This window comes from Piliocolobus tephrosceles, chromosome 4 (assembly GCF_002776525.5).
Source record: "Piliocolobus tephrosceles isolate RC106 chromosome 4, ASM277652v3, whole genome shotgun sequence".
In the NCBI taxonomy this organism is placed as follows: Eukaryota; Metazoa; Chordata; class Mammalia; order Primates; family Cercopithecidae; genus Piliocolobus; species Piliocolobus tephrosceles.
The window spans coordinates 112199642-112263767 of record NC_045437.1 but is presented as its reverse complement, the minus strand read 5'-3'; the positions used below and the strand labels follow the sequence as shown (position 1 = coordinate 112263767).

Here is a 64126-nt window from a genome sequence, read left to right as displayed (position 1 = left end):
TAGATAGATAGATAGATAGATAGATAGATAGATAGATAGATAGATAGAGGGTTTTTTAACATGGATGGTTTTTCACAAGGATGTATACTATAAACTCTAAAGCAACTGCTAAACACACACAATAGTTACAGCTAATAAGCCAGCAAAGGAGATAAAGTGGAGTTACAGAAAAATAGTCCAAAATAAGGCAGAGAGAGAAAAAAAAAAAAAAAAAAAAAAAACAAGGCAGAGAAAGAGGAAAATACTAATAAAGAACAAATGGAACAGAAAATATCAAGATGGCAGATCTAAACCAAACCACATCAGTAATTACACTAAATGTAAGTGGTCCAAACATAACTAAAAGGCAGATTGTTAAATATGATAAAAAAGCAAACCCAACTATATACTGCCTATAAGAAACATTTTAAAGACACAAAAAATTAAAAGTACACACATAGAAAAAGTTATTGTGCTAACATTTGCACTCACTCATTTATATAATTCCTGTAGGGTAAAAAGCAAAATAACAGGAAAATAATTTGTAGGCTATAGAATACTGTATAAACCTACGGAGAATAGATCAAGAAATGGTGAAAATAATAGCTACTATTCAATAGCACTTTATGTAAATTTCAATTAATCCTCACAACCCTCAGGAACTTAGGTGTTACTTCCAAGATGAGGAGACTACAGAGATTATGTAACTTGTCTACATAATACAGGTGACAACAGAGTCTGAATCCAACGAACTCTGCTGACAAGCAAACCATATTGTTCTCATGTTATGCAGTTATTGTGAGGACACTCTAAATATTTAAATGTTTCTAGAGTAATCTGAAAAGTGTAAATAGCGAGATCTTTTAAAAGTAAACTCCCCTATCAATGAGATACTCTAAACATCATAAAGGCTTGCTTTTGTCATTCTCAAGACCGTACCTGCTCATGTTGTCTTTAGCTAGAAGTAAACCAAGAAGCTTTTGAAAACACTTATTTTTGTTTTAAAAACTCTATTTATAACGGAAAAAAATTTAAGTCACCTGGGTGGCCAGGGCAGGGGGATCTTCCAAAAATCTATTAATCTTTACTTCATTTTGTTACACTGATTGGTGGCCTATGACATTCCAGCCTCAAAGGGTTATTTAATTCAGGTGTTCCCTATTAAATCTATGCCTCAATTTTTTTTTTTTTTTTTTTTTTTTTTGAGATGGAGTTTTGCTCTTGTCACCCAGGCTGGGGTGCAATGGGTGCAATCTCGGCTCATTGCAACCTCCACCTCCCAGGTTCAAGCGATTCTCCTGCTTCAGTCTCCCGAGTAGCTGGGATTATAAGCAACCGCCACCACACCCGGCTAATTTTTGTATTTTTAGTAGAGACGGAGTTTTGCCATGTTGGCTAAGCTGGTCTCAAACTCTTGACCTCAAGTGATGCACCCACCTTGGCCTCCCAAAGTGCGGGGATTACAGGCGTGAGCCACCATGCCTAGCCTCCTCAGTCTTTTAATTATATATGATTTCTCCCCAGAATTGTAACCATTAAAACCAAAAAAGGAAGGAATGTTAAAAAAAATTTGAATAGTGAACATACTTATTAAATACAAATTTCTCTGAAAGTTCTGCTTCTTCCAATTTCAGTCAAACGCTGTAATAAAAACTAGGTTGTTAATGGATCAAAAACAGAATTCTTGACAGTAATTTCTGGTGCCATCAAGAACAATGTGCAGTGGCTCACGCCTGTAATCCCAGCACTTTGGGAGACCAAAGCAGGTAAGATTGCCTGGGGTCTGGAGTTCGAGACCAGACTGGCCATGTTGAAACCTTGTCTCTACTAAAAACACAGAAGTTAGCTGGACGTAGTGGCACACACCTGTAATCCCAGCTACTCGGGAGGCTGAGGCAAGAGAATCGCTTGAACCCAGGAGGTGGAGGTTGCAGTGAGCCGAGATTGCACCATTGCACTCCAGCCTGGGCAACAAGAGCAAAACTCTGCAGATAAAACAAACAAACAAACAAAAAGTCTGGGTTTAAAATATTTATAGAAAAAGTAACTGCTACTTCCTAGTGGAACTACCAAATGCCAGGTAATCTGCTAGATGATTTTAATCACACTGTAACATGGGTATTACTTCTAAGTAACCCCAAGTAACAAAGTAAAATTACTTGGTTGGGTGTTGTCAGAGAGGATCTGGGGCTAAGGTTCTAACCATGGTGCAAAAAATCCAAGTCCTTTCAATACGCTAAACTACTACCTCAAGGAATTAGATGATAGGTAAGAAATGAAAGGCAAAAAGAGCTAAAACCTTTATATTATAGCTTCAACCTAGAGGCTTCATCCTAGGTTAACTTTTTAAGAAAATGATATGTCACAGGTGCTGCGTACTTCTCATTTCATCACCTCAGAAAGTACACCATCGGGTTATCAATCTTAGGTTGTGACTGATAACGGAGTTCAGGTATTGCCAGCCCAGTCCTCCTGAAGTCCCCTGATATGGTTTGGCTCCCCGTCCCCACCCAAATCTCATCTCGAAATATACTCACCATGTGTCAAGGGAGCGAGGTGATTGGATCGTGGGGGTAGTTTCCCACATGCTCCTCTCATGATAGTTTCACAAGATGTGATGGTTTTACAAGGGTCTCCTTCCCCTTCACTTTTGTTTCTCCTGCCGCCATGTAAGATGTGCCTGCTTTCTCTTCTGCCATGATTGTAAGTTTCCTGAGGCCTCCCCAGTCATGCAAAACTGTGAGTCAATTAAACCTACTTCCTTTATAAATTATGAGGTCTCAAGTAGTATCTTTATAGCCGTGTAAAAACGGACTAATGTATCCTCCAGTTTTTACCCAATGATTCAGCATCTGATGATGATTAGGTGCCCGGATCCATTATTTGATTAAAAGTTGCAATATTGTATATTTCCCTACTGTATTTATTAAATTCTGCTTAAAAATATTATTTCATAGTCAATTTGTCTGAATCAGAACCAGAGTCCACACATGCTAATATGTCTCAGGGCTCTTAATCATTGTATATATAGTCTCCACCTCCAACCTCATTCTACTTTTTTTGGTAATAAAACTGGGTCATTTGTCTTAAAGCATTTCCCATATTCAGTATTTCATCATGGTGACATTCATTCCTCTAGTCCCCTATTTTGACTGGATCCTGATTCAAACCAATCAACTATAAATGGCATTTTCTTCAGACATTCATCTTTAAATATGGACTGAATATCAGATAATTGTTGTCAGATATGATAGTGACATGAGAAAAAACTTGTTAAAAATATTTTAGGAATTAATACCATATTATGATACCATATTATGTCACTCATAATTAAAATAATAATTTATCAAACTATTTTAATAAAAATAATTAAAACTCATATTACGAGTGACATAATATGGTATCTGGCATTTGTATTTAAATACAACAGGGAATTTAAGTAGGGGGAAAGGAACAAAATTTGCAAGATGTTTTTAATTTTTGAAGCTGGGCTATATGTATATAGAAATTCATTATTATTTGACTTTTGCATTCTATTTTTTAAAAATTAATCCCTAAAATAAAACTGGTCAACTCTCTCAAATGACTTAAACAGAGTATATTCATATTAGGGGAATTTACTCTTTTAACTATATCCCAAAAGGCTGGATTGCCAGTTATAAAACTAACCTGACTTTTGAACGTTACATTTCCTTTACTTGAGAGACCTAACAGGTCCTGCACAGCGGCTCACGCCTGTAATCCCAGCAATTTCGGGAGGCGAAGGTGAAAGGATTGCTTGGGCCCAAGGAGTCTGAAGCTGCAGTGAGCTGTGATCGCACCAATGCACTCCAGCCTCGGTGACAAAGTGAGATCCCCATCTCTAAAAACTGACAAAATGAACTCCAACAAAACCAACCAACCAACCACATTCAAAAAATTAAATTAAGACCTTTTAGGGATTTTAGTGGAGAGATCAAATTCTTAAAAACCGTGATCAAATGATTAAAAAAAAAAACCTTTAAGAATTAGAATTGTTTGCAAATATGAGCTCTACTAAGACTACGATTGTAGGCTATGATTGACAATGAATTCTTCTGACTACAATATTTGAGTATGTAGCTTTTGTTAATCAAGTACTAGATGCGTAAAGTATTTCATTTGCACCAAATTTTGTGGGAATCAGAATTTTGAAACTGGAAGAGTTAAAAACCCAGGCCACCTACTCCCAAAGTTTCTTCATTCCAGGATGTCAAAGACAGACGTAAGTATTGGTATCTGCCTACCATTTAAAACAGGAGGTTTCAAATGACCATGCAATGTTTAACTCACTTAGTAAAGAAAATTTTGAATAAATGTAATACAAGTAATAAAAACCTGGGGTTTTTTTTTGTTGTTGTTGTTGTTGAGACGGAGTCTCGCTCTGTCGCCTAGGCTGCAGTGCAGTGGCACGGTCTCAGCTCACTGCAACCTTGGTCTCCCGGGGTTCAAGAGATTCTCCTGCCTCAGCCTCCCGAGTAGTTGGGACTACAGGCGCATACCACCACGCCCAGCTAATTTTTTATATTTTTAGTAGAGATGGGGTTTCACCGCGTTAGCCAGGATGGTCTCAATCTCCTGACTTCGTGATCCGCCCACCTGGGACTCCCCAAGTGCTGTGATTACAGGTGTGAGCCACTGCGCCCAGCAAAATCCTGGGTTTTATTATTCCATTTCATTCCAAGTCACTTCAGGGTAGAGCTGTGAATAAGAATCAAACTGATTGTTCTGACACAATGTATTAACTATAGGAAAGCACAATGCTAGAATCTGGCAAACCTGAATGTAAGTCATAATTACCAGGAGATTTAGCCAAGTCACTTCCAGTTTCTCTAGTATGTAGTCCTTCTAGACTGCTCAGAGGAGGAGTTTTCACTTTTATGATAAAACTGTTAGTAGTTTGTCCCCTTGCTGTCAGCAGGAGTCAATTTAATTCAACTACTCTGAAAATTTTCATGAATGCATGGATGAATAAAAAACCTCAAGAAAATGAGTAGCAGCAGCAAACTGGAAATAATCTATTTAGCTGCACTTTATAAATGCCTCATAAGAAAATCAAGCTTGACTTCAATGGAATTTCTAGAAACAGTAAACTAAGAGGTATCAAATTATTAAGAAAAATACCTAAATGACAAAGGATTCATGTACATTGGCCATTCTAAATCTTTTTCCCTTTTAGTGTTGAAGCTCAAGGCACTGTCCAAAAAAAAAAAAAAAAACCTTGGAACTTTCAGACAATGAGTTAAGAAATACAAGGAAAAAAGGCAATTAAGACTAGGAACTTGAAAGCTCAAAGAGGGGAAGGAAGGTTGGCAAAAGACACTCAATGATCCCAGAGGTACAGCCCTAACCTCTAAGCATTTCATCTATCCTAATTTTTTAAAGTTTCGTTTTAATGCCTGAAATTCCATGAATTAGACCTAGAAATTAGCAAATACCCTTTGGGAAGAATGTAAATTTTCAGAAGAGACAGGGGGTTAGCAATCAATAACTTCTTAGTAAGAAATAATGGGAATATTTTTCTTTCCTCCTATATCCTGAGATCAGCTACTCTGAGAATGAGTTTCTGATGGAAAGTAAACACTAATTTGGGAACTTGAAGCACTTACTGGGGGAAAGGACAGGAGGCTTAGATAGTACAATGGTACTGGAAAATGAAAAGGAACAAAAGGGAAAATAAAGGATAGCAACAAACACCTTAATCTATACAGCTACATTGGTAGACTCAGGAAAAACCTTTTTTTTTAAAACATCAAATGCTTCTTTAAAAAAATTATCACATATAGTTCAACTATTCTGAAATACAGTCACTGTATTTGGACTACATCAGAGGCCTAAACATAATGTATGCAGTCATTCTACAATAAACTTTTTGTTTCAGCTTTCTTAAACTCCTAGTCTACTTTAGGAACACAGTCTTACTGTATTGACAAATGTTGCCCCTAAGTTAACATGGGAAACCAAGCTTGGTTTCATTATTTGTCCTACAAGAAAATCCCATGCATTTTATGTTTAAAATACATAAACAGATTAGCCAGGCACAGTGGCTCATGCTTGTAATCCCAGCACATTGGGAGGCCAAGGCAGGAGGATCACCTGAGGTCAGGAGTTTGAGACCAGCCTGGTCAACACGGTGAAACCCTGCCTCTGCTAAAAATACAAAAATTAGCAGGGCCTGGTGGCGCATGCCTATAATCCCAGCCACTCGGGAAGCTGAGGCAAGAGAATCGCTTGAACCCAGAGGCAGAAGGTTGCAGTGAGCCGAGATCATGCCACTGTACTCCAACTTGGGCAAAAGAGCAAGACTCAGTCTAAAAAAAAAAACAAAACATAAGCAGATAAAACTCCAATATTTGTGTAATGAACTTATGAAACAGGGATACTTTTAACAAAAAATAACCTATATCTGGAAATAAGCACTTACAAATTCTACGACAAAAAAATATTCCTACCTGGCTGTCTGAACCATAGCAACAGACTTTCTTTTCTTTTACCCAATTAAGTAACATTTACCACATAGTGGGTTTTTGTTTCATTTTTTTCTTTTTTTGAGATGGAGTCTGGCTCTGTCGCCCAGGCTGGAGTGCAGTGGTGCAATCTCAGCTCACTGCAACCTCAGCTTCCTGAATTCAAGCAATTCTCATGCTTCAGCCTCCCGAGTAGCTGGGATTACAGGCGCGCGCCACCACACCCAGCGAATTTTTTGTATATTTAGTAGAGACAAGGTTTCACCACGTTGGCCAGGCTGGTCTCAAACTCCTGGCCTCAGGTGATCTGCCTGCCTCGGCCTCCCAAAGTGCTGGGATTACAGGCGTGAGCCACTGTGTCCAGCTCCATACTGAAAACAAGGACATGTGTACAGCTCCATATGTGAAAACAAGGACAGTAAAAGAACAACAACAAACCCTAAAGTCACCAAGTTTATGTTAACCAATTAATTAAATTCTGGAAATTTCAGCAGCATGTTCTTCCCAAAATGCTTTCCAATCAAATCCTCCTTCTCCAGTAAGAATTATCACAAACATAAATTGCCTAATTAATAACCTTAATTCTTATAAGTTTACATATTTATGTCATTTGATAAACAGATGCTGGCCAATGTTAAGACTCCTAAGGACTTGGTATTAAAAACTGAAACCTCTCATCAGAATTTCTATTTTTATATCTGTGACTCACCAAACATACTTGGAAATGTCCATTTTCCAAGCTGACTTTCCAGTTAGATTTTAATCTTAAATAAAGTGTGCATGTGGTTTTATTAAACAAACTGTCACAATGGACAAACTGGATGCCTTTCCATGAATGTCTACTTATCACCCTGATATCACCCAATGAAAAAGAATACAACACTTACAATTTAATAGAATTCTAACAGTAAACATTTTCTGAGTTTTGGTTTCTAGTACCTGCTTATCTAGAGTTGATAATAATCATCACCCGTTCAACAATTACAGAAAAAAACTTTTAAAGTTAAGTTCTAAATTTGAAGTATATAAAGAATATTCCCTTAAGAATATAAAGTAGTCAAGATTTCCTTTTACTCAAAAAAAAATCACTTCAGAGGTGACCTCCATGTACAAAAGGCAAGATCAATCACATGTATCACTGGACACAAAGGATATTTCAAAGGTATTTAAAAATGGTAATCTCAAAAAGAAAAATTAATTTTAATTTTTCTATTGCATTATCAAGACCACAGTTGCTTAACAATTATGCTATTGATACAAAACATACAGTATTTACACTTAACTGTACAAAATAATTTAATGTTTACAAAAATATTAGAATGTTTAGTTGACTGACACAGTCTTAAGTAATCTCTTCTAGAGAAGTACATAGTAAGACCACTGATTCCCATTTCATTTCTTTTTTAATAAGTCAAAGAAAGGATGCTGCAATGCTTCATCCAGGGTAATTCTTTGAGTTGGATCATATTCTAACATTCTTCGAACCAGGTCAAACAGTTTCTCATGTTCTTCATCATGACAAAGCATAAATTCCTGGGGGAAGAAATGTTTTTATTTTAAAAAAATTAGTAATAGTGCAAACATGTGGTTTATTTTTTTAACCTTTGATCTTTTTTCTTTTACCTTTAATGGTTTGCAACGTCTCCTAACATATCTACCAGCAGAACTGTGTTCATCCCAATCTAGCTGGTTATGGTGAAAATACTTGCGTTTTCTACAGAAAACAAAAAGTCTGGATTAGTAAAATAACAAGAGTCACATCTTTACTCTGCACCCATGAGGGGAGAAATGGTAAGCAGCTCTCTCTAGGTGTATAGACTTATATTATATATATGCATACAATTTTTAAAAACCTCAGCAACAATTATATATCAGACACCTTATATCCTCCACCCTGTGAGGTTTTAGTGTCTCAACTAAGTTGTTCCTAACTATCATACATGGAACAATGTGAGCTTAAAACTAGGGGCCCCCTGGATTCAGTCCTGTAAATTCTGTTTTCACTAGATCTAGAATGGGGCTAGAAATCTTTAAATAACTCCCTAGGTGGCTTCTGTGGTGAAGCTGTGTTTGGAAATACTACCTTGTCTAAGAATCTGGTTAAGGACAGAATAAATTTCACACTTAGAGTGATATGATTCCAAAACACAAGCTTTTTCATATTCTATGTATTATTTTTACATTACCTTAAGAAAACATTTATGCAAAAGTAAACTTGAGTTATAAAAAAAAAAAAAAAAACAAACAAACCCCAAAAGCCATTTGTTTACTAGATCAGTGGTCCTCAACCTTTTTGGAACCAGGAACTGGTTTCACGGAAGCAGATCCGGGGAGGAGGGATGATGGTTTGGGATGAAACTTCCACCTCAGATCATCAGGCATTAGATTCTCATAAGGAACCTGAATGCAACCTAGATCCCTCGGATGTGCAGTTCACAATAGGGTTCACATTCCTATGAGAATCTAATGCCACTGCTGATCTGACAGGAGGTGCAGCTCAGGCAGTGATAATGCTCACTCACCTGCCACTCACCTCCTGTTGTACAGCCCGGTTTCCTAGGGTTTGGGGACCCCTGCACTAGATCACAAGGTAAATATTTTTTATTATATTTGCTTTTAAAAACACGGCCGAGTGTGGTGACTCACGCCTGTAATTCCAACACTTCGGGAGGCCGACGCAGGCGGATCACCTGAAGTCAAGAGTTCGAGACCAGCATGACTAATGTGGTGAAACCCCATCTCTACTAAAATTACAAAAATTAGCCAGGCATAGTGGTGGGTGCCTGTAATCCCAGCGACTCAGGAGGCTGAGGCAGGAGAATCACTTGAACACAGGAGGCGGAGGTTGCAGTGAGCTGAGATTGCACCACTGTACTCCAGCCTGGGTGAAACAGTGAGACTCTGTCTCCAAAAAAAAAAAAAAAAAAAAAAAAAAAGGAGTAAGATGCAGTTACAATTTACCTCCAGTACAGAAAAAAAAAAAAAAAGTCAAAATCTATAGTCCTTGGAATGAGCATTACAACGCTGGGTTTTCTATAGTCTGAATATATGCTATTGCACATATCCAACAAAAGGCTTTAATCTTAAAAACATACCTTGTTTTCTGAATCATGTGTTGTGGTATGGGTCCTAATATTCGTTCCATCATTGCCAAGTGCTCTTTACTATCATGAGTCTAAAAAATACAAGAAAAAGAAATTTAGCACTCTGCATTTCCCTACAAACACATTAACTTGTTCAATCTAAAATTTCAGTTTCCTTCTTTATTTGTATTTCTTACACTGTTTAAAGAATAACTGGGCAAGATTACCAGAAAAACTGTCTCCTCATTTAATCAGCTGCTTAATGAAAATTAACAACCAGTACCCAATGAATAGTTCACTTGTTAACACTTACTACTCCCAGGCAACAGACACACAGTCCCAATAATTCTCTAAACAATTCTGAGCGAGGTATGTGGGAACATGAATTTCAAAGACATTAAAATACTACCTCAAAGTCACATAGCTCATATATGAGGAAAGTTTAAGCTATCAACCCATGTCAAAGCACATATCCTTAAATTAGACAGTAACAGAGCCTTGGGTGAAGTATAATACAGAAGACTGTCAGACTTACAGCTGGAATGGTATGCTTCTAGAGCAGAGGGTGGCAAACTTCTGTAAACGGCCAGATAGTAAATATTTCAGGCTTGGCTGGTCATGAATGGTCCCTATTGCACATTCTTCTTCTTTTTGTAAAAACAGGCACCAGGCAGGATTTCACCATGGGCCAGAGTTTGCTAACCCTTGTTCTGGAGAGCAGAGGCTTTATGCAATACTTTTAAAAGGAATCTATCAACTAGTGCACCTTGCATATTGCTTCCAAATCGTGATACATGACAGGAATAAGTAATACTAGCTTCACATTTTAAAGAAATTCCTTAGTTTAAGAGTATTTTGCAGGGTGGAGTTAAAATATAAATCACTTCTCCAATAATGTGTACTTCATTTAAAACTCAAAGTGATTTATAATCACAAAATCACCTGAAGCATCCATTTTATATAAGTCAGATGGAAGCATTCACTTTGCTTAACTTTTTCTTGACCCTACAGCTCACCACTGCAAAACCAGACAACACCTCCCAGAACTGACTGATAACCGTGATTCTAAGACATCAAACTTATCTATAAACTCGGAGAACTGTTCAACAGGATCTCTATGGATGAGACAGAAACAGAAACCTGGTGAGGTGCCCCACAAACAGTGAATCCATCGCTGTGCACTGCTGCCAAGTGACTCTCAGCTCATCACAGCCGCACACCCCCGCCCCGCTCTAACTTCAAACCAGCCTCAACAGTGCTGAGCTGGGATCTCCAGCCCCTCTTCCCCAAACAAAACAACACAACACCTTCATCATACCACAACCCTACTTAAAGTTCTTCAATGGTTGCATCACCTAAAGCTTTCAAGAATTTACATTTCAGGCTGGGTGCGGGGGCTCACACCTGTGATTCCCAGCACCTTGGGAGGCCGAGGAGGCAGATCACTTGAGGTCAGGAGTTCGAGACCAGCCTGGTCTCGACAAAACCCTGTCTCTACTAAAAATACAAAAAATTATTGTGGTGTGGTGGCTCGTGCCTATAGTCCCAGTTACTTGGGAGCCTAAGACACAAGAATCACTTGAACCTGGGAGGCAGAGGTTGCAGTGAGCCAACATTACGCCACTGCACTCCAGCCTGGGCGACAGAGTGAGACTCCATCTCAGGGAAAAAAAGAAAATTAGATTTCAGACGTAGGTACAACTTAAGGACAGAATGGAAAAGAAAGTAGTTTCCTACTTTTTGTTTTACCAATTGAGGACTTTTTATTTTAAAAGCAAACTACCAACAACTATGACTATAATTACATAAAAGAGACATTAAAAAAAAAAAAAAAAAGCAGGAGGGATAATCTAATCTCTAAATAATGGTCAGAATGGCAACCCTAGACAACCATTTTCATTTTGGACCAGTCTACTTTTGGAAACCACTGACTTCTAGGATCAAACCAATACCCTGCAAAGTCTTTGAAGTCCTTTATGAATTGATCCTTGCCTATTATTCTAATTTTCCCATGTATACAGGACACTGACAACGCCCTTCTACCCTGAGTAGATATGTTCATTCACTCCTCTGTGCATTTACAGATACTATTTCCTCTTCCTTATGTGCCCACTGCACTCCAGTTTTCTAACTCCTCCTCTTCTTCCTATGTTCTCAGTGATGCCTTCTCTAAAGAAAGTAATTATTAACCTTTCCTGGGTTCTCCCTACCTACACTTTGTTTTTTTTATTTTTTTTTGAGACAGAGTCTCACCCTGTCACCCAGGCTGGAATGCAGTGGCGCGATCTCCGCTCATGCAAGCTCCGCCTCCTGGGTTCACGCCATTCTCCTGCCTCAGCCTCCCGAGTAGTTGGGACTACAGGCATCTGCCATGACGTCTGGCTAATTTTTTGTATTTTTAGTAGAGATGGGGTTTCACCATGTTGGCCAGGATGGTCTCGATCTCCTGACCTCGTGGTCCACCTGCCTTGGCCTCCCAAAGTGCTGGGATTACAGGCATGAGCCACCATACCTGGCCCTCCCTACCTACACTTTCTACATGGTTCCATCACAGCAAATGCTACACTATACTGCAATAGTTTTCCAACGTCTTTTGCATGACTTGAGGAAGATGTTGTCTCTTCACCCTTATGTACTTATACTTAGAAATGCCTAGGACATTATAGATGCTTAATACTTCAGAGTAAAATACAATCCCTTGTTGTTCCTGAATTCTTTTATAAAAAGGAATAAGTGACCTGTAATGGCCCATTGACAGTCAACATAACCAGAACTGAAAACTGACCACATTAACACTACTGCAAACTTACGAAGGAGCTCCACAACGTAAAAAAGGAAATAGTGTGAACCATACATTAACCATGTGTTACAAACACTAATCACATGCAAAATTAACCATGATCACTCACTCATAGTAATATTTCATTCAACTGTGGTTTTAAAGAATGACCACTTTGCAAATGTAAGTTTTAATCTCAAGAATAATGATGTATGGCAATTTTCCAACATGGAAGTCAAAACTTTAGCATGCCTTTAACATTTACAATTTGTTATGAATTATTAAATGGAATTTACCAGCCACGTACCTGAAAGACTGTAAAACCAAGGTAATATTCAATAAGAATGCAACCTATGCTCCAAACATCACAAGGCTGAGACCAACCTAAAGCTATTTTAAAACAAATAGAAACATTTTACTATGCAACAACTTTCAATTGACAGTACATTAAATCCTTCCCTATATGGGTGCTCCCTTTACAGAACCCATTTGGGAGAATATGACACCAAATTCAGGGTTTTTATTTTTAGTTTTACAGCAAATGCTATTATTCAACACACTCTCATGGTCCATATGCTCACATCAAGACACAGTATTCTAACTAGGGAGGGGTGCATGTTATGTAAAATAAAAGGGGGACTACCATTTTCCAAGTATACAACCAATTCGTGCAAATATTCCATAGTCTCTGAACTGTTTCTATGATGGGAGAGCACTGCTGTGGAAACCATTATTACGCTCAGTTCATGGTTAGTCCAAGAATTTTTATATTTTATTAGCACAAATGTAGGTTTATAATTATCCTCAGAATGAAATTATCAATTATTAGCTTGATGCATGAGTTACTTCTTCCATTAAGAGAAATACTACTGTTTTGCACAAATTATATGAAAAAGGTAATGGGAATGACAAGCAGTGTCACCTATAAGCAGAAATGACAGACCCACTGGAGCTCAGAGAGGGATCTCTATATAAACGTCAGGGCTGTCTACACATGATTTTATACACTTTCCCCTTCAGAATTCTCAATGACAGTACTATTCAGATCAGAATAAAACATCTAGCCTTCTTAAATCTATACTTAACTGGGAAGGAGAAAGAACCAACTACACTGATATTTTAATCTTTCAAAGATCAAATAGTAAAAAAAACAAATGTATAAATAAAACCTACATTCAAAGATATTTCAATTACTTTCAGTATCACTGAGGTTAAAGATAAAGGAAGAAATATATTCAAGTCAATATACACTGACTGTGACTTAAGTCATTTTTGTTAACCCCCCAACCCCAGTGTCTATCATTTGAACAAATGGATAATAATGGAGCATGGGCCAGGTGCGGTGGCTCATGCCTATAATCCCAGCACGTTGGGAGGCCAAGGAGGGTGGATCACGAGGTCGGCAGTTCGAGACCAGCCTGACCAACATGGTGAAACCCCATCTCTACTAAAAATACAAAAAATTAGCTGGGCATGGTGGCAGGTGCCTGTAATCCCAGTGCCTCAGGAGGCTGAGGCAGCAGAACAGCTTGAAACCAGAAGGCAGAGGTTGCAGTAAGCCGAGAATGCGCCACTGCACTCCAGCCTAGGCAATAAAAGCAAAACTCCATCTCAAAAAAGTAAATAAATAAATAAAATATATAAATGAGCTGGGTGTGGTGGTGTGCACCTATAATCCCAGCTACTCAGGAAGCTGAGGCAGGAGAATTGCTTGAACCCGGGGACGGAGGTTGCAGTGAGGTGAGATTGCACTACTGCGCTCCAGCCTAGGTGACAGAGTGAGACTCTGTCTCAAAAAAATAAATAAATAATGGAGCATGGTTTCTACCTATTAACACATATAAAGTCTGTAAATGATAGAGCTTGGACCTCGTAAAAGTTTTCTTTTTAGACCAGGCACCGTGGCTCACACTTGTAATCCCAGCATTTTGGGAGGCCAAAGCAGGCAAATCACGAGGTCAGGAGTTGGAGACCAACCCGGCCAACACAGTGAAACCCCATCTCTACTAAAAATACAAAAAATTAGCTGGGCGTGGTGGCGGGCGCCTGTAAGCCCAGCTACTTGGAAGGCTGAGGCAGGAGAATCAACTGAACCCGGGAGGCAGAAGTTGCAGTGAGCCGAGATCGCGCCACTGCACTCCAGCCCAGGCAACGGTGTAAGACTGCGTCTCAAAAAAAAAAAAAAAAAGTTTTATTTTTCAACCACTCCTATCTCCCAATTTAGTCCTTCCCCAGGTGACTGTAATCTTTTGTAGTACACCATTCTAAATCATCTCATTCTTGGATGAGTTAGCTTTTATACCCAACATGAGGCCAACTGCCCACTTCAACTCTAGCATCTGACTACATCTTCCTCTCCAACCGAATTCTGCCTTCATCCTCACTCCACAAAGGACCTTTCTATTCTCCCAATCTCCTGATTCTTTCTCCTCAAGGCCGTGACTCCAATTTCAGATTTGTACTATCCCTTGCTTGGCCACATTTGGAACTTTATTATTAAGAAGATTGACTATATTCTGGTGGGTGCAGTGGCTCACGCCTATAATCCCAGCATTTTGGGAGGCCAAGGCAGGCGGATTGCTTGAGCCCAGGAGTTCGAGACCAGCCTGGGCAACATGGCGAGGCCCTGTCTCTCTGTTATAAAAAATAAAAATAAAAATAAAAATCCTTGGCCAGGCACAGTGGCTCACGCCTGTAATCCCAGCACTTTGGGAGGCCAAGGCAAGAGGATCACTGAGGTCAGGAGTTCGAGACCAGCCTGGCTAACATGGTGAAACCCCATCTCTACTAAAAACTATAAAAATCAGCCAAGTGTGGTGGTGGGCACCTGTAATCCCAGCTACTCAGAAGGCCGAGGTAGGAGAATTGTGCAAACCTGGGAGGCAGAGGTTGCAGTGAGCCAAGATGGTGCCACTGCCCTCCAGCTTGGGTGACAGAGTGAAATTCCATCTCAAAAAAAAAAAAGGGTTACTATATACTATGTTTTACTCAATCTAGGATAGCATACTGTAAGATGCACTGCTATTTTATATACCAATAACAAAGAAAAAAATGCCAAACATTTGGGGGAAAATCTGATTCTTAAAATTGAAAAAACGTAAGAATTTATCTCTTTCTAATCTCTGAAAATACCTCTCTGTCCACTATCTCTTCCCATACTGCTTTCTTTTACCCTTACACAGCAGCTCCTTTCAGTTTGTACTAAGCAGAAACCCTAATTATCACGGATTTAAAAGACAAGCTCTAGAGTTGTGCTTGTTCAATACGGTAACCACTAGCCACATGTGGCTGTTTACATCTGAAATGTAAATCAATATAATTCAAAACAGTTCTCCTCAGTCACACTGGCCCCGCTACAAGGTAGTCCGTCCCCCACAGTGACTAGTGGCTACCATATGGAATAGTGCAGAAATGGAACATTTCCATCACCAAGGGAAGTTCTGCGGGCAAGCGCTGCACAGCATTCTTGATTTCCTTACCCCTTTACTACTCTAGGTAAATATCATGAGTTTGCTTTCACACTCCTATTCTGAACTACCAAGTCCTGTTGGACACACAAAAAAAGTAAAAATACGATTCCACAAAAATGCTTTACAATCTAACCTCAGTTGGACCTAACTTGAGGCTAAGTAATCAGCTTATTACATTCAACTCTCTCTTGATATGCCTGATCTGAATGTTTCCCAATGTCTCCAAGCTCCCAAGCCAATCTCTGACTTCCCTGCTTTGTCAACACGACCTGATCTCCAACTTTTAATGTTGAGACATAACACTCCCTTAATAAGTCCCTTCTTATTCGAAAACTCTGCACCTTCATTCATTTTCTTTCCCAGACTTTCTCACATCAAGGGTTATCAGAGGAGCTCTCCTCTTAGAGAAGCCCCTCTTTCTTCTCCTGACCTTTATCCATCCTGTATCTAGACATCTGCCAACCAGTTTCCTCAGTATTTTTACCAGCCATGTGCTTTTGTGATGGCATGAAAATAGGTACTCACATAACTTCAAAATCACATTTCTTTGATGCATTTAGCTAACAGAACCTGTTTTCTTATGATCATTTAAGATTTACTTGTTCAAAAATAACCACCACCTGAAATATCTTTCACAGGCAGTATCACATGTTTACCACTCAGGAAAAGTATAGCCATGTCCACACATTTTTTATGAAAATAGAAAACGTTTTCTGAATCCTGCTAAGAAGATCATACTTCCCCACACCACCAGTAAAGCTGTAAAGAACAAAAATCTCTTATTCAATTATAATATCAGAAAGACTGGTGTCTTGTCTACTGACCCAAAATGACCTCGGGAGCTCTGTAGTGCCGGGTAGACACCAAAGTACTGTGATGTTCATCATCATACGTTGCACTTCCAAAGTCAACAACTTTGATATCTGTGTTTTTCAGTGTGCGTTCATCACGTTTCTAGAGATATACAGTTGAGTAAATATGAAATTCAACAGATATGAAATATTTTACAGCACTACTCAAAAGGCCGGCACACGAATTATCTTCTTGATTGTCAAAATAAGCTCATGAGAAAGGCAAAGAAGGATTTCTTCTTTTCGGTTAAACATCAGGATATAATGAAGCTCAGGAGTGAAATTCCTCATCCAAAGATCGTCAAGTTAAATTAATTTTAAAGACAACCACCAAAATTAAAACAAGTCTTTAACTTACCATTTTAGAATTATATTTGACTACATAGTCAGACTTCACAAATAAAATATTTTCGGGCTTCAGATCTGTATGGGTTAATTTATTATGATGTAAAACTACAAGAGAACAAAAACACATTATTAGTTTCACTTACAAACTTAATTTGTACTACCACAAAAGGAGGACTGGCAAAGGATATAGTGGTTAAGAGATATTTCATCTTTACTTGTAAAATGTCTATTTTTTTAGTGACAACATTTGGATATATAGCTTTTATAATAAAAACAAGTTTTCTGGTGCATAAAGATTTATCTTAATTGTTAAGGAGGTAAAAACACAAAAAATATTTAAAAATAGAGATTTATCACCGGCCATGGTGGCTCATGCCTGTAATCCCAGCACTTTAGGAGGCCGAGGGGGGCAAATCACCAGGTCAGGAGATCTAGACCATCCTGGCTAACACTGTGAAATCCTGACTCTACTAAAAATACAAAAAATTAGCCAGGCGTGGTGGCGGGCGCCTGTAGTCCCAGCTACTCGGGAGGCTGAGGCAGGAAAATGGCGTGAACCCAGGAGGTGGAGCTTGCAGTGAGCCAAGATAGTGCCACTGCACTCCAGCCTGGGTGACAGAGCAAGACTCCATCTCAAAATAAATAAATAAAAATAAAGATTTATCAAGTGCACTTACAATTTATTGACTGGCAGATCTGATATGCCATCTGCCTGATGTGGTCAATTTGAAATGGCAGAAAGCTGTTTTCTTTAATGAAATCGTAAGTACTAAGCCCCAGCAGTTCAAACACAATACAAACATGACCATGATGATCAAACCATTCCAGCATCTGGACACATCGGCTAAAACAGAGCAAAATAATAATTCAGTTTACGGAAATCTGAATATTTCATGTAATAAGATGGCACCTAGGTTAAATTTATACTTACAAGACACTATTGGGATCAGTACTATTTAAGTGCTCTAATACTTGGATTTCTGAACGAGCTGCTTCACGGTAACGGCCTACGTTTTTTACGATTTTCACTGCTACGTGCATGCCATCCCTTAAAAATAAAATTAAGATAAAAATGATAAATGTACAAGAGTGAGTTGAAGCCATGTTATGCTCTAAAGCATAATCTTAATTACTAATTCCTCTATGCCTTTTAAAATAATCTTTCAGAACATATTATAGAAGATTCCATATAACATCTTCTGAAAACATTTTGATAAAAAACTTTACATGAAGTGATAATTCCCTTAATACTTATGAGTTTTAACGTTTGCTCCCAGAATTTTAAATTTAATTACATTTTATACAACAACAGTTTTAAAATATATATACAATTGTAAACCAAAAATAGAATATGCTACTGTTGAAAGTATTCATTCATTTACCAGGCTAGGCCTACTCTGTGCCAGGCAATGCATAGATATTAGTGATTAAAAGACGTGGTATGTCCCTACGCACTTCAAAGTCTAATGGAAAAGACAGACACATAAACAACTTAAGACTTCTTCACAGAAGCGGCAGCACAGAACTGAGTCCTGAAAGATAGTTGGGAATTTGTCAGACTGGGAGGGAAACATCCAGGTAAAGGAGACACCAACTCTAAGTAATGAAGCCCAGAAAAACCTTAGCAGATGCATTGATGCAAGTATACAGAAAGAGCTGCAGGGGAGGGCACTGGGCTTTAGACTGGGGCATCTGTAAGAATGCTTCCTAAAAAGCATAGAGCCATGAATGTTTCAAATCTTCTTCTTTTTGTCTTCCTTTTTAAACCTAATCTACCTACAGATGAGCCAGCATTCAAGCCTTCTTTTTCACTATGGCCCTTCCACTTTACACAACCATACCCATCTCTTACTAGTATAACAAGATATATGCCCTAGGCTATAAAAAACATTTGGGGCAAACAAACAGTATTCTAATGGCTGCATACAACCTTTTCCCGCATCCAGTGGTTTCCTATTCATTGCTTTCAACAAGGCCCCAATAAATGTGAACTGATAAGTCACTAAACAAAGTTTTTGATGTTTGGCATATATCTCAAGACTTAAAAGAACTCTAATAAGATTACTGTGACAAAGCTTCTACTCCTAGTTCCACACCAGCCTGAGCAAAAAAAAAAAATTTTTAAAGATACAATTCATTAAATACACCAAGACTTAGACTTTCAAGAAATTCTAAAAGGACATTAATGGGATGACTAGTGAAATCTGAATATAGTCTGCAGATTAGCTGGCAAAATTTGAAACATATGTATGTATAATGATAAAGTAAATCTTATAAAATGTTAACATTTGGAAAATCTGGGTGAAGAACACATGGGAATTCTTTGAACTATTTTATCAACTTTTCTGTAAGTCTGAAAATATTTCAAAATACTTTAAAGTTCAATTTACCTTCACATATTTGTTGCAGAAAAGCAAAATGCGGGGATAATTTAGGATAATATTTATGGAAAGTGAAATGAAAATAAATTCAATAATAAAACATTTCTAAGTATTCAAGAAGAGTTTGTTTATGGATGATGGTAGGTGCCACGCTGCTATGGTATTTAGATTCCCTCAAATGCATTTACAGAGAGGTAAGCTTTACTTCTTAATATTAATATTTACAACCAATTGGAAATTACATCCTTCCCAAATAATTTATGATAAAAAATTTTAGGTCATTTTAGAAATGTGCAGTTTCACTAAAGTTCTAAGAGCTTCACTTACAAAAAAGTTTGCAAGCCACAAAATAGAGGTCCTAGAGGAAAACAGTAAAATGAGGCAGAAAGGGTCAAATCACAAACTTTATTCTCTAGGCCCTAGATGATAAAATTTCTTTATAGTTTAGGAAGCTAACTCTTTTTTTTTTTTTTTTTTTGAGACGGAGTCTTGCTCTGTCGCCCGAGCTGGAGTGCAGTGGCCAGATCTCAGCTCACTGCAAGCTCCGCCTCCCGGGTTTACGCCATTCTCCTGCCTCAGCCTCCGGAGTAGCTGGGACTACAGGCGCCCGCCACCTCGCCCGGCTAGTTTTTTGTATTTTTTTTTTAGTAGAGACGGGGTTTCACCGTGTTAGCCAGGATGGTCTCGATCTCCTGACCTCGTGATCCGCCCGTCTCGGCCTCCCAAAGTGCTGGGATTACAGGCTTGAGCCACCGCGCCCGGCCTAGGAAGCTAACTCTTAACATTTAAGATTAGACATGCTTTATTGCCTCTGCAATCTGAAATTGCCACATCTTGTATACAGGGTCAAGGGCCTCAGTTCTAGAGTTCTGGGAAATTCCTTCACTTGAACATCCACTTTAATTTCAATGATTTCCCCCTGTTGAAATTGGTCTTTTTTTTTTTTTTTGAGACGGATTTTCACTCTTGTCGCCCAGGCTGGAGTGCAATGGCGTGATCTTGGCTCACTGCAACCTCCGCCTCCCTCCCCTCCCGGGTTCAAGTGATTCTCTTGCCTCAGTCTCCCAAGTAGCTGGGATTACAGGCACATTCCACGACACCTGGCTAATTTTGTATTTTTAGTAGAGACAAAGTTTCTCCACGTTGGTCAGGCTAGTCTCGAACTCCCAACCTCAGGTTATCTTCCTGCCTTGGCCTCCCAAAGTGCTGGGATTACAGGCGTGAGCCACTGTGTCTGGCAGTCAGCATTCTTAAGATCCACATTCATGGTAAATTAATCATACACAGTTCAAGAAATTTTGGTGAGTAATTTACCCCCTAAAACACGTGGCTACCATTTAAAATATATTCCATCTTGGCTAGATACGGTGGCTCAGGCTTATAATCCCAATGTTTTGGGAAACTGAGGCGGGTGGATCACTTGAGGTCAGGAGTTTGAGACCACCCAGGCCAACATGGTGAAACCCCATCTTTACTGAAAATACAAAAACTAGCTAGGTGTGGTGGCAGGCTCCTGTAATCCCAGCTACCCCAGAGGCTGAAGCAGGAGAATCACTTGAAGCCAGGAGAGAGAAGTTGCAGTGAGCCAAGATGGCACCACTGCACTCAAGCCTGGGCAACAAAGGCCCTATCTCAAATTAATTAATTAATTAAATAAAATTTCATCTAAATTATGAATCTTTCCCCACCAAAAATATCAGAATGTTCAAAAAGGAAAAAGCAAACTTACATGCCATGATCAATGCACTCTACAACTTTGCCAAAGGCTCCTTCACCCAAAGTGTCCACGATTTCATCTAAAGTGAGGAGGGAAAAAGAGGTGTAAGTACCTGAGTACAAATTGTCTAGTTATTCAAACAATGAATGCTTAAGTGTGGAATATTTTCAAATGATCTCTATCAAAGCATAACTAAGGTTTCAGCACTCAAATTATTTTAGTTTCAGCTGCTACAAAAACAATTAGATAGAGCTATCTTTCTTGCTCTAATCTCAAATTCCACTGATTATTTTGGAACTTTAGAATAGAAATATTTAAATTCTACAGAAAAGAAGAAATACAAAAGAACAAACAAACCCACAAAAAACAAAATAAAAAAGCAATGAAGAGTTCTTTAGCCCCCCGCTGACAAACTATTCTTAAAAAGATTATTCTTTCTGCAAAGTTTAAAAAGTGTTGAAAAATATTCTATACATCTTGCTCTTAGAACGTCTCCACTTTGACAGATCAGGTGACCCTCCTCATCATCCTCTATACTCCTGGATCTTTTCCTTCGGTGGCTCTTCTGGAACGGCAAGTGGGCAGCACCAAGATCGTCCAGCCAATCAATATATCAGAGTGAATTCAGGGCAGAATACGCAATTCATTCAGCGGGGAGATATTCAGGCATTCAGATAAGCACCAGGCCACGAACAGTTGGCAGGAGCAATTTCAAATTCAGTCCCCAGAAATTCACAGGGCACAGTTTATGTTACAGAAGAAAAACATGGCAAGGAACAGATTTTCAGATAAGATACTTAAAGTGGCAATAGAAAAAAACAACACAATTGTCTCTTTAAAATACTGATTTAATTGAAGTCTGAAATTTAAAGAATGCAATGTCATGATTTACTTATCTCTTGCTATAAATAGCATATGCTGTGAATTGAGATGTCTAGTTTGTCAGAAAAATGTTTTAAAATGTCAAGACTATTTGAAATTATTCTAATTTAGCAATATTTAAAATATACATGATTAAAATAAAAGGGGAAATAAAGGCTAGTTAATTTCAATGTTCAATCTAATAAACACTAGTTTTACTGAAGAAAACTTGGGGAGAAACTAATTCAAAGTTCACTGTTCAAGCAAGTGAAGATGTCTGAGTACAAAAAAAGGGGGGCGGGGCAGACTTTTTGGATGTTTCCCATTCAGCACCCATTTTCACAACTTCAAAAGAATTCACTGCAGACAATGATGCACTGTGCTATGGAACTACGCTCTATGTAGGTTAGTAACATTTAGGTATCCACCAGTGCAATGTTTCACATTTGTTTTCAAGTACCAGAGAAAGGGTTTCTAAGGGGAAAAAAATTGCTTAAGATGAAAGATGGGTGCATGTTTTTTTGTAAGAAAATGTTACAAATACAAAAATATTTTTATTATTAAAATCAATAAACTCATGATCTGATCTGCAGAATATGAGGAAATGTGGGCAAACGAGGGCTAATAAATATACAGATCACCTACAAGAATCTGGAGGTTTCCTTTAAGGATTTGAGTAACATAAATACAATTATAATATATCCAAATAGTATTTTATATATATATATATAAACAATTAGAAACTTATCAGCTCATTAAGAGTACACACAAATAAAACTCCACTCAAAATAAAAACAAAATCAATCATACCGAACGTGACTGATGACTTGAACAGTGTCTATTGCGCTTCCTTTTAGGACTGCTTCTCCTGCTGCGGACTGAAGATTTACTGCAGTGGATTCGATAACCGCTTTCAATGTCTCTGTGATAATGCCTAGGAACATATCCTTCACAGTAGTCATCCCTGTATTCGTCAACGTATCTCCGGTCCCGATAATCTCGCTCATTCAAGGACCTTGCTTCTAAATAATGACTGCAAACACATTAAAAGATTTCAAATTATTCTCTTCATTCTGCAATAATGTGGTTCAAACAAAACATTTTTCTCAAAAATTCTTGGTTTAAACAGCTAACTCAATATAAGAAAAAAATTCAAACAGATGAATTAGCATTTATATTTATCTCACAAAGCTTAAGAAATAATTTTACTTCAACAAGCAAATGGGCCCATTATAGAGATTGCTGACAAGCATTTCACACCAAGGAATAAAGCTTGAGTCACATCATTAATTTAGGTCCAGTGTTTGACTAAGTGTTCCTTTACCTTCTGCACCTGTATCTAAGCTGTCTTAATCTCTCACAGAGGTACAATCAGAGGCAGGCAAAAAGGATTCCTTTGCCTTTTAATGTAAGAGCATTTTAGATATCCCTGGCACACAGAGAATTCTTTCATGAAAGGAACATTAGAGCTATAAGGAGCCTTAAATGTATTCCAGCCCTTTCATTTTACCGACGACTAAATTAAGATCCCTAGAAGAAAAATGATTTGCCAAAGTTGTATAGCACATTAGTGACAAAAACTAAAATATTTTCTAACCGCTATTATACAAGCCAATTTTATTACACACATCATCTATCATGTCTCCTCTACTCTTTGCATTTCTAGCCTTGTTATTCCTGTTTGAGACATAGACAACGTAGCTTTTGAGGACTGCCTCATGTGCCAAAGGCATCTAAAATATATCCCCCTAAAGTAAGAAAGGGATCCTGTAGTTTAGAATTACAGTAGTTCTACCACCGTACTTCCCTTTGCATTTCTAATTTCCTGTCATTCCTGTTTGAGAAGTATGTAAGAAAAAACAGAAACCACCATCCTCTAGTGCCATAGTGCTTTAATCTACAGATCCCTTTGAAAATCTGCTGGAAGCCATGGACTCTCTTCCCCAAGAAACACATAAACAAAACTTGGCAAGGATTTTCATAAGTCATGGACCTCAGGATGTCAATGGATCCCAGTTAAGTAGCCTTGATCTGACGGAAAGAAAAGGACATAGATTCATTTGGCCCAGTTTCCCGTCCCCCTCTCTACCTGGGATGAGTGTCCTCTTCAACAGAGTGCGAAGCTTCAAGAGGGATGCACATGGAGCACTGAGGGAGAGAGGGGACACCTGCCCAGTCAGACAAATCGGCTAAAATAATCCTAACAAGCAATGGAGTGACGGATGTTGACTAGATTGCCCTCACCAACCCCTTTCTTTTCCCCAGAGTATGATGTCATTCTTTTTCCCAGGGGGCTCATTTTGGCAGAAATAGAAGCATCTTTACAACTACTACCCAATAGGGCTAGTATCAAATCCAGGCTGGGGAGATACAGAAACCTGGTTCTCTTTCCCTAGCGTCAGCTTTAAGTTGTATTTATTGGAGAAACAACTCCGGATATTTGGGTAAGACTGTGGGCAGTCTAGGTTAGAGATCTGATCAGCTGGCTTGGAACTGTCAGGGAGAGAAGACCACCAACACAATAAGCTAGAAGTGACCATACTCTTAAGGGCATCCTTCCCATGAAAGTCCAAAATCCTTCTACTAGAAAAAACTAACACTAACAATCTTTAGCTGGAAAACTGCATGAAGTTAGAGCTGCTAAGCCATAAACAATAATATAGAGTAACAAAACATGGAGTGAATACCATGAGGACAAACTAAAAGGACGAGAGTCTCTTCAATAGACAATGGCCAATGACCAAGGCTGAGAGATTATATAAACAAAGTCTACAGAATTACACAGGCTATGGAAAGGGTAGACAGGATGAACAGACTGATTTAATTTTTTAAAATATCCACTGAATGCCCAGTGAATATTTCACTATAGCCTTTAAAATAGCCAAGACGGATGAGGGTAAGGGCATTCGTTTTTATATATCCACAGGTCCTGTGGGAGATAAAAAAAAAAATTATATAAGGCAAAGTCCCTGCCAACAAATAATGAACAATTTGAGATTACTCACATAAAAATGAAACAAAATCCAACAATGTAGGAAATTCTAAAAGGTTACAACACATGAGTGCTTAGAGTCAGAGATGGGGAAAAAAATCTGTTTAAAATGGTCAGAGAATAATTACAAAAAAGATGGAAATAGAGTTGCATCTTAAAGGGAAGTCAGGATTTGGACAAAATAGAATACAGAAGAAATTCCAGTGGAGAAGAATGGCATGTTACCATCTTAAATTCAAAGGGCACTTTTAGCCACAATGGCTTAGAGATGGATTTGTCTATGCATTACTCAGGAAAAAAGACAATCCCAGCAAGAGCAATTTTCACATAGGGGAATGTAGACAAATAAGTAAGCTGAGAATAGCATCATTAAAAGCCCTGCATGCTAGGCTAAAGAGTATTTCTCAAAAGATGGTCTATTTATCAGCAATATCAAATATGGAGTTCTTATTAAAAATGGTAACCCTGAACCTCAAGTCATACTCACTGACTCTAAATCTGGTCAACATACCTCCAAGGTGATTCTTATTCACACTAAAGTTAGAGAATCACTGTTTTAAGACTTGATACTTTACATTACAGGCTTCTGCCCACAATATAAAGATAGGGTTTACAGCCACGTCAGTCTTTCTAATGCAGAATGGATTAACTAAGCCTGTAGAAAGGGAGACCAATTCACAGGCTACCTCCAAAAGACAAATCATAAAGAAAAGACACTATGCAACATATATATGACCAATGGTTAAAATAATGTCATAAAAAGCTCTTCTACATCAATAAAATATACTTTAATAAGCAGGCTAAGAATAAAAAGATGCTCAAATGATAAATACTTATGTGACAGTGGACAAATTTGTTAGAAATTTAAAAATTCAGTTTAATCAAAACACTATTCTTGGCCTTTCAAAACAGCCAAGATTGGTGAGAGCATGAAGGGGCACGTTGTATAATTTGGCAAACTTTCTAGAAAAAGAAATATTAACCTGTAGCAAGAAACTTTTAAGAGTTCATATCCTTTAGCTTAAAAATGCTTCTTCTTGGAGTGTATTTTCAGGAAATAATCAGCAGCAAAGAGTTAGAAACAAAGATTTTTTTTTAATTATAATTTTACAGCTAAATAATGGGGACTAATACCCTATAGAGATTACCATCTTTATACTTTTCTGCATTTTTCAGTTTTTTGTTATTTTATAAAAACACTCAAAGTTTTTGATCTCAAAATTAGAATATTCTGGATTATGGTGAATGTTGACCACCAAACACATCTGGTACCAATGTCAAAGAAGGTATTGGCCTGGTGGTTAACTGGACTCAGTATCATGTTTATGTAAAACTATGAGCATGAATGAACTGTTCATCACTCATATCACTTCCTTTCTACATATATACCGTATAATTATCCTATTATCCTATGAGTAGTACTATGACGTTAAGCCTTAGGGTTTTTTGTATTTATTAATAGTGGGGTACAGATAGTTTTCTTTAGTATACTATACATTAATTATTAATTATTTCTGGTCTTTGAAATCCTGTCATAAACCTTCCCACTTCCCCTTATATAACAATGTGTATAAAGCATGATTTGTCTGCACTGACTATAAATAAGCTCAGTTTGGCAGAACAAGTCTGTTAACGTGGAGAAGGAAAGAAATTACATACTGTTTTTTAAAGTAACCCCAGCTGGCTAATTTAGAAAGCAATCTGGTAAACAGTCCCAATGGAACATCTGCACAAAACAAGAAGAAAACAGAACCAACAAAACAAACGAAAAAGGGAAATTAATTAAACAGTGAAAGAAACTTACCTAGCCTTTCTTTAATCATTTAGAACTTTAAGATTCCTTTAATTCTATATAAATATATTACCTCCAAATTTTACACTGGTAAGAATACAATACAACAGGACACATGCTGTTGCAAGTTTTTTATTGAGGCCATTTCCCAAATTACTAGCTACTACCTATGAAAAATAATAGTTCTTAAATAAAGCCAGCTTCTAAATATCCCAAACAAACATATCCCTTGGCCTCATCTACAAATATAACCTGTTCAATACAGTATAAGTGACTAATAATACATGTTGCTTTTCTCTGTTGGAGTAACTCCTCCCCTATAAAACCCTATCTGATTTCTGAAACACTTAATGAGCACTACAACATACACGTCTCCCTCTTATATACAAGTTAAAGGTACGCATTGGGCATTCAATCACTATTACTTAACTTTTTGTGTGTCATCTCCCTAGTCACGTTACTGGCAGCTGGGACTCACCATGTTATTTAATACATTTTACATTCACTTACTGATCAACTGTCTCCTACCACTCCCAGGGAGACAGACAGACATAAGGATAAAAACTTTGTTTTATTCACAGCTGCAGCCTCAGCACCTATAGTCTAGTCTAAAATAAGTACTCAAATATTTTCTAAATGAGTATTTGTTGACTGAATTATAAAACAATTTGACAGATGAAAGCTATACAAGCAAATGACAAATCATTTAAAACTATTAGAGCTAAAATGCTACTAGTTCAAGAGTTGATTTACCAATCAGATTCTTTAAACTGGTGATGTGGTTTACAATGCCTGTTCTCTTGTGTGCTACTATGAGATCTCCTCTTCCGCTTGTGACTTCCACGGTAGCTTTCACGTCCCCAGCTTTCTCTGCTATCCCAATCAGGGCAGTGAGTTCGTTTGGAATGCCGCATCTGTTGATAGAAATGAAAAGGGAATTGTGGAGGTTATAGATGTGTGATAGGTAAAATATTATATATTAATATTATTTATCAAAACCCAACACACAGGGTCTGAGAGGCTCCAAATTCTTTTTAGGTGGTAATGTTTCCCAAGGCACTGGTATGTCAGATGACTGCTAAGAGGCATTGAGATCTAGTATTAAACTGTGGGTAATACTGATACCTAAAGACATTTTTTTTTAATTCTGATTGCATCCAGGACAAATTCTCAGCTTGGTGCTTGTCATCAACTAACACTTGCTAACTGACTTTTTAAAAATTAAAAAAAAAAGGGGGGGGGGGCAAATGAAAAGGTTCAGGCGTACCGTTTCCAGCAGACAAGAACATTTAGCTAAAAATTAATAACTTTTTTGTTTTATCTTGTTTTGTTACTTTCTACTTATCAGTGGTTTTCCAATTAAGTCATTGACATATTTTCTTTTTAAAATGTTAACACTAAAATGTGAGCTGATTTAAGGAGAAATAATATCACAGTGTCATACAGCTTTGGCAAATTACTGTAATACAAATAACTGAACTGCAAGACAAAAATACTTAGAGATACTAAATATGGGAGGTGACTTTGTTTTAACTGTAAAGAGCTATTCAATGATGAAGCTTTTTCTTCTCAAATTCTCCATAGTTCTTTTCTCTAAATCTCAGAATGACTTTAAGCGTTGAGAATATTAGTTCTGTGTGAATAGAACACAATATTCAACAGAGAAACTGAAGACACATAAAAAGGTGATTTTAGGCCGGGTGCGGTGGCTCATGCCTGTAATCCCAGAACTTTGGGAGGCCAAGTCCAGGAGTTTGAGACCAGCCTGGGCTACACATAATGAAACCCCATCTCTACAAAAAAAATTTTTTAAATGTTTCTGTGATTTTATGAACTCATTTTCTCTATCCAGCAAGTTCATTTTCTTATCCAGCAGTTATTCTTAAACTTAAAATCTATTTGTAGTAAATCTGCAGTAACTCTGAAAAAGAAATCAGCCTACAAGGATGCACACTGAAGCATGGTCACAGTGAAATCAAACGTTAACAGTGACATCTGACTCTATTTACAAACTCCAATGCATAACCTGGTTCCTTCCAGGCTCAGCATCTGGGCTCAAACAATATAACCCCTATCTGTCTTTCCCCATCTTAATTATTTTCCAAAGCACAATCAGGTCCAAACTCTGCTAAACAGGGTAGTTTAAATGGTAAAAAGAGAAGAATTTCACAATTCAGTAAGGAGCTGAAAAAAGCTAAAATGGAGTAAAATCCACTTAGTTAACCTCATTCAGCTTGCCCAAATGACTAATAAGCAAACTAATGCAAGTAGAAATTTAAATGACTTTAAATGGATTAAAGGCTTTGAAATGAGGCAGCTTCAATTCTTCTGGGAGATATTCCACAAGAAAGTATGTGTCACACCATCAGAGTCTGATTGCCACCAGACAGTCAGATATTTTAATTCACTCTTTTGCTGATTCTAATTCTATACCCATCACGCATCCTTCTAATGTGGCTCTTAGCTTACTTTACAGAGGAAGAGAAGGCACTGATCAGGTCAAACAGAAATTCTAAAACTCTTGTTAGCGTCTCAATGGAAGTGAGCATTCCGGTTTGATACAAATGGAGTCACTTCCATATTAGAACGTGACATGAGTAACAGCACAAATTTACTTGAGGCAAAAGGCCAGAACACAAACTTTCTTCATTAGAGCTATCAAGAAAAATTTACGGTTGGGCGCAGTGGCGCCTCATCCCTTGAGCCCAGGAATTCGAGACTAGCCTGGGCAACAAGGCGAAAGCCTGCCTTTACAAAAAATACAAAAAATGAACCGCACATAGTGACTTGAGCCTGTAGTCCCAGCTACTGGGGAGAATCACTGAAGCCCAAGGAAGTCAAGGCTTCAGTGAGCCATGATCACGCCATTGCATTCCAGTATGGACGACAGTGAGACCCTGTCTCAAAAAAAAAAAAAAAAAATATATATATATATATATATATATATAAATTTAAAGTGCAATTCTTCTGAACCGTTCCGTCAAATACCAAAGTTGTATTTTAAGCACATCAGGAACTCAGCTTTAATGGTTAAGTATTTTTAAATCCTAGCAAGCAAAATCACATCTGTTATTATTATCAACCTCCATTATGATGAAGTTTTTTCAAGACTTCTGTGTCTGCCTCAGTTTTGTTTTTTCCTCTTCTACTGTAAGTCTGCCACAACCAGCTAGACTCCAGCAAAACAGAATTCTCAAATTATCAGTTAATATGCAAACATTAAAATAAGAACGAGCTCCCTTGTGAGAGTACAAAATTTTTCTCAAGTTCACTACTTCAAATTTAATTCAGCTGTCAGTCCCTGCCTCTGACCTCCCCCACTCACCCTGCAATGTTCAAAAACATTTTATCTGGAGGCACAAAGATCACCCCACCCAGGTTCTATGTGGTAAGGTTCCTTCGCAAACACAAAAAAGAAGTTATCTAGAATCATGACACTGCCTCTAATTAATAAAGGATCCTGCGTGCTAGAATAACCAGGTATCTTTCAAAAAATAATGACACAACGCATCTCATATGTAGATCCATCGCCACCGCCCTTAAGATCCTGTAGTTCTTGACAACTTAACGCTATGTACATGGCTTAAAAATATCGAAATAAGTTATAAGTTTAGGATTGGAGGGCTCCAAGGGGACTGCATTTAATGTGTTACAAGTCAGTAGGGGTGTGTAAAAAGCACAATCGCACAGGACAGCTATGAAGCAAGACAAAGTGGCTGCCAAGTTCAGTTTGCGGGGCGGTTTCCTAAGGATCGTATAAGCATATCTGGGCTATTTAGGCAACCAGGGATAATAAGATGCAAAACTACCAGAAATGCAGGTTCGCTGCAACAATGTGTTCAGTATAGTACAGAGGACTGGCCTCCGCAAATTTCCACCTCTTGCAAGCACCTACTGCCCTCAACCACCTGGATTTGCACGGACGCGGTACCCACCTCCCGTCTCCTGGGAACCCGGCCAGTGCCTTTGGCGCACTCAAGACAGGGGCAAATGCTTGACTCTGGAAAACCCCCCAAACGCTACAAACGGCCCAGGCCAGGAATCCAGGGAAAGACCTGATCTCCGACAACACGAATGCCGGAGACGGCTCTCGAGAAGTCTCCCGACAGGCCCTCGCGCCCGCCGGCTGGAAGAGGTCCCGACAGGGTTAACCAAGAGCCGCGCTCGCCAGCCAGCAGGGCACGGAGAGCCCAGGGCCTCCGGAGCCGCGACGCGAGCGGCCAGGGCCCTCAGAGAACCCAGGCAACTTTCGGTGCTTCCGGCGTGCACCAGCCGAGGAGCGCCCCGCAGAACTCCTCAGCTCCACAAGCCCAGGCCCCTAACGCGGTCGTTTCTCCGATACCCGGCTCGGAGACCTAAAGACCGACAGCCGCCTGGCCCAGCACACACCACCGGCAACCCTACCTCCGCAAAAGCAAATGGCCCTTCGGGCGAGAAATGTCGCCAAACTGCCGTCTTCCTTCCTCGGCCGCTGCGACAAACACCCCACAAAATGGCGGCAGCGCCGTCGCCCTACAATCCCCCGGGTCGCCTCTAGCGCCACCTACGCCGCGCGAACACGCCTGCGTGACAGAGCCTCGCGCGCTCCCGCCGCTCCACGTAAGGGCGGGGCTCCACGTGACGTAAGAGCGGCACCCGAGCTTCCACACTGCGGCTGCGCGGCCCAAGCATTTTCCTCGGGCCCCCCCGCCCCCGCCCCCGCCCCCGCCCCCGCCCCGACTCCGTCCCGAGGCCTACGGGCGGTGGGGGGGTGTTTAAGTTCTCGACGGGCTTGGGTGGAACCGGGAAGGAACGCCCGTGTCCCGCCCTAAGTGTGTAACGCGGGTCTGCCCTTCGAGGTGGAGTTATGCTGAGTGCGGCACCTCTCAGCAGAGCCGGCTGGTGCCCAGTTCCTGCTCTCCCAGCCGAGGGCGCCGCGCCATCACGCTTTGCCTGCCCCTCCCCCGGGACCTGGACTCCGGAGGCAGCTGGCACGCAACCACGGCCCCGAAACCGTCCAAGGCGGGGCCTGGCTGGTGCCTGGGCTGTTCCGCGGACTGGGTGCTTGTAGTCCTGCCCACTTGGCGCTTCCAGTCTAAGGTGGATTCGGATAAAGAGGCTGTCTTAGCAAACAAGCTCAAGGGGTGTCTATCTTTTCAAGGCACGTGCTCCTATTCAGAACAAAACAAAAGCCAGGAGGTTTCAATGGAGACTCCTGACAAGGTTTTCCTGTCAGGATCCCTACCTCCTGAGCAGAGAAGGTAGCTGGAAGTTTCCCTAACGAAGTTTTCCCCATTGTTTTTTTTGTCCCTGCGGGCTGATTTTATTCAACCAAGGCAGAAAAATGTCTCTGAGCTAGTGAAGGTCCGTTAAGGGGGCTTGCTGACCTCAAATAAGGTATTCTGCAGTTGAGAGCCCCCAGGCAGTTCCCCCGTGTAAGTACCTAGCATGAGAAATCTGAGGGTCAAAGTCGGAGCCCTATGGGAAACACTTAATGGCCAGGGGAAAAGGGGCCTGAGAAGGAATGATCAGGAGAGGAAGAGAACCAAGAATAGGCTGTCAAAGCAAGGGAGGGCTTAAGTAAGGGAAAGGGTTTAGGTAAGGTTAGACTGCAGATCGTCGGGGGGACGGCGGGCGGGGTGGGGCGGTGGTTCTGTATTCTGACGGGGATTCTCCGGATAAAAGGGAAAGCCAGAAATCAAAATTGGGAGGGTAGGGTTGAACTCTTGTGGTTATTAGCCCAATAGCATGTGGGAGACGTGTTATCCTGTTAGGTAAAAGGAGGGAACAGAAATACCTTTAGTGATCTAACATTATAGAAACTTATGCCATCTGGTTTGGGTAAGCAGGGTAAATTTAGATAAATCTCGGAGATTGTACAGCATTTCAGAAAGTAAGTTGACATGATGAGTTAAATTTTCATGGAGATTGCACTCCAAGAAGTGAAGTTGAAAAGAAACTTGAAAAATTGGAAGGGTAAACTCTTTATGCTACAGAATGAAACAAATGATATTATTTTCGTCTAGAATAGCCACCATTTTTGCATCTACAAATTTAAATCTTACTCATCCTTGAAGGGCCATTTCTTTAAGGTGCTGTCTCTGACATCAGTTCCCACCCATTTTCCTGCCCCTGACCACTCCAGTGAGATGTGAAGTCCTCAAATAGTGGAGTATCTGGACCCACCTGGTATGCTAACAGATTTTGCCCAAAGAGTGAAATGTATTGGTTCTACAAATGATTACATATCCTGTCTCCAGGGAATCTATTAGATAGAATGTTGAGCTGACTGGTCTGGGCGATAGTACAAGGCAGAGTGGGGCTCAAATTGCAGCATATGGGAATGTAAATTCAAGCTGGCACCGAAGAATATTCTCTTATTTCATGGAGTATGAGAGATCCTGCCTCATGAGGTTATAAGACAGTGTGGTCAGGACAGCCCACAATTCTGCTCAAAAAAGGAACACTATGTTAAAAAGCAGCCACCTTGAAATGCCACCTATAGAGGCCTTTATATTATAGATGACACACACAGTGTTACCCAATAGTAGAGTCTGCTTTGTAATTACATTCATCTCACTTTAGTGTTTTAATTTGTATGTCACCAGAAGGTCTAATGTTTAAAAGTGTGTAGTGATCAGAAGGAAGCTGAGAATGACTAGCACTTCTATGCTGTGTGATGCAGCACTATGGTGCCCCTAGTCACTCACTGTGGCTTTCTGCTTGGTTTGGAGACAAGGACCTGATTTATATTGTCTTTGGCATCTCAGGCCTAGAACCCAGTAAATCTTTCCAGGTCATTTACTTAAGCTGCTTTGGGCTATTTTGCTCAGTTGGTTTAAGGTCAAAGTGAGTAAGTTAAAGGTAGACATTTCATCCCAGGATCACTGCACCAGTTAGCTTACCACCCTTACATGGCAACTTCAACCTTTCCTATTAAGTCACTTACCTGTAAGACTTAATGAAAAGGTTTATCTAAATTTCTGAGAATCTACTACCAATACCAGAAACACTGCCTAATCCGGTGGTTTCATCTCTACACAAGAACAAGTATGTCCAAAAAAACCTTAAGTTAACTCGTGTCAAAAGCAACTAGTCAAAGGCTGGGCACGGTGGCTCACGCCTGTAATCTCAGCTTGGAGGCAGAGGTGGGTGGATCATTTGCGCCCAGGAGTTCAAGATCAGCCTGGCCAACATGGTGAAACCCCATCTCTACAAAAAATACAGAAAAAAAAAATTGGCTGGACATGGTGGTGCATGCATGTAGTCCCAGCTACTTGGGAGGCTGAGGTGGGAGGATGGTTTGAGCCCAGGAGGCAGAGGTTGCAGTGAGCCAAGATTGTGCAACTGCACTCCAGCCTGGGTGACAGAGCCAGACCCTGTCTCAAAAGCAAAAACAAAAACAACTAGTTTGAGACATTTTTTGGCCGGGCGCTGTGGCTCACGCCTATAATCCCAACACTTTGGGAGGCCAAGGCAGGCGGATCACGAGGTCAGGAGTTCAAGACCAGTCTGGCCAATATGGTGAAACCCAGTCTGTACCAAAAATACAAAAATTAGCTGGGCGTGGTGGCGTGCACCTGTGCTCCCAGCTACTCGGGAGGCTGAGGCAGAAAAATCACTTGAACCCAGGAGGCGGGGCTGCAGTGAGCCGAGAGCGCACCACTGCACTCCAGTCTGGATGACAGAGCGAGACTCCGTCTCAAAAAAAAAAAAAAAAGAAAGAAATTTTTAGCTTTGAAGGGCAACCAGAGGAATATTCTCATCACACATTCCAGGATATGTATACTACATACTTACCTTCAGACATCAAAAACACTCATATATGAAAGCCAAGTTCTACAGTAAAAGTCTAAATTATTGTGTAAATTAAACAAAAGCTTATTATCTTATAGAGAAACCTTTACAAAGGTATAAACCTTTGCCATTATAGCCTCTGTTATTAGCTGCTCGTTATTGACTTACTCATTCTATGCTAACCACTTTATATACATGATCTCATTTAATCATCTGAATCCTATAAAGTGATCATTGGTTATTTGCCCTAGGTCAGTTATCAAGTCCCAGAATCAGGATTCAAATCCAGACCTTGCTTGCTCCAAAGCTCTTGCGTTTAATCCGTTCTACTGACTGCTTCAACTTACACAACAAAGTACATAGCAACTTACTTCACTTAGTCATTAGAGCAAACATCTGAGTCCATCTTTCATCAAGATCAAAGGTTTGTCTTAAAAAACCACTTTCCAAGGTAATATATCATCGAAGGCTTTTCACGATGACACAATGGGTCAGTTTATCTCCAGCACATCAAGGTCACTAAAGGTCTCAGTGCCTGATTTGCTATTTAACACCGAGTCACAAAGGGTCTCCCAGGCATCCCACACTGTCCCAGATGAGTAACATCCCAGGTGTCTCCAGTGTTTCCTGATATTATAAAGCAAGATTTAGTGGCACCAAGGGGTGCTAGAAGCATTCGTTGGTTCACAACACACTATGCAGTGTACATGTGAGATGGGCAGTGGAAGGGTCCAGGGAGGGATTTAGCTCAGAGGTTCTGTAGGGGAACATGATAGGCTGGACTTTCCAGCCTCCTTGTCAGTTTCTGCTACCACCAATGAAAGGGTGTCAGAGCTGAGTCACAGCTGAATGTGCCTTTGGATATACCTGCCATATGGACTGCAGTAACTTTCAGGACTTCTCATGCTATTGGTTCTGGAAACTGTAGCATATCAACAATTTACCATATGTCCTGCCATTTCATGTCCAAACGCCCTTGAAAGAGGAAGTAACAATTTAAGCAGACTCAGTAATGGATTCTTACCTACAGTGGATTAGCCATGTCATCCCTCTCCATTGAAATAGAAAATCAGGAATTGAACTGAGATTTTTTTTTTTTTTTTTTTTGTCAACTTCAATTATTGGCTTGATATGGAGTCCCTGGGTTTCAGAGCAGTCTCTACAATGTCTTATTGATTTCCTAATGTCTATCACTCATTACCCTATAGGTCATTGTACCCCAACACTGATCTGATTCAAATCACATTAAAAAAACTTTCCCAGATATGTTTTCTCTAATGAATCTACTTAGTGATTTTCCCCCCAGCATTTAAAACTTATTGTGAAAGTATCCTGGTTGACTATGTTATCATTGTAGAGCAGACATCAGACTAAAGACTGTGATTGTCTTAGACAATCTATAGGTCTGTGTTGGACAAGCCTGTATATACAGAGACATTCACAAGAGCTAAATGACCTCTGTAGAGGCCATTTCTCATCCAGGTTAGTAAATTAGGGCTTCTCAGCCCTCACTACCAATATCCTCAACTATCAACCATCCAATGAAACATTAAAAAGAAAGTATATTTACCTAAATCCTAACTCTTTAAGGAACATTGTAGAATCCTACATAAAAATATGAAAATATGTAACATATATTTGTCTCTAAATCTTCTAGGGTTACTCTTTATTTTAATCTATAAATATCAATGTCCTATTTCATGTAATTATAGGAAGTACAGCATCCTTCAGAGTATTCTGATGACTTCTGGAGAGGCTGTTAACTTTTCTAGTAGCCCCTGTCACGTCTTACTCTGATTTCTGTTCTGGCTCCGTCTCTCAATTCCCCTATACTTTCTCATCTGCAATTGCTGTCCTTACTTCATAAAGTTTTGTGCCAACTATGGACACAGATCCTTTGTCCTTTATTTCCCAAAGCCTATTAATACATAGCTTTAATGAGGAATAGGCTTAAAACTTTGAGGATGCAGGACCAGGCGCAGTGGCTCATGCCTATAATCCCAGCACTCTGGGAGGCCAAGGCGGGCGAATCAGAAGATCAGGAGATCAAGACCATCCTGGCTAACATGGTAAAACCCCACCTCTACTAAAAAACACACAAAAATAAGCGGAGCTTGGGAGCGGGCGCGTGTGGTCCCAGCTACTCAGGGGGCTGAAACGGGAGAATGGCATGAACCCGGGAGGTGGAGCTTGCAGTGAGCCAAGATCACACCACTGCATTCCAGCCTGGGCAACAGAGTGAGACTCTGTCTCAAAAAAAAAAAAAAAAAAAAACGTTGAGGCTGCAGGAGTCCCCCTGCATTAGTCCGTTTTCACACTGCTATAAAGAACTTCGTGGCAACTGGGAGGTTTAATTGACTCACAGTTTCACATGGCTGGGAAGGCCTCAGGAAGCTTATAATCATGGCAGAAGGGGAAGCAGGCACCTTCCTCACAAGACAACAGGGGAGTGAAGTGTGTGTGAAAGAGGAATTGTCAAATACTTATGCTTTTGCATCAGATGCTTTTGCATCAGATGCTTTTGCATCAGATCTCATGAGAACTCACTGGCTATCAGGGGAACAGCATGGGGGAAACCACCTCCATGATCTAATCACCTCCCACCAGGTCCCTCTCTCAACACGTGGGGATTAGGGGGATTACAATTTAAGATGAGATTTGGGTGAGGACACAGAGCCAACTATGTCATCCCATCTATCCTTGGTTTCACTTCACATGGTTTTAGTTACCTGCAGTCAGCTGCAGTCAGAAAATATTAAATGGACAATTCCAGAAATAAAACCTCATATGTTTTAAATTGCACACTGTCAGGAGTAGTTTCATGAAATCTTGCATGGCCTGGCTCCCTCCTCCCCATGTGGTGAATCCTCCCTTTGTCCAGTGTATCCATGCTGTATCCCCTACCTGACAGTCACGTAGTAGCCATCTGGGTTGTCAGATCCACTGGGACAATATCACAATGCTTGTGTTCAAGTAACCCTTACTGATAATAATTCTTGCCCCAATGCATGACAGCAGTGATGCTGGCCATTTGGGTATGCCAAAGAGAAGCTGCAAAGCGCTTCCTTAAAGTGGAAAGGTGAAAGTTCTCGACTTAAGGAAAGAAAGTAAAATCATATCCTGAGATTGCTAAGATCTACAATGAGAGCAAGTCTTCTATTTGTAAAATTGTGAAGAAAAAATAAATTCATGCTAATTTTGCTGTCATACCTCAAACTGCATAAGTTACAGCCACAGTGCCCCATGAGTGCTTAGTGAAGATGGAAAAGGGATTACGTTTGTGGGTGGGAGACATGAACAGAAACGTATTCCAATCGATGCCAACTGAGTTCAGTATTGTCTGTGGTTTCAGGTATCCACTGGGGGTCTTGGAACGTATCACTGAGGATAAGAGGGGACTGAGATACTGGAGGGTGGGTACAGCACAGAAGTGAAAACAGCTTAAAATTTAGCATCAGAATTAACAATTCTGAAGGTGCCAAATCATTCCCCATTAAGTAGGGTCATTTCTTACTGGCCTTTCTCTCCTTAGGTCCCAACCAACCAAGTTCCTTTGAATCATTCTCAAATTTTCTTTCAAGAACTCTCTCCTTTTGGGTGGGCGTGGTGGCTCACACCTGTAATTCCAGCACTTTGAGAGGCTGAGACAGGCAGATTGCTTGAGGCCAGGAGTTCGAGACCAGCCTGGCCAACATAGAAAAACCCCGTCTTTACTAAAATTAGAAAAATTAGCCAGACACAGTGGTGCACACCTGTAATCACAGCTACATCAGGAGGCCGAGGGACGAGAATTGCTTGAACCCAGGAGGCAGAGGTTGCAGTGAACCGAGATGGCACCACTGCACTCCAGCTGACCGACAGACTCCCTCCTTCCTTCCTTCTTTCCTTCTGTATTTATCGGGCACTTATGTATGCCACATACTGTTCTTGATGCTAAAGATACAAAAGTATATGAGACAAAGTGCCTATCCCCATGGAGGTTAGGTTGCAGTGGAAGAGAGGAAAAAATGGAAATAAATAAAATACTTCAACATTTTACATGTGTATGAAAGAAACAAACCAGGGACTGAAGGAGGGCTTGCTTTAGGGGGGCTGGTCAGAAAAGGGCTCTTGGCAGCTGTAACATTGTAGTTGAAGCTAAAGGAAAAGGGGAAGCCGGACATGTGAAGGAGGGGATAAAACCTCCTGCAAGTCTCACTGAACTCCATGAGGAAATTGTGAGGGTACTCGGGGAAGTTTTGTCTGTCATAGGAAGAAAAACTTGGAAACAATGTAGAGATCCATCATTAGGGGAATGAGTAAGTAGAAAATATATATGAATACTGGCCGGGTGCGGTGGCTCAAGCCTGTAATCCCAGCACTTTGGGAGGCTGAGACGGGCGGATCACGAGGTCAGGAGATCGAGACCATTCTGGCTAACCTGGTGAAACCCCGTCTCTACTAAAAAATACAAAAAACTAGCCGGGTGAGGTGGCGGGCGCCTGTAATCCCAGCTACTCGGGAGGCTGAGGCAGGAGAATGGCGTAAACCCGGGACGCGGAGCTTGCAGTGAGCTGAGATCCAGCCACTGCACTCCAGCCTGAGCGACAGAACAAGACTCCGTCTCAAAAAAAAAAAAAAAGAAAATATATATGAATACTACATATCAGTTAAAAGCTATGAACTAGACTTGTGTACAGCAGTACGAACAGACCTAAAAAACTTAATGTTGAGAGGAGAAAAAAACTCACGATTTACAAAACCATTTATGCGGATATTTAAAAAAACCCACAACTACCCTACATATTTTCAAGGCCACGTGAACATCTGAATAAGTGACTTGAGGAAAGATTGGAAGGACAATATATGTATATATGAAACACACTGGAGATGTGCTTCTCAGAGGTCTGAACTTGGCATAGGAGACCACTGAGGCTCGGCATCCCGTTTCCTCTGCAGGTTTGCCACCTGACAATGAAATCCTTGGTCTGATTTTCAACACGATGTTCCCTATGGCTACAGCAGGCCTTCTGCCTCTACAGTGTGCTTTAACTTACAATTGACTGACCTGAGCTTGTCATTTTCCTTCTTCAAAGTTTTTTGTTTGTTTGTTTGTTGTTGTTTGAGACGGAGTTTCACACTGTCACCCACGCTGGAGTGCAGTGGCATGATCTCGGCTCACTGCAACCTCCACCTCCTGGGTTCAAGTGATTCTCTTGCCTCAGCCTCCTGAGTATCTGGGACTACAGGCATGCACCACCATGCCCAGCTAATTTTTTTGCATTTTTAGTAGAGACAGAGTTTCACCATATTGGTCAGGCTAGTCTCAAACTCCTGACTTCAAATGATCCACCCACCATGGCTTCTCAAAGTGTTGGGATTACAGGCGTGAGCCTGGCCTCAAAGTTTTAAACATAATCAAAGGCAGACAACTCTTACACAATGCTTAGAACTGCCATTGCCCCCGTGCTATTCAAGTGCCTCCAGCTACTGCATCAGCCAGTGTTTCACCTCCACTTGGAAGTCATTCCAGTTCCCCACCAGTGAGGGTTTTTCCAGATCCAAGGGCTACCTTCTTTTTCCTATTTTACCACCTTGTCTCCCTTAGAAGTAATGATGAGGGTCATCCTTGCTTTATCACTATTTGCGAAGGGAATGCTTCTAATACCTACAGGTCACGTTTGGCAGGCTTCCAAATTAACCTGCCTGGGGAGGTCTTGTGGTTCCTGATGACCTTCTATCCTGAGCAAAGAATCTTCTTGTGAGTTCCTCAGATTGTTGACATGCTGATTAATGCATAACCCACTGACATTGAACAAGACACTGATTTGTTTCTGAATCCTGAAGTTTTACTGATTGTTCTGCATATAGAATATTGTAGCCCGCATGTTGTCATCTGTAGCCAATGACTGTAACCTCTGTACTGTACCCTCCGGTGCAGAGGGTACGACTCCTCTAGGAAGGAGTCCCCTCTCTTCTAAACTTTCTTATAAAAGCCTTCCACCTTGTAGCACACTCTGGAACGTGCCAGCCTTTTTGGTGTGTCTTCCCAGGTCAAGCCTCACATTTGGCTTCCAATACAACTTTGTCAAATCAGCCTTAGTTTTGGTCAACACTTTCAAGATATTAGTTAAGTTTAATGTTATAACTTTTCTTCTCAATATGTTGTGGAAATATGTTCATCCCAATAAATATTTATACACAGTCAATCCTTATAATAATAATAATAATTATTATTATTATTATTTTTTGAGAGGGAGTCTCGCTCTTTCACCCAGGCTGAAGTGCAGTGGTGCGATCTCAGCTCACTGCAAACTCCGCCTCCCGGGTTCACGCCATTCTCCTGCCTCAGTCTCCCGAGTAGCTAGGACTACAGGTACCCACCACCACGCCCGGCTAATTTTTTGTATTTTTATTTGGTAGAGACAGGGTTTCACCGTGTTTGCCAGGATGGTCTCCATCTCCTGACCTCATGATCCGCCCGCCTCGGCCTCCCAAAGTGCTGGGATTACAGGCATGAGCCACCGTGCCCGGTAGTCAATCCTTATTATTAGTGGGGGGATTTTGTATTTACAAAGTTGCCTACTCACTAAAATTTATTTGCAACCCCAATCCAATACGTGAGTCACTTACATGGTCATTTACAGACATGAGCAGAGCAGCAAAAAAAATGTTGCTCAATGCAAAGATTCCCAGCCGAGTTCAAATGTGGCAACCTCTGCCATCCTGTTTCAGCTGTCATACGCAAAACCAGTGCCCTTTCCACGGTTTATTTAGTGCCACATTTTCCCCATGTTTGTGTTCACTGCTGATGACTGTTTAAAATGGTCCCAAGCATCGTGCTGAAGGGCTGACTCATGTTTCCAAGTGCCGGAAGGCTGTGATGTGACTTACGGAAGAAATACATGTTAGATAAGCGCCATTCAAGCATGAGTTATAGTGCACTTGGCCAGGAGGTGAATATTAATGAATCAACAATGTATATTAAATAATATGTCTTTAAGCAGAAACACAGACAAAAAAGGTCACATACTGAACAGTTGATGAAAGGGTCACGAGCAGAGGCTCACAGGAACTGTACCCCCTGTATCTCCCTGGAGGTAGTGGTTCAGTATTCACAGAGTTGGGGTTCACAGGCACTCTGTCGAACCTAACTGATGCCACATAATGAGAATCAACTGCATACATTAAGATTAAAAAAATGTTGCATGGGAAAATCCTTGTACTGAAAACAGTTCATGTTCTATCTGAAATAAATTCTAAGTATCTATATGCTCTCCCTTTAATTGTATTTCCCTGATGACTTGGCTCTCCTTGACAGTTCCTAGTTTTGCAGAATTTGCTTATAAAATTCCTTGCAGTTACAATCTACGTTCTGTTTACATTGTTACATAGTTTCTATAGTGGTCATATCAACTGATTTCATTCTCCTTCTATTAACTCATTAATGAGAAAATATTCTCAACATTAATATTATGAGCAATATATGTATACACACATCTATAACTATATATACATATTGCATGTATATTGAACATGCATTATCATAAAATTAATAACTGAAAACTGATCTTCCAGTTCGATCCATTGAAGCACATAATACCATCTTTCAAGGAATAACTTTCCATTCTTCAGTATTATTTTACATCTCTTGATCAAAATCTATGTAAAAGAATAACATTCTTCGAAATCCACTTCAAAAGACAGCAGTGGCAAGTGTCATAAAAATTATCCATTACAATTCAGAATTTCTTTTTATTTTCTTTCCTTTTTTCTTTCTTTTTTTTTTTTTTTGAGACGGAGTCTCACTCTGTCGCCCAGGCTGGAGTGCAGTAGCATGGTTTCGGCTCATTACAACCTCCACCTCCTGGGTTCAAGCAATTCTCCTGCCTTAGCCTCCCGAGTAGCTGGGATCACAGACATGCGCCACTACGCCTGGCTAATTTTTGCATTTTTAGTAGAGACGGGATTTTGCCATGTTGGCCAGGCTGGTCTCAAACCCCTGACCTCAGGTGATTTGCCCACGTCAGCCTCCCAAAGTACTGGGATGACAGACGTGAGCTACCGCTCCCGGGCCAGAATTTCTTTTTATTTTCACAAGCAAGGTTGTCCCTTTTAAGAATCGCTTGACACTTAAAGGGATGACCTTTTCATCAGCTCTCTTTAACACAAGATTAAACGATTTGAGCTGGCTAGGCTTCCACCCATGGCGGAGGGAAACTGTGTGTGCGTTGAGGAATGTGTTCAAAGTTCAGTGAGTTAGCAAATCTGCCTCAGCTTTCACTACCTGCTTGTACAGGGTCTCGAGGTCAATCAGACGCAAGTATAAACTGTGGCCTGTCTTGTTCCCTAGATCTCCCTTTGAAATGTCTTGTTGATTGCCTGCCTGCCCTAAGTGTTATCACAGCCTTAGGAGATTCCATGCTCTGCTGGCCTCAGATTGCTACCAAATATTATTGTTTTCAACAAAACCAAGGGAATAGAGCTTTTCCTTGAAACTCCAAATCATGTCAGCACCTTTGGGCACCAGTAAAGCAGCCAGTCCCACCAATATTGCACCATGGAGCTGGGGCGGGGGCAGGGGGAGTGAGAACGGGAGCAGTTCTAAGACGATGTGTCACACACTTTGTTGACCTTACCAAGGTTCAGTAGTATCTCTTGAATAAATGCTTTCAGCTTGTTGTACGCCTTTGGTTGGTTTCCAGAGTTCTGAAGTAATTCTTTTTAGTAATTTGCTATTTATTTTTTAGTTGCTTCTTTTGGGAGAGAATGTGTCAAGGTCCTCTCTCTGTTCTTCTGGAAGTTCCCCATGGGTATAATTCAAAATTTTCTGTTTTAATTTAATCTAATATATGAAAAATATCATTTAAACATGTAATTTATATCAATATTGTTATTATTATCCTTTTGTAGAGATGGGGCTTCGCAATTTTGCCCAGGCTGGTCTTGAACTCCTGGGCTCAGGTGAGCCATCTGCCTCTACCTCCCAAAGTGCTGGGATTACAGGCCTGAGTCACTGTGCCTGGCCTATAGCAGTATTATTAATGAAGTATTTTGTTTTCTTTTTTTTTTCTTGTACCAAGGTTTTATAACTGATATATATTTTACACTTAGAGCTTATCTCAATTTGAACTAGTTACATTTTCAGTGCCTAATAGCCACATTGGCTAGTGGCTACAAGATTGGACACACAGTTTTAATTGTTGCTAGAGTAAAGAAATGCTGCTGGTTTTCAGATATTAATCTTATGTGTTGTCACCTTGCTAAATTCTCTTGTCATGTCTAGTTTCCTGTCTTTAAATTATTTGGGGCTTTCTAGGTAAAAGATTGTATCATCTGCAAATAATAATGGGCTTGTTTCACCTCTTGGTCTTTACAGGTCTCATTTATTTTTCTTATGTTACGGTGTGCTACCCTAAGGTGACCAGTACAGCTACAAATGGAAGCAGTGATAGTGGGCAACATTGTCTTGTCAGATCTTACAAGAAATATGGTTAACAATTTGCTGTTAAGAATGCTGTCCGGGGCGGGGCGCGGTGGCTCAAGCCTGTAATCCCAGCACTTTGGGAGGCCGAGACGGGCGGATCACGAGGTCAGGAGATCGAGACCATCCTGGCTAACACGGTGAAACCCCATCTCTACTAAAAAATACAAAAAACTAGCCGGGCGAGGTGGCGGCGCCTGTAGTCCCAGCTACCCGGGAGGCTGAGGCAGGAGAATGGCATGAACCCGGGCCACAGCACTCCAGCCTGGGTGACAGAGCGAGACTCTGTCTCAAAAAAAAAAAAAAAAAAAAGGCCGGGCGCGGTGGCTCAAGCCTGTAATCCCAGCACTTTGGGAGGCCGAGACGGGCGGATCACGAGGTCAGGAGATCGAGACCATCCTGGCTAACCCGGTGAAACCCCGTCTCTACTAAAAATTACAAAAAAACTAGCCGGGCGAGGTGGCAGGCGCCTGTAGTCCCAGCTACTCGGGAGGCTGAGGCAGGAGAATGGCGTGAACCCGAAAGGCGGAGCTTGTAGTGAGCTGAGATCCGGCCACTGCACTCCAGTTTGGGCGACAGAGCGAGACTCCGTCTCAAAAAAAAAAAAAAATGCTGTCCATAATAGGTGTTGATAGCAACTTTTCATTAGATTGAGATGGTTCCTTTCCACATCAAATTCGTACACATACATTCTTGGTGGGCATTTTATTTGCTTTTTATTCTTCTTTTGAGATGATTACATGGTTTTTATAGTAATATAAAATTACATTTAGAGTTTCTTTAACTTTAAGCTACTTTTTTCATTGGGGGAAAAACCTTTTATATATTATACTTTTCTGGGTCATTGTCGCAATTTTTTAAAGGCTTTTTGTGTCTACGTCCATGAATGAGATTGGCCCCCACTCTTTATTCTCCTGTAATTCATTATTCACCCAGAAGCTGGAAAAGTCTTAGAAATACTGAACTTATTACTTCTCTATAGAAAGCTATCAAAAATTTCTAAGTTTATTTAAAACAAATTTAAAACCATTATTCCAGCCAACAAGGCCTTACAAAATCTAGTATATCTTATGCTATTCTCCATTTACCTTCAGCCTTTTTCAGTGCTACTCAATGTTTTTCTGGATAGCTTATCTAGTTCATTAAGAAAGATAAACAAATGAATTGCAGAAAACAAACAAACCCGTAATTATTTGTGGATGCTATCATTGTATGTGTAGAAAATGGAAAATACATCTGTAATCCCAACACTCTGGGAGGCCAAGGTGGGTGGATCACCTAAGGTCAGGAGTTCAAGACCAGCCTGGCCAACGTCGTGAAACCCCATCTCTACTAAAAATACAAAACTTAGTTGGGCATGTTGGTGCATGCCTGTAATTCCAGCTACTCAGGAGGCGGAGACAGGAGAATTGCTTGAACCCAGGAGGCAGAGGTTACAGTGAGCCGAGATCTCACCACTACATTCCGGCTTGGGCGACAGAGTGAGGCTCCGTCTCAAAAAAAAAAAGAAAAGAAAAGAAAAGAAAATGCCAAATAAGGCCCAGCATGGTGGCTTACTCCTATAATCCCAGCACTTTGGGAGGCCGAGGAGGGCAGATCACTTAAGCTCAGGAATTTGAGATCAGCCTGAACAACATGGTGAAACAACATCGCTACAAAAAAATACAACAAAATTAGCCAGGCTTTGTGGTGCAGGCCTGTAGTCCCAGCTACTGAGGAGGCTGAGGTGCGAGAATAGCTTGAGCCCAGGAGGCAGATGTTGCAGTGAGCCAAGACTGTGCCACTGCACTTTGGCCTGGGCAACAGAGCCAGACCCTATCTCAAAAAAAAAAAAAAAAAAAAAAAGGAAAGAAAGAGAAAATGCACAACATAACCTGTAAATCATTAGCAAAGTTGATGGATATAAAATCAGTGTAAAAAAATCAAATACGTTTCTGTCAACAGTATATCTTAGCAAAGTTTTATCATTCCTACCATTTTACCTTATGGTAAAAATGATAAAACTTTGCTAAGATATCTTGAGGAAGACCTACATGAAGATACCAAATTCACCGGGTAAAAGACTCAGTATTAAAAATATGGCCCATTCTTTCCAAATTGATCCATTAGATCAGTCACAAACAAAATCCCAATGGGGCTTTTTGTAGAAACTGAGAAGCTGATTCTAAAAAAAATATAAAACTACAAAGAGCCAAGACTCACCAAGTGACTTGAAGAAGAATAAGGCGGGAGCACATGCTCTAACAGATATGACAGTAAATCTATAGTGACTAAGACAGCATGATGTCGGTACAAGGATAGATAAGTAAACCAACAGAACAGAATAGAGAGCCCAGGAACGGATCTCTGTACATTGGGTGCCTCTGGGAAAAGATTCCGGACTCTGATATATGTGGCAAGAAGTTTCATAAGGAGCATTCTCAGTAAGAGGACCTTGAGGTGAGCAGATGGGCTGCTTCAGCTGGTCCTGTCAGGAAATCTGTGTCTGAAGTCGCCTGTTGCTTCAGCTGGTCCTCTCAGGAAATCTGGGTCTGAAGTCACCCTTCACAGTTGTCCCAGTTGAGTTAGGAGGTCCCGATCTTTATATTCCAACAGTGACCAGTCATTAGAGATAGGCTGACCCCAGGGAAGGCATGTAGCTTTGAGAAAGAAGCTTCCTTAGGTTGAGGGCAGTTTGTAGACGGTGACTCATCTGTAAGCCGGCAGCCGGAGCAGTGAGTGTGCTGGTGCTGAAGTGGGATGTGGGTGGCACAGTACCACGTCCACTGCAGGCCACCCTTCCACTGCAGTAAGCCCATGCTGTCTGGAGCTACTCTTCCAGGTTTCTGGCTGGTCTCTTTTCCTGAAGAGGAGATAGGTTAATGGGATGAGGTTTGGCACCTTCTGCTGCAGCTGGTTTCCAGGCCACAGCTGGTACCCACCGTCTCCCTTTACTTTCCAGCTTAGATTCTCTGTACCTGTGGCTAGCTCCTTTGCTGGTCTTGGTGGCTCTGGGAAGGTAACCCAGGCCCTCAACCCTGTGTGGTCTAAGCCCCTAGTCACCCTGTCCTTCTCAGGCCATGGCTTACTTACTTGTCCATTTACTGTTAAGACTGGGAAAGAGGCTGGGCACTGAGGCTCACGGCTGTAATCCCAGCACTTTGGGAGGCCAAGGCAGGCAGATCACGAGCTCAGGAGCTCAAGATGAGCCTGGCCAACATGGTGAAACCCCGTCTCTACTAAAAATACAAAAAATTAGCCAGGTGTGGTGGCGTGCACCTGTAATCCCAGCTACTCGGGAGGCTGAGGCAGAAGAATCGCTTGAATTTAGGAGGTGGAGGTTGCAGTGAGTTGAAATCGCCCCATTGCACTCCAGCCTGGGCGACAGGTCGAGACTCTGTCTCAAAAAAAAAAAAAAAAAAAAAAGAAGACCGGGAAAGAGGGTACAAAGATCACCTGAATTGGTCGCTCAGTGTCTCGCTTATCTTTGGTGTCCCCATGATGTAACAGCAATCCGGCCTCCTCCTGATCATCAGGGTTAGTCACCTCCAGCAGGATTCTGACTCTTTTTCTTGCCTTCTAATCTCTTGGCACAAGGCACCCAAATAAATGGGCAACAGGTCAGCTGTAGCTTACAGTTTAATAGGACTTTTTCTGTGTCTTTCTGCATCGTCCCTCTGAGACCTAAGCCTCTCGACCCACAGAGTGTAGAATTGTGGGGAAACAAAGCACAGATTCTCCTCATGGTGTTTTTGCCCCATCACAGATCTCTCTAATACTGCAGGGTCTTCCAGACTTTATAGCCCAAGTGACAAGGCTGTGTACACCAAAGCTGAAACCTGCTCTCTTGCCATTTCCTGCTCTGGGTCTCAATCCTGAGTAGCTTTTCCTGTGGTCATGGCTGGCCTTAGAGGATGGGCCCCACCGAGCTTCTCGGTGATGCTGGTGACCCTCTCGTCAGCACTTTCCTTATCTCCTTGGAGGATGGAGCCTCCTCTAGGCCCTCTCACAAGGCAGAGTCAGCTGATGAGTTTCCTGGCCTTGTAGGGCACATCCCCTCTAGCATATCTCCTTTTGGGTCTTATGTTCCCCTCATCTGCCATTTTCCACAGCACTTCCAGCATGTGCACTTCATGCAGGGTGAGTGGCACTTTCCCCAGGCTTCATCTCTAGCAGTACATTAGCTTTGTCTCCCAGGGGCCTTGCCCAGGTGTTAGATCCTGTGTCACAGCAGAGTGCTCCCGTATCAATAAACTTGCCCTCCCCAGGCTTCTGTTGCACAGCCCTTGATGAGCACCTTTGCAATCCAGTCCATGTTTCCTCTTTCAGCTCCTGCCAGTGCTGTGAAGCAGGTTCACTGTTGACTGTGCTCTAGTTACCGCACTGTCTGAATCTGGTGAGACAGAACACCCACATATAGACTACATGAAGAGGGTTTATTACTTATTCATAGGCAGCAAGGGACAGTGGAAGCCTGGAATTCGTTGGAAGCTAATCCTCAGGACTCAGGAAAGCCGCCTGAGGTTGGATTGGAGTCTGGCTGTGTGTATGCTTCACTTGGACTGCAGCCAAATGGCCATGAAAGAAAGTGCATCCTGGGTTTTATGCCCCAGGGCAACGTGACTCACTGGAATAAGACACGAAGGACATCCTGTTTCTGGGGCAGGGGAAACTGGAACAGAGCCCAGGCCTTTCCAGCCACTTTCTCCTTATCTCACGTTGTTGTGTTCCCAGCACATTCTATGGTTTTTCTTGAGAACTGCAAGTGAGAAAGAGGAGAGAACTGGGTTGGTCCAAGGCCATCTGCAGAACCGTCCTGTAAGTATTTGTTGCCAAGGTCCTGCAGTTCCTTTGCCTACGGTTCTTTCCTTCCCTTAAGATGCCCAGCACTTGCCTGGCCAGATTACATTGTACCTTGACCCTAGTTACTGGTCTTGGGATTGGGGAAGAAGGGATTGATCTTGAGAAGGGCGCATGCTTTCTTTAAAGGAGAAGCCTCTGGATCTTCTTTACATCTTCAAGCATGGAAGCAGCACTGACTTTTAACAGGGAAGAATGGGCCACTTCTGCAGACCCAGGAGGTTCAGAGCAATCTGAGAATGCAAGATTTTTTAGCGCATCAACACGGATATCCCTATTTTAAGTATCAGGCTCCTATTCATTCCCAATTAGGATCCTGACTTTGGCATAGCAAACCTACTGGAATTGAGCGTCCAACTTTCTCTGGAATACTACTATTCTTATGTCTAAGTCCTGTGAGTACTCGCCATATTCTCTTTCTTGACTTAGTGATTGACTTAGTGACTTTCGTATTTGCTTTATGAGTTTTCAACTCTATGTGCTATGGTTTGAAAGTTTTTGTCTCCTTCAAAGTTTGTGTTGAAACTTAATCCCCAGTGCAACAGTATGAAGAGGTGGAGCCTTTCAGAGGTGATTAGGCCATGAGGGCTGTGCTCTCATGAATAGATTAGTGCCTTACAAAAGGGCTTCAGGGGATGAGTTCACCCCTTCTACCTGTTGTGTCATGTGAAGATGCAGCTTTTCTCACTTCCAGAGAAAACAGTGTCCGTGCCGCCATCTTGAAAGCAGAGACCAGGCCCACACCAGACACACCCAACCTGCCAGTACTTTGATCTTGGACTTTCCAACCTCCAGAATGGTGAGAAATACATTTCTATTATTTGTAAATTACCAAGTCTGTGGTATTTTCTTATAGTACCACAAATGGACTAAGACAGTACGGGAAAGCTATGGCCACATAGGCCAAATCTGGCCTGCTGACTGTTTTTGTAAATGAAGTCTTACTGGTGAACAGCCATACCCATTCACTTACCTATCATCTATAGCTGCTTTCCCACTACAGTGGCAGAATCGAACAGTTATGACATTGTATGGCCGCCAAACATGAGAATATTTATTATCTAGTTAGTTACAGAAGAAGTTTGTTGAGCCCTGCATTCTACCATATATTTTAAATTTCTCTTTTGTATATGTATTATATCTCTTAATCTAAAAAAAGAAAGAAAATCTAGCAGCGATCCACTCATCCTGAGAACATATATATAATTATTATGCCTTCCTATAAACAATTCTTTGATTATTTAAAACCAATCTAAATATTTGCCAAGGGCCTTTGTGGTGAAGGCTTTGCACACCAGCCTATAATTTAGGTTTGGGGATTAGTTGAGTCACACTTGGGAAACCTGCAGCCCACCAATCTCACCTCACTCTTTTATTCCCCTTCATGCTGCTGCAGGCAAATTCCTCGGTTCAAGGAGGACCACTAGGTGGCTGTCTGGGGGTCATCAAAGGTGACCTGAAAAGCCCTTTTCTGCACTGGAGACATGACGATGGAATAGGGACAACATCTCTAACATCAGGAAGGTTACCAGAGGTGACTTGCTGGGAGAAAAGGTGAGAGCAGGGAAGAGAAATGTTTACTATTTGGGGGCATAGTACATTTGGAACAGCGACCCTGGGGGTCAGTTATAAGGCATACAGATGAGCAGAAGGATCCCTGGAGAGCTTTACTCGCAGACAGGAGGAGATGGAGACGTGTGTGTACATGAACTTGCTCACTGAGAGCAGCTGTGATGATGTACCTAAAATCGGAGATGTGGGTAGGAGTGACAGCGTGCCTGAGCCTAAGACGGGGAGGGGGGTTGGTGGGTCCTTTGGGAAGCGACAATGGGGTAGTGGCTGCAGCCCTTCCCCAGTGTGTGTGTGTGTGTGTGTGTGTGTGTGTGTGTGTGTGTGTGTGTTATGGTGAATGAAGGGGAAGGGATCATGGTAATGTATGATATTGCAAGGTTGATGGGGGCATTGGCTTGCTTCTTCATCCTTACAGCTGGGGTTGATGCATATTTTCCCACCTGCCTCTTTGTTAAAATCTTTGCCTTTTTAAGTAGCTGAGAAGGAGGGCGGGGGTAGTGTCATGTTGTGAGCTGAGTCACAGGAAACTTAGGCTGTCAGACACATATGGGGAAAGGGTGGCAATCTGAGAGGTAGGAAGAGGATATTTCAGGGGGAGAGTGGAGGAAGCTCAGTTAAAGGGAGCTTGGTGGCTCCTGCTCTACCAAGCATTTTCTAGCTGGATGGTGATCACGTAGGTCCTTCTGATCTCCTCAACCAGGTTGCAGCTTCCTTAGTGTTCTGACAGCCAATAGCTCACTTCCCATCCTTTCCGTTCTCCTTCCTGTAGGGTAGAGAGTACTTCGTGGGGAATGTGGTTGGAAGTGCTGGGAAACATCTGCTACGGTGGGGCACAGGCTTCCAATTAGAACATGCGGCTGGATCTAGGGCAAGGTGGGCCCCGCTCCATCACCACCCTTGATATGAAGTGGCATTGTGCGTCTTCATCTTATTTTCCCTAAATAAGAAGTGCTTTTTACTTAAGAAATTCAGCCAAGAATTCTGTTGCCTCTGGTCTTCGTCTCCATGTCCTTACATGCCCCACGGCTTGAAGGCGAGGAGCTGTGTCTCCAGGGCCTGCGTTGTTCTCGTAACTTCTGTCCTGCTATGCCAATCCTCAAGCCTAGGGAAAAGTGACTGGAGAGACTTAAGAAAAGAAACTAAATCGGGCTGGGTGCGATGGCTCATGCCTGTAATCCCAGCCCTTTGGGAGGCCGAGGTGGGCGGATCGCCTAACGTTGGGAGTTCGAGACCAGTGTGACCAAAATGGAGAAACCCCGTCTCTACTGAAAATACAAAATTAGCCAGGTGTAGGTAGCGTATGCCTGTAATCCCAGCTACTCGGGAGGCTGAGGCAGGAGAATCACTTGAACGCTGGAAGCAGAGGTTGCAGTGAGCTGAGATTATGCCACTGCACTCCAGCTTGGGCAACAAGAATGAAACTCCATCTCAAAAAAAAAAAAAAAAAAAAGTAAAAAAAAGAAACTAAATCAACATAAGCAGCTTTGATTATTTAATAAAGGTACCTGTTCTCACTTTATTTCAATGTAAAATGAATCTAGGAAAAGTCTTACTAGTTATTCAGGAGCTATAGAGGAGTGTTGTGATGGTAATCTAATATTCTTAAAGTTTAGAATATGTCATCTTCTGCTTTCTGTTATTGTTTGTGTGTGTGTGTGTGTGCATGTGTGTGTATGTGTGTGCATGTGCGCTTATGTTGTGTGCACGCACACCATAGGGAGTCAGGAAATGCCAGTGTGATCCTGTGGATGTAAGTATGTTTAATCACCTTTGTTAGTTGAGGAAGAGTATGGTGGATGACATTATTGTTCACCAAATATTCACTCCTTCTCTGACAACATCCCTGGGAAGAGGATAATGCCCTGCTCTATTGGTATAGGCCTCAGCCATGTCACTTGGCCAGTTAAATGTAGGTAGGAGTGACGGTGGGCCGCTGCCTAAGCCTGACGGTGTTCTGCGTGTTTCCCTTACCCCTCTTACACTCCTGCCTTTCACCTCAACAAGAATATGCCTTGGATACATACTGGTCCAGGGAGGAGGAGAGACTCATGAAGGCAGTGTAGAACCAAACCCCAGCTTGGACTCAAACCAAGCTGGGCCTCTCTGAGATCAGCCAAACGCTTCCAGACTGCAGATGCGTGAGTGAGAAATAAAGGCTTGCTGTGGGCAACTGAGTTTTGGGGTGTTATACATACTCTTGTAAAATTAGCTAACTGGTATGGAGACTTCTAACGTCCTAATGTCTAATCTCCCCTTCTTCCTTAGCAGTAGTTCTCCTACCCAATAGTTAGCTGCTGCTGGTCACTTAGCCTAAAGATTGTGTGTTTCTGACTCTTGCAGATTGGTAAGGCCTTGTAACTAGTTCCAGGGAATAACAAGCAAGTAGAAATGTTCCTAAATGGAGAGGGTGTACATTTCTGTTCTTTGCCCTCCTCCCATGGGTACAGCACAGGTGCGATGGCTACATCAGGGATCCATAAAGTGCTGCCTAGTGGCTGGCCAGATGTTTTTAAAGTTTTATTAGAATATAGTCATGATGGCTGGGCACAGTGGCTCACATCTGTAATCCCAGCACTTTGGGAGGCCAAGATGGGAGGATTACTTGGGACCAGGAGTTCGAGTCCAGCCTGGGCAACCCTATCTGTATTGAAAATTTGTACAAAGTAAAAAAGATAAAAATATATAGTCATGCATATTCATTTGTACATCGTCTGCTGCTTTTGTATTACAAAAGTGGAATTGATTAGTTATGACAGAGACTTTGTGGCCAGCAAAGCCTAAAACATTTCGTCTCTGGCTCTTTAAGCATGAATTTACTCGTCCCTGGCCTAGAATACGAATTGCCTCCTTATACCATAAAGAACCTGAGAAAACAATATGCTGTAATACAATGCTTTTTCCCTGGGAATTTCTTTCAATATTTACTAGTGTCCATCTACCTTTTAATGTTTTTCAGAGATGGGATCTCACTCTGTCTCCCAGGGTGGAGTGTATTGGCGTGATCACAGCTCATGACAGTCTCAAATTCCTGGGCTCAAGCAATCCTCCTGCCTCAGCCTCCTGAGTAGCTGGGACTACAGGTATGTGCCACCATGCTGGGCTAATTTTTTTAAAAAAAGTTTTCGTAGAGACAGGGTCTCACTATGTTGACCAGGCTGATCTTGAACTTCTGCCCTCAAGCAACCCTCTCACTTCAGTCTCCCAGGTACCTGGAATTCTGGGCTCAAGCCATCTACTTATTTTTAATTAATTAATTAATTTATTTATTTATGGAGATGGAGTTTTGCTCTTGGCACCCAGCTGGAGTGCAATGGTACGATCTCAGCTCACTGCACCCTCTGCCCCTGGGTTCAAGCAATTCTTCTGCCTCAGCCTCCCCAGTAGCTGGAATTACAGGCAACTGCCACCACGCCCAGCTAATTTTTGTATTTTTAGTAGAGACGAGGTTTCACCATGTTGGTCAGGCTGGTCTCGAACTGCTGACCTCAAGGGATCCTCCTGCCTTGGCCTCCCAAAGTGCTGGGATTTCAGGTGTGAGCCACTGGGCCTGGCCCATCTACTTATTTTTAACTGATACTTGAAAGAAGGAATCATTATCACTAATTATAGTATACAATATTTTCTGTGCATCTTAGTCATAGACACTTTATTGATATGGGATTGAACTTTTCATTGGGTTTCTATTAAGGATCATGTGAAGGGGAACGGGGACTGAGACCTGAGAAGTATATACATTCAAGAGTCTTCCATGTGGGTGCTGGTGAGAGGCACAGGGGTGAACAGGGTTAGCAGGAGCACAGTAGAGTAAGAACAGGGCTGAGGACGAAGCCGTAGGAGTAACAGAACTTGTGGGGTGGGAATAAGAGCCCATGAAGGAGGCCAGAAAGTCAGGAAGGGAATGCGGGAGAGGAGCAGACCTCAGGAGCTGTATAAGGGAGGGAACTGAATTGCAGCAAGAGTGGTGTGCAAAGCTAAAGAAAGAACATGTTGGCTAGGAAATAAGAAGAGAGTGATTTAAAAAATTAGGAAGTCCATTAGCTCAGTATGGGGGTGCATGCCTGTAGTCCCAGATACTCAGGAGGCTGAAGTGGAAGGATCACTTGAGCCCAGGAGGTCGAGGCTGCAGTGAGCTGTTACTGTGCCACTGCACTCCAGTCTGGGCAACAGAGTGAGATGCCATCTCTACTTTAAAAAAAAATTTAGAAAGTCCCTAGTTATCAGGGAAATGCAAATTTAAACCACGATGAGCTACAATTTTCCCTCCCCCACTAGAACAGTTTGAATGAAAATTAGATAATATCAAGCACTGGCAAAATGTAGTGAAATTAGGCCGGGCACAGTGGCTCACGCCTGTAATCCCAGTACTTTGGGAGGCCGAGGCGAGCGGATCACGAGGTCAGGAGATGGAGACCATCCTGGCTAACACAGTGAAACCCCGTCTCTACTAAAAATACACAAAAAAATTAGCCGGGTGTGGTGGCAGCGCCTGTAGTCCCAGCTACTTGGGAGGCTGAGGCAGGAGAATGGCGTGAACCCGGGAGGCGGAGCTTGCAGTGAGCCGAGATCATGCCACTGCACTCCAGCCTGGGCGACAGAGCAAGACTCTGTCTCAAAAAAGAAAAGGAGCGAAATCAGACCATCCACACATGGATGAGAAGAATGTAAAGTGGTGCAGCCACTTTAGAAAAGTCTGGCAGTTGCTCAAATGATTAAACTGTTACCATATGACCCAGCAATTCCACTCCTGGGTATATACCCAAGATAATTGAAAACATGTGTTCATAAAAAACGTATACATGAATATTCATAACAGTACTATTCATTATAGTCCAAAAGTGTAACAATCCAAACGTCCATCAGTGGCAGAATGGATAAACAAACTGTGGTCTTTCCACACAGCCATGGAAAGGAATGAAGTGCTGACACATGCCACAGCATGGACAGACTCTGAAAATATTATGCCGAGTGAATGAAGGCAGTCACGAAAGGCCATACATGGTATGATTCCATTCAAATGAAAGTACAGAACAGGGAAATCTGCAGTGAAGGAGGTGGATTAGCGGTTGTTTAGGGCCAGGGGAAGAGGATGGGAGTATGGGGAGTGAAAGCTAAAAGGTGTGGGTTCCTTTTTGTGGTGATAGAAACATGCTAGAGACCATCGAATTGTGAACTTCACATAGGTGAAGTGTATGGTATATGAAACATAAGGCTCAGTGAAGCTGTTTAAAAAGTTAGGAAGTCACCGGTAGCTTTGTGGAAGCATTTTTAATCAAGTACAGAGTGATGAGGCCAGGAGCCCGGGTATGGTATGTTGAGGGTGATTGGGAGTTGCAAAGTGATGAAGGGGAAGCAATGCTGAGAGGTTATTTCTTCAGGTTTGAGAAGACGTGAGGCTGCTTGGAGAGCAAGAGGAGGTAACCTGTCAGTGGAGAGGAAGAGGGGTCATCAGGGAGACAGTGACAGTTGATGGAGACAGGGCCAGAGGACGTTCTCAGGGGAGGCACAGGTGGCAAGTGGAGCTTTTGAAGAGGAGAGAGACCAGTTTTCCCCTAAAACATGAGGGAAAGAGAGAAGAATCCTGAGAGCTCATTGAAAACAGGAACCACATCAGATTTGATTTTGTAATCTCCACATCTAGCTCAATTAATGGGAAATATACATTTATTCATTCACTAAACATTTAATGAGGGCAGACTGTGCAAGGCACTACTTTCCTGGCTAATGATCCCACAGCGGCCCTCACAGACAAAGCCCAGACTTTCATGGAACCTCCATTCTAGTTCAAGGGGGTGAAACAGCACGCAGGCTGTGGAAGAGACGTTAGCATTCACCAAATGTCCATGAGTGCCTCTATTTCCCAGCTCTCCTTGCTGTGAGGCTGAAACCACATGACTAGTTCTGGCCAATGGCCTATGGGTGCATCACTTTCAGGTTGGGGCAATAAAGAGCTAGTGTGTGGCCTCCTTTTCTCCTCTTCTGCTATGGTGACCTTGGAAACCACACGTCCATGAAGCAATACAGATCCTTTCTGTGTGCAACGTGTTCTCACCTCTTGATTTGCTTTGATTCTCCCCTCTATCTCCTCTTCCATTTCCTTCTCTCTGTCTTTCTTTTAAGTGCTGGTCACAACAGGCTAAATGCTTTCATGAGTCACTAATAAGCTCTTTGAAAAATATTGTTCTAGATCAATACTTAATCTGCACATGAATCATAAGGGATCTTGTTAATACAGGTTCTGGCTCAGTAGGTATGGGTTGGGGCCTGAGAGTCTGCATTCTAAAAAGCTCCAAAGGCAGAAGGTGCAGTGGCTCACGCCCATCATCTGAGCACTTTGGGCCCAGGAGTCTGAGACTGGCCTGAGCAACATACTGAGACTCTGTTTCTACAAAAAACTTTTAAAAAGTAAAAAAATTTAAAAATGGAAAGCTCCTAGGTGGTGGTGGTGCTGCTGCTCCGGGTTCAAGGGTCACAATTTTAGTAGCAAGGTCCTAGAGGGCATCCCTGTGCCCCTGGTAATGACATTTTTGACAAAAGTGTATCTCACTGGAATCATACACACATGCAGATGTAACAGACTTGCACATATGTATACTCATGTACATGTGTCCAACACACACGTGTGCCATTTAGTTGCATTCGGTAAGTGGATGAACAGATTTGTGACCATCCACTCATCCCTAGGTACCCTTATTGGTATTGGTCAGCTTAAAGATGAGATATGTTCAAACATCTTGTTAATCGGTGTTTTGACTGTGTACCATTTAGTTGCATTTGGTGAGTGGGTGAACACACAGTCATCCTTGAGAACAGTCATGGGGGTGGATGGAGGGGAGATAGTGGGGGAGGAAATAAATCAAAACTCCAGCAAGAGTCAAAGGGAGCATCCGGCGCCTGGCAGAGTCCTCACCCTACTTGCTGGGCTTCATCCAAGCCCTTTGTACACATGGGAAACTTCTGGGGACGTCAGTCATAATTCATGCTTTCTACAACAATCCTTTTTGATTTGTACGTCATAAATAAAGTTCATCTTCTGTGTCTGTTGACACCATGCTATACATCCCCTGGCGTCCCAGTCTCATAAATCTTCTGCCCTTTTTGGCAGCCCCACTAGTCTTATTTATTATTATTGTTGGCAAAGTTGTGGTTTGCTAACAGTGATGAATCTCTGGGAACAGAGTATATGAAAATATGAGCTTTACAGAGAGAATAGCATTAATGCTGATGTTAATGAATCATCAGCATGAATACCATTGAGGTAAGAGGTAATTGTAAGGGCCTCTGTATTGTCATGATGGCATTTTAGTGTTTTCATGGGAAGTTTTTCATATACAAAGTAATATACATTAATTTGAGGCTACTATAAGAGTAATGTTTGCAAGCAAACAAAACCTTTTTTCAAAAATGTGCCATTAGGGAATACAATAAGTCCTTGAACATCTCTAATTTAGAGTCATAAAAGCCTTACAAATTCCATCTATTCTTTTGCATGGTACTTAAAGGAAATGAGTTCTACAGAAGCTGATACTCAGCCTCAGGACACTTGTTACAAATTATAAAACTCATTTCATGAAAGTAGGTGCAAGACATGAGTGAATGAATGGGTTACAGAACAATGGAACTAAATCACACACATAAATCACACTTCTAACCAGCAGTGGCTCACACCTGTAATCCCACTACTTTGGGAGGCTAAGGCGGGTGGATCACTTGAGGTCAGGAGTTCGAGACCAGCCTGGCCAACATGGTGAAACCCCGTCTCTACTACAAACACAAAAAATTAGCTGGGCGTGGTGTCGTGCATCTGTAATCCTAGCTACTCAGGAGGCTGAGGCAAAAGAATAGCTTGAACCTGGAAGGTGGAGGTTGCAGTGAGCCAAGATTATGCCACCGCACTCCAGTCTGGGCAACAGAGTAAGACTCCATCTTAGAAAAAATAAATAAATAAAAGTAAATCACACTTCACTCAGCTTCTCAGCCATGCAGGGTACACCTGCTTACTGTATCTTTCCCAAGAGCCACATAATTACGAAAAGAATAAGACTTTCCCTTTTATTATTTTACAGACAGTATAAAAAGTATTTGTTCCTTTAAGACCACTTTATTGAGGTATGATTGACATATAAAGAACTGTACATATTTATTGTATCCAGCTGGATGAATTTAGGAATAAGTATACACCTATGAAACCATCACCACCACCAAGGCCATATACATGCCCATCACTTTCCCAAGCTTCCTCCTACCCCCTTTATTATTACTACTATTATTTTGTGGTAAGAGCACTTAACAGAAGATCTGCCCTCTTAGCGTAAATTTTAAGTATCCAAGACAGTATCGTTAGCTATAGGCACTATGCTGTAGGAGATCTCTAGAATTTATTTATCTTGCATAACTAAAATTTTATACCTTTGACCATCACTTTACATTTCCCCTCCTCCAGCCCTTGGCAACCACCATCCTGCTCTCTACTTCCGTGAGTTCAACTATTTTAGATTCCTCATCACACTGAAACCAGGCAGTATTCGTCTTTCTGTATGTGGCCTATTTCAGTTAGCATGATGTCCTCTAGGCTTAGCCAAATTGTCACAAGTGGCAGAATGTCCTTCTGTGTTTTATGACTGAACCCCATTCCATTGCATGTACATACCACGTTTCTTCATCCATTCCTCCGTCGATGGACACGTCGGTTGTTTCCATATCCTGGCTATTGTGAATAACGCTGCAGTGAGCGCGGGAGGGCAGATGTCTGTTCGAAATCCTGATTTCAGTTCCTTTGGATAAATACCCAAAAGTAGGATTGTTGGATCATATGATAGTTCTATTTTTAATTGTTTGAGTAACCTCCACACCATTTTCCATAATGGCTGTACCAATTTACATCACACCAATATTCACACCAATAGTGTATCAGCGTTTCTGTTTTCCCACATATTCGCCAACACTTATCTTTTTTTTCTGAGATGGAGTCTCCCTCGGTCGCCCAGGCTGGAGTGCAGTGGTGCTATCTCGGCTCACTGCAAGCTCTGCTTCTGGGGTTCACGCCATTCTCCTGCCTCAGTCTCCTGAGTAGCTGGGACTACAGGTGCCCGCCACCACACCCAGCTAATTTTTTTTTTTTTTTTTTTTAGTAGAAATGGAGTTTCACTGTGTTAGCCAGGATAGTCTCAATCTCCTGACCTCCTGATCCACCCACCTCGGCCTCCCAAAGTGCTGGGATTACATGCGTGAACCACCGCACCCGGTCTTTTTTTTTTTTTTTTTTTTTATGAGACAGAGTTTTGCTCTTGTTGCCCAGGCTGGAGTGCAGTGGTGCGATCTCGGCTCGCCGCAACCTCCACCTCCTGGGTTCAAGTGATTCTCCTGCCTCAGCCTCCCGAGTAGCTGGGATTACAGGCATGCACCACCACGCCCAGCTAATTTTGTATTTTCAGTAGAGACGGGGTTTCTCCATTGTTGGTCAGGCTGGTCTCAAACTCCTGACCTCAGGTGATCCACCCGCCTCAGCCTCCCAAAGTGCCAGTGAGCCACTGCGCCTGGCTGTTTTGTTTTTAATATAATAGCCATCCTCACAATGAGGTGATCTCTCATTATTATTATTATTATTTTTGAGACGGAGTCTTGCTCTTGTCACCCAGGCTGGAGTGCAATGACCCAATCTCGGCTCACTGAACCTCCACCTCCCGGGTTCCAGCGATTCTCCTGCCTCAGCCTCCCGAGTAGCTGGGGTTACAGGCATGCGCCACCACGCCCGGCTTATTTTTGTGTTTTTAGTAGAGATGGGCTTTCACCATGTTGGTCAGTCTGGTCTTGAACTCCTGACCTCAAATGATCTGCCTGCCTCGACCTCTAAAAGTGCTGGGATTACAGGCGTGAGACACCACACCCAGCCAGTACTCCTTTTTATCTTGGGTTCTTTGGCGGCTTCTTGCTATTGAGCTGTACATTGCGGATGTGAACCTTCCATCAGGAATGTGGGTTGCAGGTAGTTTCTCCTGTTCTGTAGGTTGTCTTTTCAATGCTTTGCTCTGCAGACTTTTTAGTTTGATATAATCCCACTTGTTTATTTTTATTGTTGTTGTCTATGCTTTTGTTGTCATGTCCAAACAATCATCGCCAAGACCAATGTCAAGGAGCTTTTCCTCTATGTTTTCTTCTAGAAGTTTCACAGTTTCAGGTCTTAGGTTTAAATCCTTCATATACGTTTAGCTGACTTTTGTGTGTGATATAAGAAAGGAGTTCAGTCTCGTTCTTTTGCCTGTGGGTATCCAATTTTCCACATCATTTATTGAAGAGACCATCCTTCCCCTGTTTTGTTTTCTTGGTGCCTTGTTGAAGGTAAGTTGACCGTGTGTATGGGGAATTGGGTTATTCCTGGCTTCTCTACTCGGCTCCGTTGGTCTAGATGTCCATTTTTAGGCTAGTACCATACTGTTTTGATTACTACAGCTAAAGTAATAGCTTTCTTCACTGAAAGGAAGCTTAACAGTATTATTCACGAACTGTAAAATTTTCATTTACTAGGGTAGAATCCTTCAAAAATGGCATATGGCAAAGTATAAACTGATGGGTTTCTCACTAACAGAAATTCTGAGCCCAATTTAGGACTATGAACAGATTAATTTCTGTTTATACTAAACAAAGTGTTATATAGAGGATCTCTTCAATCTAATACTGTGTCTTATGCTAAAATACAGCTTTTTAAAAAAAGCTATTTAGTTTAGAAACCATTTCAATTCATACATTTCCTGTACTTCTGTTCTTCCAAAAGATAAACACATACAAACATCTCACATACAAACTTCTGAAAGTCCTTCCATGAGAAAGGCGAGCAGGAAGAAACGGACGGCAGCTACAAGCCTGTCACACTCTTGTTGGTTTAAGAATCTGGGAACTGTTGGTCGGGTGCAGTGGCTCACACCTGTAATCCCAGCACTTTGGGAGGCTGAGGTGGGTGGATCATCTGAGGTCAGGAGCTCAACACCAGCCTGGCCAACATGGTGAAACCCTATCTCTACTAAAAATACAAAAACTAGCTGAGTATGGTGGTACGCACCTGCAGTCCCAGCTACTTAGTAGGCTGAGGCAGGAGACTTGCTTGAACCCAGGAGGCAGAGGTTGCAGTGAGCTGAGATAGCACCCCTGCACTCCAGCCTGGGCAACAGAGTGAGACTTTGTCTCAAAAAAAAAAAAAAAAAAAAAAAGGAATCTGAAACTGCAAACCACGCCCTTCCAATAGAGGCCATTTTTGTTGGCTATTTTGGTGCCTAATCACCTCTGTGTCTGCCGGGAAAAGTTCGATGAGAGCAGCATGTGGGCGTGGTGTGTGCACCCTCAGTTCTAAGGAAGGCCTGCTCTCTCCTGCACAACTCAGGGTGCTTTCGCCCACTTTAGACCAGTGTGAGGTACGGCTTTGTGTTCCAGTAACGACACGTTCCAAACTGATTTAGCAGCCAGAACTATTGGCCAGTGGTCACCTTGTTTAAGTGATATAAGGAAACCAGTAAAACAGAATCCTGATGATTCATACAAAAATTAAAACAGGTCTTAAATCTAAAAAGTATGTGTTACCACCTTGTGGCCATATACCCCTACACTATGGCAAAAATGGAAATCCTGCAGCAGCCAGATGTGTGAGAAGGGAGATAGCCCTCTGTCCCAGAATAGTAAACAAACGAGCTGCAGAGCCACGGAGCATTGAGGAGTGCTGTGCTCCTCAAACACAGCCCCACTGAGACATGCCTCCCTCAGCAGACTTTCCTGCAGATGGGCATACTAACAGATGGATGTTCAGACACATAGACATTCAGAGAGACACACGGATGTTCAGACAAGTGCATCCTGAGATCGTGCCATTGCACTCCAGCCTGGGCGACTGAGTGAGACTCTGTCTCAAAAAAATAAAAAATAAACAGACAAGTGCGTCCCGACAGATGGACAGCCATTCTGACAGACAGGTGTTCAGACACATGAATCAGAAATATGCATGTTCAGACACTCAGATGATTAGACACATGGACAGATGTTCCATTCAGAGAGACAGATGTTCTGACAGATGGACAGAAGTTTAGACAGACAGACGTTCCAACAGATTGGCATTGTGACACACAAGACGTTCCAACAGAAGATGTTCATACAGATGTTTGGATGGACTGACATTTAGACAGAAGGACAGAGGTTCATACAGATGGACATTTCAACAGATAGACGTTGAAACAGATGGACAGACATTCGAACTGTCAAATGAGCATTCTGACAGACAGGCATTGTGACACACAGATGGTCAGAGATGAACTTTCCAACTTACGGATATTCCGACAGATTCATGTTCAGAAAGATGTAAATGGGTGTTCCCAAAGGAGAGACTTTCAGACAGACGGACGTTCCTACAGATGGGTGTTTTCACACACAGAAATTCAGACACACAGATGATTGGATAGATCTTCATACTGATGGACACATTTGCCAACAGATGCTTAAACAGATAGATATTTGGACAGATGGACATTCAGACAGGAGGTCATTTGGGCAGGCCAACAGACATTTAGATCACTTTCAGACAGATGGGCAGGCATTCAGACAGATGGACATTTGGACAGACAGACCTTTGGACAGGTGGAAAGATTCACACACACAGACATTGTGGCAGTTGGGCATACCGACTGATGGACATTCAGACAGGTGAACAGACGTTCTGGCAGGTGGGTGTTTTGGCAGACAGGCATTCTGGGAAGACATTCAAATGGACAGATGGTGGATGGATGGACAGGAGGAAACATTCAGAGAGGTGGATGCTCAAACAGATGTTTGCTCAGTCACAAAGATGTTCAGACACACACATGTTCTCACAGGTGGATGTTCTGACAAACAGAAATTCAGACGTTATTGGAGGATGGAGGGGTGTTCAGAATGATGGGCATCAGACAGACAGAGTGTCAGAGGGCTGGACATTCAGACACATGGCCAGATGTACAGACAGACAGATATTTGGACAGATGTCCCGATGCCCAGACAGACAGATGGCTGTTCAGACAGAACAACATTCAGACAAATGAACAGACAGACATTCAGACTGATGGACTTGTGGACATAGGGACAGACATTCACATAGATGGTTGTTCAGGCAGAGAGGCTGAGTATCTGGTAGACAGACTGGATCCATCTGAAGGTCCGCAGGTGGACAGATATTCAGACAAATAGGTGTTTTGGGGGAAGGGCGTGCCGATGTACAGCAGTTCTGACAGACGGACGTTCAAATGCTTGCTTCTGTAGACTGAGGTTCAGACAGATGATATGCATTCTGACAGACAGACATTGTGACAGAACAGTGAGGAAAATGGACATTTGGGCAGACAGGCCAGTCCAGCAGATAGGCATGTCTACAGAAGATATCCTGTGTGTCACATGCTTGTACATGGGAATGTCTGTCTGACAAGCTGACTTTCTATATGTTCCAGTGTCTGTCTCTCTGTATGTCTATCTGTCTGCAACTCTATCCATCCGCCTAAACACCTGTCTGTCTGAACATCTGTCTGTCCGTCTGGGCATCCACGCGTCTGAATGTGCATGTGTTGGAATTTCTGTGTGTTGGAATTCCCATCTGTCATAGCCTCCATCTGTCTGAATGTGTTTGTACGAGTATCCATCCACGTGTCTGACCATCCTTAAGTCTGAACATCTTCATGCTGGCACACCCATCTGTTGGAATATCAGTTTATCAAAACGTCTGTTCATCTCTCCA

At 41.7% G+C, this 64126-nt stretch overlaps 1 protein-coding gene across 6 annotated transcripts; it reads right to left on the bottom strand.

Annotated features, from left to right (window-relative positions):
- Window positions 1-6906: 6906 nt before the first annotated feature.
- On the bottom strand, window positions 6907-31328 carry CLK4 (CDC like kinase 4). 6 transcript variants are annotated; one of them, XM_023193661.1, is made up of 15 exons: window positions 31143-31297; window positions 27492-27652; window positions 26606-26672; window positions 24044-24102; window positions 22765-22987; window positions 21568-21658; window positions 21106-21172; window positions 17927-18043; window positions 17673-17839; window positions 17006-17100; window positions 16621-16750; window positions 12634-12716; window positions 9560-9639; window positions 8088-8178; window positions 6907-7997 (listed from the first exon to the last, which is right to left on the bottom strand). In XM_023193661.1, exons 4-15 carry the CDS (start codon window positions 24094-24096, stop codon window positions 7857-7859), a joined length of 1338 nt encoding a protein of 445 aa, XP_023049429.1. In that variant the 5' UTR covers window positions 24097-24102; window positions 26606-26672; window positions 27492-27652; window positions 31143-31297; the 3' UTR covers window positions 6907-7856. The 6 variants fall into 6 exon arrangements, 5 of the variants coding, with proteins under 5 accessions (XP_023049429.1, XP_023049428.1, XP_023049427.1 ...); XM_023193660.1 differs by lacking the exon at window positions 26606-26672; XM_023193659.1 differs by lacking the exons at window positions 24044-24102; window positions 26606-26672 and having other exon boundaries at window positions 31143-31328.
- Between the last annotated feature and the right edge of the window lie 32798 nt (window positions 31329-64126).

Coding starts and splice junctions, on each gene's coding strand:
- CLK4 (XM_023193659.1), bottom strand. CDS start 27,652: ATGCGGCATTCCAAACGAACTCACTGCCCTGATTGGGATAGCAGAGAA. Junction 22,988..27,491: donor CAGTTTAAAGAATCTGATTG/GTAAATCAACTC, acceptor ATGTGTTTGCAG/TCATTATTTAGAAGCAAGGT. Junction 7,998..8,087: donor GACGTTGCAAACCATTAAAG/GTAAAAGAAAAA, acceptor TTCTTCCCCCAG/GAATTTATGCTTTGTCATGA.